This window comes from Triticum dicoccoides, chromosome 4B (assembly GCF_002162155.2).
Source record: "Triticum dicoccoides isolate Atlit2015 ecotype Zavitan chromosome 4B, WEW_v2.0, whole genome shotgun sequence".
NCBI lineage: Eukaryota > Viridiplantae > Streptophyta > Magnoliopsida > Poales > Poaceae > Triticum > Triticum dicoccoides.
The window spans coordinates 457,203,362-457,275,450 of record NC_041387.1 but is presented as its reverse complement, the minus strand read 5'-3'; positions in this window follow the sequence as shown (position 1 = coordinate 457,275,450).

Genomic DNA, 72,089 nt, shown 5'->3' with positions numbered 1-72,089 from the left:
TTTTGAAAATCCTACCGAGTGGAGAGCAAACCTCTCACTCGAAGGCTTAGCCGCAACCCAGTGCTCGTCTAAGTATATTGGGGAACAAGTCGATTGCAATGAGCGCTTCGCTTTAACCTGCAAAAGACATCTCAAACCAAATGCAAACATATTCAATGTTGAATCCAAGTTCGGATAACACCTAACGGAACCGAAAGTGCTCAGGCGCTAAGCCTGTTAAGGTTTGTCAGTTACAAAACTCACTCGGCATACCGAGGCAAATTTAAAGTATCAAGCTCAGAAGGTTTTTACCCCTCATGTGGAGGGCTGGAAGGTGCAACAAACTCGTCCAGGTCAATTCCATCTGCAATCCGAGTGGTAGCAGCAATGAAGGTCTCCATGAAAGATCGGAAATCGTGCTTCTTGGTATTAGCCACCCTAAGAGCCACCATCTTGTCCTCTCGTGCATCCTTGCAGTGAATGCGGACCAGAGACAGAGCAACATCCGCACCGCACCTGGCCGAAGACTTCTTCCACTCCTGCACTCGACTTGGGACCTCGTTCAGTCGAGTCATCAGAGACTCGAGGTCGTTCTGGAGCGTTTCTCTTGGCCAGAGTGTTATATCGATGCGAGAAGTTGCGACCTTCAGCCTTGCGAGATAGTTGACGACAGCAGCAACATGAGATTCAAGCCGGAGCACATTCATGGCGACTTAGTCTCCCACGGGAGAGTTGACGGGGTCCAGGTTTACTTCCAGTTGACCAGTCTCCTCTTCAAAGTTCTGGCAAAATTCTGCAAGCACAACCACCGATTCAAGACAACAGTCGGAGATCACAATTGAAATATTTGTTTGATACAAAAGATTACCTTCAAGCATGAGGAACAACTTCTTGGCGAGTCCACCCAGATAAGACTCCAGATCGTTCTTCTTTCTCATCAACTCGCTGGCCTTGTCATTCAGGGTGGTCTTGTCACTTTTCAGTCGACTGACCTCCTGGTTGGCAGTATCAAGAGCAACTTTCAGATTGGTGTTTTCTTCTTCAAGATTGGTCACTGAAGCCAGCTTCTCATCTGCAAGCTTGGTCTTCTCTAAAGCAGTTTTTTGCATCTCAGCCAAGTCAAGGTCTTGCTTCTTCAGGGCATCCCTCACTTTGTCTGCAAAGTTACAGTGAGATTAAGATTTGGAAATGAGTGAGAGGCAAAGGCAGTCGTCGAAGGCCTCACCAAACATACCTTTAGCTTCCTCCTTCGCCTTCGTCAAGTTCTCTTGGGCCAGTTTCAGATCAAGCTCGAGCTGAATGTGTTTGTTCTCCAACTCAGTGTAATGAGCCGCAAGGTCACAGGATTTCTACGAAGAACAAATCGACAGATGTCAAAGACAATTCACTTCTGAGTGACTAAGGAAAAATCATAGCGTTTCTAAGACTACGGTCGAATACAAACATTCGACCATAGTCTCGGGGACTACACCCAGTGGGTGCACTCAGCGTGCCCCCACCAGTTTCATCAGTTAGAGTCGACTAGTCGACCAACAAAAAAAAGGGAGATGTTCTTCAGACTATAGTCGATTGCCAGCAGTCGACCACAGTCTCGGGGACTACACCTAGTGGGTGCACTCAGCGTGCCCCCACCGGTCTATGAATCTATTCGACCTAGTCGAGTAAGGAAAAAACTTAAGACATAAAGCCTCTGGTCGACTGCCAGCAGTTGACCATAGCCTTGGGGACTACACCCAGTGGGTGCACTCAGCGTGCCCCCACTAATCCGGAATTTCAATCGACACACCCAGTGGGTGTAGGACAAACTCTAAGAATTTCAGAAAGAAGAGTTTTCAGATATCATATCCTAACAGAACAGGCAGTGACCGACTGACCTGAACATTACTCTGAAGAGCCGAACTGGCGTCATAGGCTGCCTGGCTGGCTTCTCGTATTGCCTTCACTTGCTCCATCATGACCCCCGCTTGGCGTATTGCTTCTTTAGCAGCACTAGCTTGGTCTTCTGGAACGGGGTAGGTTGAGAAAAGCGAGGGTTGAGCAGCACTCGACGACGAAGGACGTGCACTCGTCAATGGCACCGCAAAGGTTACGGTAGGCCGAGTGACATTGTCTCCCTCCATGACCAACGTCTCGGGTGCTGGCACGTCCTGAGTCGCCTTGCCAGCAGACGCTTTCTTGCTCCTCCTCTGCCTTGGTGGTTCCTCGTCGTCGTCGTCGGGAAGATCGATAACGACGTTAGATGAAGCTGCAGAAAAAGAATCAAAATTAGAGATAAGAAGCCAATCGACTGAAGGCGGAACTACAAGAGTCATACCAGGTTTCGAAGTAACAGCATCCTCCATCTCCTGATCTCCAGCTCTGGCCGAGGTATCAGAAGTAGCAGCACTGCAATTTCAGAAGACAGTCGATTAGCTCGTGAGTCGACCAAGAATAAGTTCATGAGGAGCAGACAAATTCAAGCTACACCATTACCCTGAGATAGTGGGGATCACCATCTTCATCTTCGTCAAGACCTTCGCCGACTTCGACGGCGCCACCCGAGATTGCTTCGGAGCCTTCTCAGTCGGCACCGGAGAAGTGGTCCGAGGGCGCTTGGTCGACTATGTAGCGGTTGCGATCCCCTTACCACGCTCAGTCGCGGGATCATGGACAAGCTTCGAGCGTCTTTTCGAGCGGGGAGGTGCAACTTCCTCCTCCTCCTCCTCCTCTTCCTCCTCATCAGAGTCATCACCCTCATCATCATCGTCAGCGTCCGAATCCCACTCCTCCGGGCTTTTGCCCCCACTTCCTTCCTCCTCTTCAGTCGATGTCTGCGCTCCATTGGGCATCGAGTATAACTCGGTGGTGGCCTATCAGACAACAAAACAAAACAAAGATCAATCAACCAATTCGCAGCAAAGTAGAATGAATACAGCAAGATTACAATTGGAGACAAGTGGTCATACCGAGTCCGGTGTATAGGTACAGTTGAGTGGTGGGATCCTCCTAGCCCCTCGAGGGTTGTCCTTATTCCCTGTGATGGCTGCCACCCACCTCTCCAGTGTGGCGTCGTTGACCGCTTCTGGATGGACCCGAGTGGTGTCTTAGGTACCACAGTACAGCCACATCGGGTGGCCTCGGTACTGAAGCGGTTGGATGCACCGTCTAAGGAAGACCTCCAGAAGATCCATACCCGTCACTCCGTCCCTAACAAGTTGGACTACGTGCTCCATCAACATTTTCACCTGAGCTTTCTCCTCAGGATGCACCTTCAGAGAAGAGGGTTTGTCCACTCGGTCCATGGAGAATGGAGGGAGACCAGTCGACTGCCCCGGCGTCAACTCGTCTTGGCAGTAGAACCAAGTCGACTGCCATCCTCTGGCCGACTCAGGAAGGGTCATGGCTGGGAAAGTACTCTTATTCCTCATCTGAATCCCAAGACCACCGCACATCTGGATAACCTTATCCTCTCATCGTCCAGACTCGCCTTTTTCACTGTTTGTGAGCGACAGGTGAATATGTGCTTAAAGAGACCCCAGTGTGGTCGACAACCCAGGAAGTTCTCGCACAGGGACACAAAGGCAGCAAGATAGGCGATGGAATGGGGGTGAAATGGTGAAGTTGTGCCCCAAAGAAATTCAGAAACCCTCGGAAGAAAACACTCGGCGGCAGAGAAAAGCCACGGTCTACATGAGTGGCTAGGAGAACGCACTCACCCTCCTGTGGCTGCGGTTGACACTCGGTCCCCGGAAGCCTTGCTGACCCGTGGGTTATCAGTCCCTCATTGGCCAGGTCATTGAGATCTGTCTCAGTGATGGTCGAGCGGATCCAATCCCCTTGGACCCAACCTTTTGGCAGGCAGGACCTTGACGAAGATCCGCCCCGACTGGACGGTCTCCCCTTTGCTTTCCCCATCGCCGTCGCCTTCTTTGCGCGTTCTAAGGCCGTCGTCTTCTCCTTCACCATTGTCGCCGACGAAGCACGCGAGGAGTGGATAGGCGGAGGCGAGAGCAGGCTAGTGGGCGAAGGCAAAGAGGACGGAGAGAAGAATGGGAAGGCACTGTTCAAAAAACCCTCGCCCGACGACTTATATAAGGGCGCTTCCGAGTGGCTGACGAGTGGGTCCGGGCGGTCCTGTCACATCCCGAAATAGTCGTGCATGCACGATACGTGGCGAAAAAGGCGGCGCAGAAATCGAGGCATCCACGCCTTATCCCATTCGAGTACTGCGGTCCGCCCCGCTTCGCGCGCTTCCCAAAATTCGGATCCCGCAAAATCCGCTAACAGCAGATCAATCTGTCAGACGATATCTTTCCTGCGATCCGTCGTTCGGAAGTTCACTAAAGTTCAAAAAGTTCACTCGACAGAAGACAAGAATGGATCAAGGCGACTGAAGTAAAAGTTAACGCCAACGCCGAAAGAAAAATCGCCGATCCAGGATACGACATAATCAAAGCACGGGAAATAGGTCGGAGAAAATCATCAACTCCTTCCTCACTCGAACCTCGATCCATTTGGGGGCTAATGATGATGTTATGTACCTAGGGTAAGGTTATGGACCAATCTAGGATACCATACCCAAGGACATCCTTAGACGAAGCTACCTTTCAGTCGACCAAGAGGGACTCCACTCGACCGGCTAGAAGACACTCGACGAACCTAAAGACACTCGACCATGAAGACTCACTCGACCACCAGGAGTTCAGGATCTACTCTGTATCCAAATGGTCTGTAATTAAGTAGTCTTAATGGTCATGATGACACTTTATGTAGGGCTTTACCAGTAACGCCCGGCCTTAATGTACTTTAAACCCTGCATAACTGAGGGCCAGAGGGGTCTGGCGAACTCTATATAAGCCACCCCCTCCTCAGTGTAAAGGGTTCGCACCCATGTAACTCATATACACATAAACCAGTCGTCCACCTTCGGGCTCCGAGACGTAGGGCTATTACTTCCTTAGAGAAGGGCCTGAACTCGTTAAACACTCGTGTGCACAACTACTCCATAGCTAGGATCTTGCCTCTCCATACCTACCCCCATTCTACTATCAGACTTAGAACCACGACATCTCACGAATGTACTCATGGATGGAGGCAGCAGTATCAATATCCTTTACTATGAGACCTTTTACTGTATGAATTTGATTGGCAAGGATCTTAAGCCGTCTTCTACTATTTTTCATGGGGTGGTGCCTGGTAAGTCAGCGTATCCAGTGGGAAGGATAACACTTGAGGTGGCTTTCGGATATGATAATGATTCGAGAGCTTAGAAGTTAACCTTTGAGGTGGTGAAAATGAAGAGCTCGTACCATGCTTTGTTCGGGCAGCCGGCTTATGCCAAATTTATGGCACGACCGTGTTATGTTTATTTGCATCTTAAGATGCCGGGTCATAAGGGCACCATCACGGTGCATGGTAATAGAAGAATCACTCTGGATTGTGAAGAGGGTGATGCTACTTATGCTGAGTCGGCTTGTGCCACTGAGGAGCTGAAGTTTTATAAAGACAATGTTGACCCGGCGGATATGACGCCTTTCAAGAAGCCAACCACAGAGAATGAGCCCTTAATGAAGTTTAAATCGGCAGATGATACTAAGATGGTTGATTTTGTTCCTGGCAATTCATCAAAGTAGTTCAACATCAGTGCTAATATGGATCCGAAATAGGAAAGCATGCTCATCAAGTTCATCCGTGAGAACCAGGACATCTTTGCGTGGAAGCCTTCTGACATGCCAGGTGTATCGAGGGAACTCGATGAGCACACTCTTAATGTGGATCCCAAGTTTAAGCCGGTCAAGCAGTTTCTTCATCGGTTTAACGAGGAGAGGCGCAAGGTAATTGGTGAAGAGGTGGCCCGGCTCTTGGTGGCAGGGTTCATCATTGATGTTTTTCATCCTGAGTGGTTGGCTAACCCAGTGCTAGTACTTAAGGAAAATGGCACTTGGCGTATGTGTGTGGATTATACAGACTTTAATAAGGCCTGTCCGGCTGATCCTTTTGCTCTCCCACGTATTGATCAAATTATTGATGCTACGGCAGGTTGTGAGCATTTGAGCTTTTTAGATGCTTACTCTGGTTATCATCGGATCAAAATGGTAGTTAAGGACCAGGAGAAGACATCTTTCATCACTCCCTTTGGAGCCTCCTGCTATGTGTCTATGCCTTTTGGGCTCAAGAATGCCCAGGCGACTTACCAACGGTGTATTCAGAATTGCCTCCATGGCCAGATTGGGCGCAATGTCCATGCTTATGTGGATGATATTGTTGTGAAATCCAGGAAGAAGGAGACCTAGATTAGGATCTGAAAAAGACCTTTGACAATCTCTGGGTCTATAAAATGATGCTTAACCCGGCAAAGTGTGTTTTTGGCATGCTAGCAGGCAAGTTATTGGGTTTCTTGGTTTCTGAGAGGGGCATTGAAGCTAACCCAAAGAAGATCAAGGCTATCACCTCTTTGGCTAAGCCGGTGTGTATCAATGACGTCCAGTGTTTGGCGGCTCGTATCGCGGCTTTGAACCAGTTTATAAGCCACATGGGAGAGAAGGCTATCCCTTTTGTATCAGATGATGAAAAAGATAGATGACTTTGTCTGGAGCGATGTTGCTAATGAGGCGTTTGAGGAACTTAAGAAGCAACTAGCTGAGCCGCCGGTTCTTGCAGCTCCTATTGAGAAGGATCCCTTGCTATTATATGTGGCTGCAAACAACATGTCTGTTAGTGTGGCAGTTGTGGTTGAAAGGAAGGAGTCAGGCAAGGAGTATCCGGTTGAAAGGCCAGTTTATTATGTCAGTGAGGTGCTCATTGAGTATAAGCAGAGATACCCACATTGGCAGAAGTTGGTTTACGGTGTGTTCATGGATAGTCACAAGTTGAAGCAGTATTTCCTTGGTCATCCCATCACTGTGGTTAGCTCTGCTCCATTGGGGGATATTATTCAAAACAGAGAAGCCACAAGTTGGGTAGCTAAGTGGTCCATTGAGCTTGGACCTCATGGCTTGAAGTATGTGCCTCGGATGGCTATAAAATCTCAAGCACTTGTGGACTTTATAAATGATTGGACAGAGCTGCAAATGCCTGAGGATAAGCCGGACAATACATATTGGACTATTCATTTTGATGGATCCAGGCAATTGGAGGGCTTGGGGGCTGGAGTTATATTGACTTCCCCACGAAGTGATAAATTTTGTTATGTTTTAAGTTGATGTTCCCTTGTACTAACAATGCAGCTGGGTATGAAACCTTACTCCATGGTCTTTGGATGGCTAAAGAGATGAATCTAAGCCGGATAAGATGCTTTGGCAACTCAGACTTGGTGGCTCAGCAAGTGTCGGGGACTTGGGATTCAAAGGATTCACTCATGGCGGCTTACCGCTGAGAGGTTGACACTATTGCTGGTCACTTCAAGGGTTATCAAGTGGAGCATGTTGATCGCAGGAAAAATGAGGCTGCTGATGCGTTAAGCCGGTTGGGGTCTCAGCATAAGTCGCCCCCTAATGTTCTCCTTTATGTTTTGCATAACCCATCAGTAAAGTTGCCTACAGAGGAGGACTTGGTAGTTCCTAACCCGGAAGCACAGTTGGTGGTGGCTCTTCATGTTACCCCTGATTGGACTGTTCCATATTTGGCTTATATGACCCGGGGAGAGTTACCTGAGGATGAAACTTTGGCCAGGTAGATAACCCGAAGGTCTAAGTCAATGACTATTGTCAATGGTGAGCTTCACAGATGCAGTGTTACAGGGGTGTTTCAATGATGCATTTCTCCTGAGGAGGCCCGTGAAATTTTAAGGGAGATTCATGAAGGAGATTGCGGTCATCATGTCAGCTCTAAGTCTCTCGTGGCTAAGGCCTTTTGTCATGGGTTTTATTGGCTGACAGCTCATGCTGATGCAGAGGATCTGGTGAGTAAGTGTGATGGTTGTCATAAATTTTCAAGACGAGCTCATGTGCCGGCTCAAGAATTAAGGATGATTCCAATTACTAGGCCGTTTGCAGTCTGGGGGCTGGATATGGTTGGGCCTTTCAAAAGGTCCAAGGATAAAAATACTCATCTCTTGGTGGCAGTTGACAAATTTACAAAGTGGGTTGAGGTTGAGCCGGTCAGCAAATGTGATGTAGCCACGACGGTTCAATTCATCAAAAAAGTAATATTTCATTTTGGATATCCTCATAGTATCATCACTGATAATGGTACTAATTTGTCTAAAGGGGCAATGAAAGAATTCTGTCAACAAGAGCATATCCGGCTTGATGTATCATCAGTGGCTCACCCCGAGTCTAATGCCAACCTGAGCGAGCTAATCAAGAAATCTTGAGAGGTATCAACCCCCGGCTTATGGTCCCTTTGCAAAGGACACCGAGTTGTTGGGTGGAGGAGTTGCCCTTGGTGCTTTGGAGTATCAATACCACCCCCAACAGATATATGGGTTACACGCCTTTCTTCATGGTTTACGGAGTTGAGGCGGTTCTCCCTGGTGACATACGTGACGATTCGCCTCGTGTGGCGGCTTATGTTGAAGCTGATAATGAGATAGGACGTCAGGATGCTATTAACTTGTTAGATGAAGAGCGTGACCTTGCGGCGGCTCGTTCGGCGATTTACCATTAAGATTTGCATCGTTATCATAGCCACCGGGTTAAAACCAGGACCTTTCAAGAAGGAGATTTGGTGCTCCGGCTCATCCAGGATCAAACTGACATGCACAAGTTATCCCCACCTTGGGAAGGACCCTTTGTGGTCAGCAAAAATTTGAACAACGGGTCATACTACCTTATTGAGGTTGGAGACTACAAGGACTCACACACGTCGAAGGAGGAGTCCCATCGACCATGGAATATTGCTCATCTTCAACCTTATTACACCTGAGCCACTGGTTCTTGTGATGTACATACTTTTATCCATGTATATATTATGATAAGTATAATAAAGCAGGCATCCCTGATGATTCTGGGCCTCTGTTGTTTCATTTATGAGAATCTGGGTCTTTATTTACTTCATAAGGTCACTTGGGCGCTTCCTGCTCATCGAGCATAGCTATGACCATTTTGATCCGGCTTGTACGCCTTGATTGCAAAACTTGGGGGCTTCCTGTTCATTGAGCATAGCTATGACTACCCTATTGATCCAGCTTATATGCCTGGATCACAATATTACTTGGGGCTTTTTGTTAAATGAACAAAATCTTTATTGTCCCTAGTAATAGGCTTGGTCGCCAGGTGTATTCACCAACAAACCGGGTTATCCTGCTTGTGCAAGTTTGCCACTCCGACCAGGTAATCCTGGAATGACTCGCCGTACGCTTGAGAGTTAATCTTTTAAAAGACCCTGAACTTGTCAAAGTTAAAACGGCGATGTGGTCATGTGAGGCCCGGCTTAAAGGTTTGAATTAAGGAATAACTCAGTGGTTGTGCAGCCCTTGAATAGCACTTGATGTTGAGGCCTGGCAGCCTTTGAATGCCTTGATTTTTCTATTTTCTTTTGCCTTTAAATATTTTTGATGACTTATATATTTGTGCCATATTGATATATGTTCGAAATTTGATTCAGGCCATGATGCCTTAATCTTGATTTGATAAAATCTGGTGTTTTGATAACCCGGCCTGGCTTTGGACTTGAGTCGCCAGTGTATGATTCATGGAATTCTGTTTGAGGCGTTGTAAGCCGGCGGCGTGGATAAATTACATAGAGTGATGCGCTCTGTATTGGGATTGTTGCCCTAATTGCATTTGGCCTTGTAAGCCGGCAATACAAATAAGTATCACATGTATGGTATTTATTTTTTTATGTTTATATGAGGTTTTGATAAACCGGCCCTGGTTCTGGATAATATAGTCACCAGTGGTTTGTTATATGGGGCTTCTTGACCCACCTTCGGGTAAACCGCCAAGGTACTTGTGCTTTATTTGAATGCAGGGTATATGGCAATATGCTTAGGCAGAATTGATAATGACTATGAGCTTGAATAATTAGATCATCAGAGGAGATCAATACAGCTCAGTAAAGAGTTTTGCAAGTACGCATGCGCAATGGCATGGAAGATCAATTGTTTGACAGCTAGCCTATTACAAGGCAACTGATGGGCCAAAAGAATAATTGTTTTGACAGTTTCACAAAAAGCAGATGTTAAGCCAGCATGCGGTTTACTGCTCTTGGCCTTGACGAGTTGAAGCGTGTGGATCGTCCAACACCGGTTCATCCTGCTCCTCTTCACCCAATGGCTGGAACCAGTGGTTGCCCAGTTGATACCAGACAAAGCTCTGAATACAGCTTCATCACTTATAAGTGTTGATGGGTCAGCATCAAGGGAAAAAGTGTTCTTATGGATCGGAGGAGTCAGGTCCTGTGAATCGTGAACCGGCGCCTTGACCTTCTTGTTGTCGACATCATAAACCGACTTATAATGTGAAAGATTGGTATCTTTAGCCAGCTTACTGGCCAGAGGGCGCATTTACCTTGCTATTGTGGCAAAGTCTTCAGCGCTGAAGGGTGACCCACCTTCTTTTACGCTCGGGCAGTGATGACCCACAAGTGTAGGGGATCGCAACAGCTTTCGAGGGTAAAGTATTCAACCCAAATTTATTGATTCGACACAAGGGGAGCCAAAGAATATTCTTGAGTATTAGCAGTTGAGTTGTCAATTCAACCACACCTGGATAACTTAGTATCTGCAGCAAAGTATTTAGTAGCAAAGTAGTATGATAATAAAGGTAACGGTAGCAAAAGTAATATTTTTGGGTTTTGTAGTGATTGTAACAATAGCAACGGAAAAGTAAATAAGAGAAGCACAAGATGTGAAAAGCTCGTAGGCAATGGATCAGTGATGGATAATTATGTCGGATGTGATTCCTCATGTAATAGCTATAACATAGGGTGACACAGAACTAGCTCCAGTTCATCAATGTAATGTAGGCATGTATTCCGTAAATAGTCATACGTGCTTATGGAAAAGAACTTGCATGACATCTTTTGTCCTACCCTCCCGTGGCAGCGGGGTCCTAGCGGAAACTAAGGGATATTAAGGTCTCCTTTTAATAGAGAACCGGAACAAAGCATTAGCACATAGTGAATATATGAACTCCTCAAACTACGGTCATCACCGAGAAGTATCCCGATTCTTGTCACTTCGGGGTTGTCAGATCATAACACATAATAGGTGACTATAGACTTGCAAGATAGGATCAAGAACAACATATATTCATGAAAACATAATAGGTTCAGATCTGAAATCATGGCACTCGGGCCCTAATGACAAGCATTAAGCATAGCAAAGTCATAGCAACATCAATCTCAGAACATAGTGGATACTAGGGATCAAACCCTAACAAAACTAACTTGATTACATGATAAATCTCATCCAACCCATCACCGTCCAGCAAGCCTACGATGGAATTACTCACGCACGGCGGTGAGCATCATGAAATTGGTGATGGAGGATGGTTGATGATGACGACGGTGAAGAATCCCCCTCTCCGGAGCCCCGAACAGACTCCAGACCAGCCCCCCGAGAGAGATTAGGGCTTGGCGGAGGCTCCGTATTGTAAAACACGATGAACTTTCTCTCTGATTTTTTTGTCCACGAGACGGAATATATGGAGTTGGAGTTGAGGTCGGCGGAGCCTCAGGGGTCCCACGAGACAGGGGGCGCGCCCAGGGGGAGGGTGCGTCCCCCACCCTCGTGGACAGGGTGTGGGCCCCCTGGCCTTGATTCTTTCGCCAGTATTTTTTATATTTTCCAAAAAGTGCCTCCGTGGATTTTCAGGACATTCCGAGAACTTTTGTTTTCTACACATAAAACAACATCATGGCAGTTCTGTTGAAAACAGCGTCAGTCCGGGTTAGTTTCATTCAAATCATGCAAGTTAGAGTCCAAAACAAGGACAAAAGTGTTTGTAAAAGTAGATACGTTGGAGACGTATCAACTCCCCCAAGCTTAAACCTTTGCTTGTCCTCAAGCAATTCAGTTGATAAACTAAAAGTGATAAAGAAAAACTTTTACAAACTCTGTTTGCTCTTGTTGTTGTAAACATGCAAAGCCAGCATTCAGGTTTCAGCAAATATTATGAACTAACCATACTCACAATAACACTTCACAATTGCTCATATCAATAACATAATCAGCTAGCGAGCCATAGTAATAAAACTCGGATGACAACACTTTGTCAAAACAATCATAACATGATATAACAAAATGGTATCTCGCTAGCCCTTTCTGAGACTGCAAAACATAAATGCAGAGCACCTTTAAAGATCAAGGACTGACTAAACATTGTAATTCATGGTAAAAGAGATCCAGTCAAGTCATACCCAATATAAACCCAATAGTAATGAATGCAAATAACAGTGTGCTCTCCAGCGGGTGCTTTTTAATAAGAAGGGTGATGACTCAACATAAAAGTAAATAGATAGGCCCTTCGCAGAGGGAAGCATGGATTTGTAGAGGTGCCAGAGCTCGATTTAAAATAGAGATTGAATAACAATTTGAGCGGCATACTTTCACTATCAACGCAACAACTATGAGATGGCTGTATCTTCCATACTACATGCATTATAGGTAGTTCCCAAACAGAATGGTAAAGGTTTATACTCCCCAACCACCAACAAGCATCAATCCATGGCTTGCTCGAAACAACGAGTGCCTCCAACTAACAACATCCCTGGGGGAGTTTTGTTTAATTATTTTGATTTGCTTTGATCTTTTTGGATCATGGGACTAGGCATCCCGGTTACCGACCCTTTCTCATGAATGAGGAGCGGAGTCCACTCCTATTGAGAATAACCCACCTAGCATGGAAGATATAGGCAGCCCTAGTTGGAACATGAGCTGCTCGAGCATACAAAACAGAATTTCATTTGAAGGTTTGGAGTTTGGCACATACAAATTTACTTGGAACGATAGGTAGATACCGCATATAGGTAGGTACGGTGGACTCATTGGAATAACTTTGGGGTTTAAGGAGTTTGGATGCACAAGCAGTATTCCCGCTTAGTATAGGTGAAGGCTAGCAAAAGACTGGGAAGCGACCAACTGAGAGAGCGACAACAGTCATAAACATGCATTAAAATTAATTTACACCGAGTACAAGCATGAGTAGGATATAATCTACCATGAACATAAATGTCATGAAGGCTATGTTGATTTGTTTCAATTACATGCGTGAACATGTGCCAAGTTGAGTCACTCAATTCATTCAAAGGAGGATACCATCCCATCATACCACATCATAATCATTCTAATAGCATGTTGGCACGCAAGGTAAACCATTATAACTCATAGCTAATCAAGCATGGCACAAGCAACTATAATCTCTAAATGTTATTGCAAACATGTTTACCTCATAATAAGCTAAATCAGGAACGATGAACTCATCATATTTACAAAAACAAGAGAGGTCGAGTTCATACCAGCTTTTCTTATCCCAATCAGTCAATCATATATCGTCATTATTGCCTTTCACTTGCACAACCGAACAATGTGTATAATAATAATAGTGCGCGTGCATTGGACTAAGCTAGAATCTGCAAGCATTCAACTCAAGAGAGAAGACAAGTAATATGGGCTCTAAGTTAAATAAACAATCATGCATATGAGAGCCACTAAACATTTTCAACATGGTCTTCTCGACCCCCAAAGGAAAGAAAAGAAAAGAAAATTATTTACACAGGAAAGCTCCCAACAAGTAAAAGAAGAATGAGAAATCTTTTGGGGTTTTCATTTTAATTTCTACTACAAGCATGGAAATTAAAATAACTAATTTTTTTGGTTTTTTCTTAAGGTTTATCAAATACACAAGAAGAAAGCGAAAAAGAAAATTAAACTAACATGGATAATACAATGAAAGAGTAAGAGCACCGACGACTAGAATAGTGTGTGAACATGAATGTAAAGTCGGTGAGAAATACGTACTCCCCCAAGCTTAGGCTTTTGGCCTAAGTTGGTCTATTGCCAAGGACCACTGCTACTCTTGCCGGTGTACTGGGAGGTGTAATCAGGATACCACTAGCTAGCCATCTCCGGGTCCCACTAGTAAGATGATGCACGATAAGGGTCCAGTTCAGGTTCCGGCTCAGGTTCAGGTTCTGGAGTGGATGCTTGGCCTCGATGAGCGTACACCGCTTCCGGTGTAACAAGAAAATTATCTGCAATCAAATCAAACAACAGAAGCACGGACAAAATAATAGTCTCATTGTGTTTCTTATTAAATCTAAGGTTATACAAGAGCATCTTCTCTTTGTTGTCAACAATAAACGCGTGTGCTACCATGCTCTTGTAATCTAAAATGTAAGGAGGCAATTTTGTCTCCTCTTTCTCATGGTGCCTAATGGGTATCTTAAAATGTGTAGCAAGACGTGAAGCATAGATACCTCCAAATATGGGGCCTTTTGTACGATTCAGGCTTAGCTGTTTAGCAATGACGGCACCCATACTAAAACTATTATCTCCAAACAAGACATGTTGAAGAATGATAATATCAGAAAGATTAAAGTTTCCACTATTTCCACGACCAATAAAGCATCTACTAGCAAATATGGCAAAGTAGCATAAAACAGGAAAGTGTATGCTAGAGATTTTCGCATCGGAACCCTTCTTTGGATCCTCTATAGTGATAGTGTTAACAAAGCCATCCACATCTTTACGATCAGGTTCCTCTAATTCTCCCTCAAAGGGTATCCTACATACCGCGCAAAAATCACGTAAAGACATTTCTTCGAATTCATCATATAAATGAAATGATACTGAAGGCGGTGACTTCTTAGGATAATAATAAAAAATTTGCACGAAAGTATTGGTAAGTAAGAGATACTGATCGATCCGGTCGTGGAGGAAATGGATGAGGTCTGCATTCTCGATCAAAGAATAAAAATCTTCATGAATTCCTGCTTCTTTCAAGAAATTATCACATGGCCATTCACACGGTCGTACTTCCGCTAAGCGAGGAAGATTATACTTGGTTTTTTCCTTCTCTTTAGCTTGTTTTTCCTGAGAGCCTTGGCTAGAAGAGCCCCTTAAAAGTCTCCTTAACATTTTCTGAAAATTTCTGAATTTTTAGTAACTTCAAAATAAAAGTGAATAAAACTAAACAAGATTGATAGCAACTACTCCTACAAGTGCCTAGAGCCTATATCATGCATTAGAATTGCTTGGGACCTCATAAATTTAACATGCAAGCTCAAGAAAATGGTCACCTATGCAGCAAAAATTTGCAATGAATAAAGCACTAGAACAAAAACTAATTGGACCAATGGAGGAGTCACATACCAAGCAACAATCTCCCAAAGCAGTTTTGTGAATGGAGCTTTGAGCAAGGAGATCGAAAATCGCAGCAAAATGAGCTAGAACTCGTGCTTGAGCTGGATGGGGATTTTTTTGGGAAGAAGATGGAGTGTGTGGGTGCTGGCATAAGTGGAGGGGGGCCACCAAGGGCCCACGAGACAGGGGGCGCGCCTAGGGAAGGTGGGCCCACCCTCCACTCTCGTGGCCTGGTGCTTGCCCGTCCTGTAGTGATTTCAGTGCCTAAAATCCTCAAATATTCCATAAAAAATCATACTAAATTTGCAGGGCATTGGGAGCACTTTTATTTTTGGGATATTTTTTAATGCACGGATAATTCAGAAAACGGACAGATAATATTATTTTTGATTTATTTATTCTAAATAACAGAAAGTAAAAAGAGGGTATAGAAGGTTGTGCCTTCTAGTTTCATCCATCTCATGATCATCAAAATGAATCCACTAACAAGGTTGATCAAGTCTTGTTAACAAACTCATTCCAAATAACACGGAACCGGAGAAATTTTGAATAACACTAAGTTACTTCAACGGGGATATGAACATCCCCAACAATAAGAATATCATACTTTTTCTTGACAGTAGGGAGAGGAAATTCAAAAACTCCAATAATAATAGTTGGAACTTTTCCAATAGAATTGATGCTATGAACTTGAGATTGTTTCCTCGGAAAGTGTACCGTATGCTCATTACCATTAACATGAAAAGTGACATTGCCTTTGTTGCAATCAATAACAGCCCCTGCAGTATTCAAAAAGGGTATACCAAGGATAATCGACATACTATCGTCCTCAGGAATATCAAGAATAACAAAGTCCGTTAAGATAGTGACATTTGCAACCACAATAGGCACATCTTCACAAATACCGACAGGTATGCAGTTGATTTATCAGCCATTTGCAAAGATATTTCAGTAGGTGTCAACTTACTCAATTCAAGTCTACGATATAAAGAGAGAGGCATGACACTAAAACCGGCTCCAAGATCACATAAAGCGGTTCTAACATAATTTCTTTTAATGGAGCATGGTATAGTTGGTACCCCCGGATCTCCAAGTTTCTTTGGTATTCCACCTTTAAAAGTGTAATTAGCAAGCATGGTGGAAATTTCAGCTTACGGTATCTTTCTTTTGTTTGTAATGATATCCTTCATATACTTAGCATAAGGATTTACTTTAAGCATATCAGTTAAGTGCATACATAAGAAGATAGGTCTAATCATTTCAGCAAAGCGCTCAAAACCCTCATCATCCTTTGTCTTGGATGGTTTAGGAGGAAAGGGCATGGGTTTCTGAACCCATGGTTCTCTTTCTTTTCCGTGCTTCCTAGCAACACAATCTCTCTTATCATAACGTTGATTCTTTGTTGTGGGTTATCAAGATCAACATCAGGTTCAATCTCTACTTCATTGTTTTTGCTAGGTTGAGCATCAACATGAACATTATCATTGACATTATCACTAGGTTCATGTTCATCACCTAATTGTGTTTTAGCATCAGAAACAGAAATATCATTGGGATTCTCAGGTGTGTCTATAGTAGGTTCACTAGAAGCATGCAAAGCTCTATCGTTTTTCTTTTTCTTCTTTTTGGAAGAGCTAGGTGCCTCTAAATTGTTTCTCTGAGAATCTTGCTCGATTCTCTTAAGGTGGCCTTCAGGATACAAAGGTTCCTGAGTCATTCTACCAGTTCTAGTAGCCACTCTAACAGCAAAGTCATTTTTATTATTTAATTCATCAAGCAAATCATTTTGTGCTTTAAGTACTTGCTCAGCTTGAGTAGCAACCATAGAAGCATATTTGCTAATGAGTTTGAGTTCACCTTTAACTCTAGCCATATTATCGCTCACACGTCCTATCTCGAAAGCATTATTCTTTAACTCTCTACCAACGTAAGCATTAAAACTTTCTTGTCTAGCCATAAAGTCATCAAATTCATCTAAGCATGGGCTATGAAGTTTAGTAGAGGGGATTTCAACTTTATCATATCTATAGAGAGAATTTACCTTTACTACCTGTGTCGGGTTATCAAGACAATGCGGTTCTTCAACAGGTGGTATATTAAGACCATGTATTTCTTCAATAGGTGGTAAATTATTAACATCTTCAGCTTTTATACCTTTTTCTTTCATTGATTTCTTTGCCTCTTGCATATCTTCAGGACTGAGAAATAAAACACCTCTCTTCTTCGGAGTGGGTTTAGGAATAGGCTCAGGAGTCGGCTTAATTGGTTCAGGAATTGCCTCAGGAACAGTCCAATTATTTTCATTAGTCAACATATTATTCAGTAGTAATTCAGCTTCGTCGACTATTCTTTCCCTGAAAACACAACCAACACAACTATTCAAGTAGTCCTTGGAAGCATCGGTTAGTCCATTATAAAAGATATCAAGTATTTCATTTTTCTTAAGAGGATGATCAGGCAAAGCATTAAGTAAACGGAGAAGCCTCCCCCAAGCTTGTGGGATACTCTCTTCTTCGATTTGCACAAAATTATATATTTCCCGCAAGGTAGCTTGTTTCTTATGAGCTGGGAAATATTTAGCAGATAAGTAATAAATCATATCCTGGGGACTACACACACAACCAGGAGCAAGAGAATTATTAGCATCACCCTTTAATGAGAACGGAAATATCTTAAGGATATAATAATAGCGAGATTTATCATCATGAGTAAACAGGGTGGCTATATCATTCAACTTGGTAAGATGTGCCACAACAGTTTCAGATTCAAGGCCATAAAAAGGATCGGATTCAACTAAAGTAATAATTTTAGGATCAACAGAGAATTCATAATCCTTATTAGTAACACAGATAGGTGAAGTAGCAAAAGCAGGGTCAGGTTTCATTCTAGCATTAAGAGACTGCTGCTTCCATTTAGCTAATAATTTCTTAAGATCATATCTATCATTGCAAGCAAAGATAGCTCTAGCAGCTTCTTCATTCATAACATAACCCTCAGGAACAACAGGCAATTCATAATCATTAGGAGAACTTTCATCATCACTATCATCAATAATAGCATCTTCAATAATTTCACTCTCTCTAGCCCTAGCAAGTTGTTCATCAAGAAATTCACCTAATGGCAAAGTGGTATCACGCACAGAAGTAGTTTCATCATAAGTATCGTGCATAGCATAAGTGGCATCATCAATAACATGTGACATATCAGAATTCATAGCAGGTTTAGGTGTCGCAAGCTTACTAATAACAGAAGGAGAATCTAGGGCAGAGCTAGATGGCAGTTCCTTACCTCCCCTCGTAGTTGAGGGCAAAATATTGGTTCTTTCGTCTTTCAAGTTCCTCATAGTGAGCAGCAAATATAAATCCCAAGTGACTCCGAGAATAGAGATATGCTCCCCGACAACGGCGCCAGAAATTAGTCTTGATGACCCACAAGTGTAGGGGATCGCAACAGCTTTCGAGGGTAAAGTATTCAACCCAAATTTATTGATTCGACACAAGGGGAGCCAAAGAATATTATTGAGTATTAGCAGTTGAGTTGTCAATTCAACCACACCTGGATAACTTAGTATCTGCAGCAAAGTATTTAGTAGCAAAGTAGTATGATAATAAAGGTAACGGTAGCAAAAGTAATATTTTGGGGTTTTGTAGTAATTGTAACAATAGCAACGGAAAAGTAAATAAGCGAAGCACAAGATGTGAAAAGCTCGTAGGTGATGGATCAGTGATGGATAATTATGTCGGATGCGATTCCTCATGTAATAGCTATAACATAGGGTGACACAGAACTAGCTCCAGTTCATCAATGTAATGTAGGCATGTATTTCGTAAATAGTCATACATGCTTATGGAAAAGAACTTGCATGACATCTTTTGTCCTACCCTCCCGTGGCAGCGGGGTCCTAGCGGAAACTAAGGGATATTAAGGTCTCCTTTTAATAGAGAACCGGAACAAAGCATTAGCACATTGTGAATACATGAACTCCTCAAACTATGGTCATCACAGAGAAGTATCCCGTTTATTGTCACTTCGGGGTTGTCGGATCATAACACATAATAGGTGACTACATACTTGCAAGATAGGATCAAGAACACACATATATTCATTAAAACATAATAGGTTCAGATCTGAAATCATGGCACTCGGGCCCTAGTGACAAGCATTAAGCATAGCAAAGTCATAGCAACATCAATCTCAGAACATAGTGGATACTAGGGATCAAACCCTAACAAAACTAACTTGATTACATGATAAATCTCATCCAACCCATCACCGTCCAGCAGGCCTACGATGGAATTACTCACGCACGGCGGTGAACATCATGAAATTGGTGATGGAGGATGGTTGATGATGACGACGGCGACGAATCCCCCTCTCCGGAGCCCCGAACGGACTCCGGATCAGCCCCTCGAGAGAGATTAGGGCTTGGCGGTGGCTCCGTATCGTAAAACGTGATAAAACTTTCTCTTTGATTTTTTTCTCCGCGAGACGGAATATATGGAGTTGGAGTTGAGGTCGGTGGAGCCTCAGGGGGCCCACGAGACAGGGGACCATGCCCAGGGGGGAGGGCGCGCCCCCCACCCTCGTGGACAGGGAGAAGGAGTTGGCGCTAGCACACTAGTATCCATCCCGAATTCCATGCAACGGGTGTTGGAATAGGTCTGTAGAGTGCGACCATGGGAGACTGCACCTGCTTCCTTAGCAGTAACATCATCAGTGGGCTGTATACACACGAGAAGAGGTGATCCATCGGAATTAGTTGCCAGGCGCCAAATAGTATATGGGCACTGCTCGTCCTCATGCTCGTGATCATCACCATCATCATCTCCCCCTTGGTTATAAAAATCTTCAAGTATAGGTGGTGGAATGTTCACAGGACCTTGGAAACACAAGAAGAAGGTTAATTAGTAAGGATGGACATAGTGGGGGTAACATAAGTAGTATCATTCACTTGGGACTCGCAAACATGCTTATGTGGCAGGCAATTAAGGAAGAGAGAGATGGTTATAGTAACATAGGTAGATACCGTAACATAATAAATGTGATGCTACTATGTGTCATGCATGGCAATAAATGAGACCACCTATGAAACTAATCTAAGATACTATGCACTATAGAGGTAGTAACATAAACTAGTAACATATGCATGTTACTAGTCTAAGTTACTCCCCACTATGACCATCCTAAAGGGAAACTTGCTAACCCACATGCATGTGGATGAAACAATTATAATTACGATGGAAGACAAACGTACCGAAGCAACGAGGATGCCATGCAAAAACAGTGCCACGAGTGGTGGCAGCAAACACAAGGCCCTCGTATTGAATTGCATCATAGTACTCATCCATGTACAGAAACTTATTTTTGAGCAATATCCATCCAGTCAAACCACTGACGACGGCAACAAGCTTGTCGAAGATAGCAACAACTTCATAGTTGTTGTAATTCCAAGAGCGGTTGGGGACTCGAGAAATTGCTATCTTCCATAGAAGACAGTCACCATGATTGTATTTGAACGTGCATACAATACCGGTGTGCTCATCCTCTGGGCAGTCTGCTGAGATTTTTGGAAGTGGAACCCGGTCACGAGTGTACACATTCACAAGTTCCCACTCGCAGTTGGACCCAATGTAAAGAACCCAATCTCCATTTGCGCCTGCCCAAGCCTTGCCCTCAAGTGATGGCATCTTAACATCATACGTATCATTATCAAGCGGCATCAACTTGCACAGGGCGAGGCCTCCGTTGTGATGGCGCCAGTCATCAGGGTCACGGCGAAGAAGATAGGGGAGATCAAACCGCTCCTTGACTCTTGGGTTCCTTGTAATGATGTTATTAGTTGAGTTGAGAATGGGCTTGAACGAACCTGGCATGCTAGCCGAGGTGATGACGTCGCACCGATCAATGAGTTCCTCCACCATGTCATCTTTCAGATCGGGGCAAGAATAACGGGGTCGTTCCCGTCCTGTTCCCTCCATGGAGAAGACGATCGAACAATGGCAGAAGAAAGGGTGAAGGGCTGAAGGAAAATGGAGGAGGGAGAGGAAGAGCGTGCGACAACAGTTCCAAATCGAGAGGGAAAGGTGAAGAGTCGGTGGACGGTTGCTAGTTTGCCACGGTTCATGAAGGGGCGCCCCGGCCTACACATCGATTCGGAAATACTCCTACTACTCACCGTCGTCTCACTGATATGTGGAACGGGACCACATGTCAACGAAACAAGGTGTGTAATTTCTCGTGCAAAATGCGATCTGGCCGCGTTGACCCGAGGTGCCGCATTAGTTATCGGCCTTTATTTTTTTAATGGCGTGCCATTCAGTTTTGAAGCACGACTAACTGGTACTGTACGTAGAGAAAATATAAACTACTCCACCACTACTCCACCTCCAGTACTAGTAGTATAAAGAAGATATATAGGCTGGAGCTTCAGCGCTTTCTTGCCAAGGGCTGCCCACTTGCTTCTCACACTACCACCCTCTCTCCAGATCTAAAAAAGGCGGCCCCTCTCTCCCTCCTCACCGGTAGTCACAGATCCGCCGGGGAAGAAAAGGACGTGCAGCGTTGACGCACTCGTCGTCGGCGAGCGAGGTCACGCACTGACGACAAGGCCGTCCTCTCAGACCTAGCACCCGCGCGAGATCGCTGCCGTAGTTTGTGCGAAGGACGACAACCACGAGCGAAGCCACTTCCCGCCGACCCTCAGGTATGCTACCTCTTTTCGAACCATACCCTTGTTCCATTGCCCCATCTAGCACGTCGTTGCATGTGGATCTTTTCCCACTCCACCATCTTCCCAATTTGCCATCCTCTGCTCTGCTGGCCACGCAGACGAAAACCATAATTTGCACTATTAAAGGAAACCCTACTTCATGCAGACTAATGCATGTCTGGGTTGAATAAGGAAAGGAAGAGAGACTGTACTGTCCAAGAGAGTAGGCATCGAACCCGCATCTAGGTTGAAAAGGGGAAAATCAGTAGCTAAGGAACAAGTCTCGTGTCTCTTGGTTGAAGAAGGGTAGAAAGGCATGACAATGCAATAGAGAATGACCAGGTCGATCGGTTTGTTGTCCTCACATAGGAAAAAGGTGGCTAAAGAGAACAAAAATGGGACGTAATCCACATATGCTGCCTGGATATTTGTTGCTCTAGGCAACCATACCTCTCTCACCACTCTGCGTCTGTGGAGGTACATCGTACTAGTGCGCCCACTGTCTGAATGGGCCTCCCTTGCTCTTATTGCCACTTTTTTGCTGTTAGTATAACGCTAGCAGTCAAGTCAAGCAATGCTACTGCTAAAGTGATGCCACATTTAACTAATGCCGCTCTCAGTCTAATGCCACAGATAAATTTAAGCAGTGCCATTTAATGTCACTGGATCATTTCAGGGTTAGTTGTTGATTGTGGATGTATTAAAGATTTTTCAGCTAAGGCATTCTAATGTTGTTGCACAGCCAGTATACCAACGATGAAACTTGTTACTACCTTCAGATTTTTGCACTATTAATGCTTATAGATTACATACCTCACTTTCATGAGATAAGTTAATTTTTTTGTACAGTGTCACAAAAATGCCAAGGCGCTGATGTCATTTTATTTTGGTTAAACTGCATAGACAATTATGAAGACAAGAGGAAAGGTCAAGAGCGGGCACCTCCTCCTCCGGCTGTTCTCTTGATTCGTTCGATCAAGTTTTTATGTTTGATCGATTATCAAGATTGGGATAGCAATTTTTAAGGTCCCCCCGAGTTCGAAATGATTTTTACCTTGGAGGTACATGGTTTGCAATTTTTTTATACTGTCATTAGTTAATAATGCTAGTTACCTTCAGACTTCTGTATTTGGTTTAATGCTCATGCACAGCTAGTATACCAATGCTAAAACTTGTTACCTTTACATTTTGTCTTGTTAATTCTTATAGAAACCTTCCAGTGCTAGAGTTTATTGAAATCTGTTCAGTAAAACCATTGTACTGTACCCTGTAATAAACTAACTACTCTATTGTTGCACTAGCCACTGGATTAGTGTATATTTGTAGTATTCGAATGGTGTTCCATTAGCGTATGGACATAAATAAAGTGTGGCAAGCTTTCCCAGATATGTGCTCAAGAAAACTACTACCTATTTTTCTAAATACTAGACGTTTGGGTACTTTAAATTGAACCGCGAAAACGTCTTATATTAAGGAACAAAGGGTGTAGAGTTCACTCAAATTATCTCGGTAAAGCTAGTCACACCTTTGTTAAAATTAATGTTCATTATGTTATCGGAGGAGGTCTGTATGTTTGTCTCTAATGCATGTCTACTACATACCCGACATCATGATGTAATGTTAAGTCATTTCCTTTTGTACAGTGTCACTAAATTGTCAAGGCGGTGATGGCATTTTATTTTAGTAGAACTGCACAAAATTTGCTTAAAAGAAGAGGAAAGGTCAGGAATGGCTCAGTTTTTTAGAAAAATCTATGTATGCCTTCCTGACATCAGCCGCTGTTGCTTTATTTATTCCTTCAAACAGGTGGTTAGAAACAGTCTCGCTACCTTTTCCCATTAAGAAATTGGAATGCTTATATTTGTGAGTCTATGCTTCAACTAGTGCCACTTTTATAGTAATCACACTTTCAATATCTATGCAAACAGGGATGCTCGATTTTAGTGGAGCTTCACAAAAAGTCCAACTGGTTCAACATTAGGAGCATGTTTTTTTTCCAAACCTTTATATCCAATTGGTGGCACTATGAGTTGTTCATTACGAAGGTACATGGTTTGCTACTATCTTGCTACTCTTTTTGTACTATCATTAGATAGTAATACTAGTGGTTTGCATGTGAATTTATTGGCAGGGTGGACCTACATTGGAGGTGCAGGACAGGATTCAATGATTGGATGCTCAATTTCGGTTGTATCGATTTCACCTCTTCCATCACTGCGAACATGGTGTGGTATATGTTTACTGGCTGTTTGATATTTGTGCAGACAGAGATGTCTGCCCGTTGCTACTTGGCAAACAAACAAAGTGTCCACAATTTTGGTTGAACTGCACAAGAGAATAGTATAGTCACTGCATGCAGTGCCATTTGAAAATAGACACAAAGATTGGATAGTCACTTCATGGACTGCAGAAAAGTAGTACTGTACTATTTACTGGACAACACTAGGTGCTTCATTGCTTTGGTCTGATTATACAATGGGCATCATTTTCCCTAAGTTAAAGTTTGTATTCCGAAAATAGTCTCGCGGTGTGATCGAGAGAAGACCAAATCATATTGCAGTGGATGTTCCTCCATCATGTGTGGTTCATTCTCATGGTTCCAGCTGTTGGTGAAACCACTTACGTTTGTAAGAGGAATTGTAGACTTCACAAACAAATTTTTCTTCAGTCTGTACTGAATTCTGGCCAAGAGAAGCATCCATGTTAGTAGGAAGAACAGATGTTTTTTCTAGATCTTTGCTTTTGGAGCTACATATTTGTATATGATCTGTGAATCATTGAGATGCATTAACATGTTGATCTTATGTATGGGAATCGTACTAGTTAGTTTTAGTTGCGATGCAAGATCCAAAGTGGCTGATCTTTGCTTTTGGAGCTACATATTTGTATATGATCTGTGAATCATTGAGATGCATTGACAGTTACTTATTTCTGTTCGCTCAGTGTTTACAAGTTACTGATCGATCACTAGCTAGCCTACAAATGCGCTCCTGGCAGTTTTATTTGCGACGCAAGATGCGAGGTGGCAGTTTTTTGAATAAAAATGCCTACCTCTGAAGAAACTGACAAGCTACACTAGCGATCCTACATGGATAAAAATGCCTACCTCTGAAGAAACTGACAAGCTACACTATCGATCCTACACAGAATAAATAGCAGATCACACACGTACTACTTCCTTTTGGTTTGCAGGGCTCAATTCAAGAAACGACCTACTCGATCCTACACGAATAAATAGCAGATCACGCACATACTAGTACCTCCTTTCCGGTTTGCATGGATTAATTCAAACCTCTCACCAACCAAGGTACTCCCTCTGTCCGGGTTTATTAGTCCCGTGAGAAAAGCAGCAAGACCAAAGCATGGCAATATTTAACGGCATGCAGAAGTTTAAGCCTAATTAATTCCAGCGATTTAAGTGGCTGCATGCGTGCCCTCGGCTGTGACTCGTTGCATGCTGCTTCGCGTACTGCCTGCGAGCGATTCTGAGTGCCTGCATGCAGCCAGTCGTAATTAAGGCAGCTAACTAATGTGAAAAGATACGCTTTAATTGTTGCGGGCTTTTTAAATCCGTGAAATCATTATTGACAAGGAAGGAGATGATTCGAGTGCACTCGTTTGACCGCCATGCCGGCGTGCGACCCAGACGAGATGGGACGACACAGTCATAATTTCAGTTTCCCTAGTTTTCCATGGCAAGCTGGCGTGCTAAGCCATTATGCATTGAATTCCGATGACCGTCGCACTACCTTCCCCCTATAAGTAATGTTTCTCGGCCTTCTCCAGTGCCACCGTGACCCAACTCGCCATATCCTCATAAGCCCCCGCTGGCCCGACGCCGCTCGCCACGTCCACCATGCCCCCACCCGTCCGCGGTAGGCGATGCCGGAGGCGGTCACCGTCGGAACTAGTGTTCAGTTTTTCACCGAAAGGCAGACGGAGCAAGGAGGCATTCTATCTGTCTTTAGATGGCAATGCGCAGATCGAGGAGTTGTTGGAGCGCGACCACATGGCGGAGGAGCAGGAGTTGTTGGAGCGCGGCCGCCTGGCGGAGGAGCAGCGTATCGCCGATTTGCGCCGCCAACGGGACATGGAGCAGCAGCGCACCGACGCTCTGAGTCGCGAGCAGAGCGCCCGCAACTGGGCCGACTACGTGGAGTCCGGCGCCCGGCAAATAGCCCTGGAGGCTGTCAGGCACGCACGCGTTCGTGACGCTGATTTTTACTACCAACTCGTCAAGTGGGTTTCCCGCTTGGAAGCCGAAGCTTCGATGGACCACGCCGGCATGGAAAGGGCCAACGTGCGTGAGCAACGCGCCCTATCGCACCTCTGGCAAGTCCGAGGCGAGGCGCAGGACGCCGGTGCCGGCGTTTAGCGTGTACCGCCGGCATCATCTAGTTAGCTAAGAGTAAGTTAGTACTTGTCTAGTGGGAGTAGATAGTTAACTTGGCTATGATGGTTGTCAACGTGGAAGTTTAGTACTCTATATGTGGATCAGGCCTGTTACTTTGCACTGAATGTTGAACTTTCCGTTTGAACATATGGAATGGGTTGTTATTTTTTTAAATGGGTTGTATTTGTCCTCCACGGGTTTAGAGGCTGACTTGTGGGCCTAGCAAGTTGACGCGTACACAATCAGGAGATGATTGTACGTGGAGAGGATGACAGCAGGGACCCGCCAAGGTCATGGCAGTACGCAAGCAAGTGCCTCCTTATTTCAAGCCAATAAAAAATGGCTCCTCCTAGTGGATTTCTGACATCTGGGTCCCATGCCATTGTCAACATAGTCAATAAACGAGAGAATTGCACAACGAGCGGCTGACACATGGGTCCCAGCAGCTCGCCTAGTTATTTTTGTTTTGGGTTAATTTGATAATTGCCTCCGAGAAATGCCACTGCAATTTCCAGTCAGGGGATGCTGCTGACACGCAGTCAGCCCGTAAAGAGAGGCCCTTAGCCGAATCATAAGTGAACCAGGGTGTTTTAAACATATCCCGTTCTTTCCTGGCTGTGAGGGTAATAGTTTAAACACATGTTTGCAGTCCGGCATGCAGCCCTCCTCAACAGTCCTCCTCTTCTAGGGATCTTCTTCCGGGATGATGGAGAGCGAGACGCCTCCATAGATCTCCTTGCCTGATAAGGCAGACGATGCAGAGGTGTCGTCCCGGAGGAGCTTTCCCAATCAACGAGTGGTGCAAGGGGCGGTGAAGACCGGGGCCGAAGGTAATACTTCGGCCGCCCAGGGTCCGGGGTGTGCGGCCCCTACAGGGAACAACAAAAGTCCCGGACTATCCAATGTCCGAGGGACGACGCATCCTGTTCCGGATTCAGAGGTGCCGGACACATTGATAGACATATTGCAACATGCCTCCGTCTCAGAGGAACATCGTACCTTGATGGGTATGGTGGTTGAAAGAGTTCGGTCCGTGAAAACTGGATTGAATGAAGCCTTTACGAGCCTACTAAGAGGCTTCGAGGTTCGTAGTGTAATTTCGATTATATTATAAGTGCAAATTGCACCTGTGTATAGATAGTAGCCCCTGAGACTATGGTTGACATCCCAAGGGATGCGATCAGAGGATCAAAAATATATGCTCAGGAAATGATCTGACTAATTGAAATGCAGGTTGTTACATCTGTGGCGACTGCCCAAGCTACAGAGGTAGCACATCTGAAGCAGAAAATTGATGTGGCGGATGATGACATCACACTTATTAACAGGCGGCTCGACGAGGCGCAGGGTATGTCTTTGGGGCAGTCAATACATGCTAGTATTATAAAATGAGCATGATACTGATAATTTGTATATGCATAACTGCAGATAGTGCCGCCGCAGTTGAAACTCTTCGGGCAGAACTTGCCCGGGACAAGGAGCAAGCCAGGATGAGTAATGCGGCTGCCGAAAATGTAGCCTCCGAATTAAAGGCCGAGCAGACTGCTCGACATTAGTGCGAGGAGAGAATATCTTCTATGGCACTTGAACTGAATGATGCCACTATCCGATGCCAAGTTCTTGAGAAAGATAACAAAGCCAAAGCGGCCGATCTTGACAAGGCCTTACAAGAGGCGAAGGAAGCCCGGTCTGAGTCTAGAGCAGCTCGGGAGGAGATGTGACAATCTGGGGAGATTGCAGCTGGTAAGCCCTTTTTGTTGCAAACTAAGTTTGGCGATCCGAAGTATGCGCCGCTTAATCAATTGTGGAGTTCTCCAGACGCCTTTATGGACCTGCCGAAAAGTGCTGCCGATGCGAATCAGTTTTTCCATGCGCAAGAAGGACATGCGACGGAAAAGCTATTTTGGTCGCAATTTGATACGCCAAAGCGTCCACTATTGAGCGAGCAGATGGCCCAATGGGCCGAGCTCCACAAGATGTCTGGTACTGCCATGAAGGACGTCATAGCCCGGCTGTTGCCAACCGAGCCCATTCTGAATAGTTATTTCGGTTTGGTGCGACAACTTGTTAATGCGGTGCCGCGTATCGACGATGTGAAGCGGTCAACGTGCATAGAAGGTGCACGGATGGCCCTTGCCCGTGTCAAGATGTACTGGGCGAAGATGAAGGCCACCGATATTGCAGCGCAGAGTCCACCCGAGGGCTAGGACCTTAATATGCCAGAACATTACTTTGAAGATGTCCTAGAGGGTGCCCGCTTGATAGAGGGTCAGTGCTCAAAAAATATTATGTTCGAGTGAAGTGTATCAAAATTGTAATAACAATATTATGATATATTTAAGGCTATGTTTTTATACTTTTTGCCCGAAAGGTTTTGGTGCCTCCTGTGCGGACGTATTTTATATATATATATATACAATTTGAAAGTTTGCAGTCGTCGGCTTCAGCCCCCTCGCGTATAACGCAAGGGTGTTCGGAAAAGCACTTGATCACACTTGACCCAACGTCTTGGTCCGTTAAGGAGGTTTTAGTGCGGCGAACTAGGCAATCAGACTATAGAGCTTTAACACTTTCACTTAGCCAGAGGAGTTTGACGGTGGGGCTACTATATAGCCCCACGTATGTCCGTGGTTATCTGAATATGGTGCGCTTACATACGTGACCAAAGGACGGTCCTCCGTTTAACACAGAGGGAATCGTGAAGATTCCAACGAGTCATCGAGTGGTTGACCAGCTCTCGCCACATCATGACAGTCAATTTTCGGCTTTCTCTACTGAGGTGCTCATCCGGACGAGCCAGGACACAATCATAGTAGTTCTCCCTTTACTACCCTAGCCGATATAGCGGAACATAAGGTAGTAAGCACAAGAGCCGGGCAACCCAACTATTGATCAAAGACATGATTCGGAGCTGATGCATATAAGGCCAAACTCGTGACGTCGAACAATCCCAACAGGTGTCCGAACTTTTCAATATACACCGGGCTAAATACAGCCCCTGGTGATAGACCCCTGGTATCAAGGCACGCATGGCAATCCGACATGGGGAGAGAGCGCAGGTGGTGAGAGCATAAATCTCAAAACACAATACAAATCGAGCTGCTTCTATAACATCCACTTTAGTATGGTGAGCCGTATGTTTATAGATAATGTCGATATCTTTCTTGGACATTTTACATGCCAGGAAAGTATGAAACAAAAAAGATCGAAAAAGGTTTACACAGGGTCTTAATCTAAAAAAGAAACCTTAATGCGGGCCCCTGCTGCACGTCTGCGCCTTTATCTCCGTTGTGAAGTGTCCTTAAAGGGTATAGTATGATGGCCATCTGTAAAAAGAAAGAGAAAAAACCAGGTAAAAGAATCTGGCGTGGCCAGAAGCAAAGCTGGTTCGTTTTAATGAACCGTGAAATATAATGTCTGGAGTCCGAATAGGGTCGAGCCGAACTATGGACTTTTTGTGTGTAGTGTGCCCCCGTCGCCACCCAAGGAGTTTTGAGTGTATATTTATGTATACGTGGCACGTGTGCTGTCTCCTTATGGGGCGGTCGATGGGGGCGTAGCTGCTAATTGAGTTCGGGTTTATCTGAGCTGTCATACTGAGGTGTACGCCAAATACGTTTAGCTGTATCCGTGGTCTTAAAGACCGATGAGCTGCTCGACTTGAATAGGCCGTTTTGTGCTTCGACTACTAGAGCCGCCATGTATTCTTCTGTACGAAGAGAGCGCTCTGTATTTTCGCTGACCGTGATGACGCCACGTTGTCCAGGCATTTTGAGTTTTAGATAAGCATAATGCGGGACTGCTTTAAAACGGGCGAAGGTCGTTCCCCCGAGTAGTGCATGATAGCCACTTCGGAACGGAGCAATGTCGAAGATTAGTTCTTCGCTTTGAAAGTTGTCGGGGGAGCCAAATACAACATCCAATGTTAGGGAGCCCGTGTAGCGGGCTTCCATGCCCGGCATAACTCCTTTAAAGGTAGTGCTGCTTGGCTTGATTCTTGACGGGTCTATCCCCATCTTGCGGACAGTGTCCTCATATATCAGATTGAGACTACCGCCGCTGTCCATGAGGACTCGAGTGAGGTGGTATCCGTCGATTATTGGGTTGAGCACTAGGGCGGCCGAGCCCCCGTGACGGATACTAGTCGGATGATCCCTGCGATCAAAGGTGATCGGACAGGCCGACCATGGCTTGAACTTGGGGGCAACGGGCTCGACAGCATAGACGTCTCGAAGTGCGCGTTTGCGCTCCTTCTTTGGGATATGAGTGAAATAGATCATGTTTACTATTTTGATCTCCGGTGGAAATTTCTTCTGTCCCCCCGTGTTCGGCTGGCGAGGTTCGTCCTTGTCCTTGCTCTGAGGTCCCTTCCCTTTGTTTTCGGCGTTGTGTTTGCTGGCCTGCTTGAAGACCCAACATCCTCTATTGGTATGATTAGCTGGTTTATCAGGAGTGCCGTGGGTCTGGCAGCGCCTGTCTAGGATTTTGTCCAGGTTGGATGGACTGTCTTTGTTGCCTTTAAATGGCTTCTTCCATTGACCGGGCCTGGACCCCCTAAATCCGGCATTTACCGTTGTATTTTCTGGGCTTTCTTCATTGTTCTGACGTTTGTTTTTGTTGCGCCGTGGTTTTCCATTGCCATCCCTGACCTCAGATGTGCCAAGATCACTGGTGCTGCTACAGGCTAACCAGCTATCTTTGCCCGCGCAAAAGTGGGTCATGAGTGGAGTTAAGGCGGCCATTGTCCTTGGCTTTTTCCTGGCCAAGGTGTTTGGCTAGCCATTCATCCCGGACACTGTGTTTGAAGGCCGCTAAGGCTTCGGCGTCCGGATAGTCAATGATTTGGTTCTTCTTAGTGCAAAACCAGTTCCAAAGCTTACGGGCTGATTCGCCAGGTTGTTGGATTATCTGACTTAGGTCGTCTGCATCCGGGGGCCGGACATAGGTCCCTTGGAAATTGGCCCGAAAAGCATCCTCAAGTTCTTCCCAGCTTCCGATAGAATTTTCAGGGAGGCTTTTTAGCCAGTGCCGAGCTGGACCTTTTAGCTTGAGGGGTAAATATTTGATGGCGTGGAGATCATCTCCGCGAGCCATGTGGATGTGAAGAATAAAGTCTTCTATCCAAACCACAGGGTCCGTCGTTCCATCATATGCCTCGATGTTTACGGGTTTGAACCCTTCTGGAAAATCGTGTTCCAGTACCTCATCGGTGAAGCACAGGGGGTGTGCGGCACCCCTGTATCTGGCTGTGTCGTGGATTGGGTCAGACAATTGTAATGTTCGGTATTGGTTCCGAGATAGTAAATGGCCGGCATATTTCGTTTGATAATCATGATCCCGTGTAGGAGCACGTTCCCTGGATCCATAGATGGACCTGGTTTTGCCAGCTTTTTTGTCCAGGTCCTCACGTAGATCGTGTTTTTGGTCCTGGGCCGCAACCTTCCTTCCTTTACGGGGAGGGGTGTGGGCTTGTGTACGGCATTGCTAGCCGCTCTGTCCCGACCACGAGCTGGTCGGTCCGGCCTGTCAGCCGTATTTTTTTTCGGCGGTATAGGCGCAATAGCCTTATCGTCGAATTGGGGCAGCAGCTTATGTTTAGGATAGCTCTTTGTTTGGCGATTACCACCGTATTTTTCCATGGCGTCTAGCACTTTGTTCCATCTGTCATTGAGCGTATCCTATGCGGCTTTAAGCCGCTGCTTCTGCTTCTTCACGCTCCTTGCAGTGCCGATAAACCTTTGTTGGAGGCATTCTTGTTCGAATGGTTCTTCTGGGGTGACGAATTCGTCGTCGCCCAGGCTGATCTCCTCTTGAGAGACAGGTTGATAATTGCTATCTTCGGCATCGTTGTGGTCAGACAACATCTCCGGACTATGTTCGTTGTCCTCTCGCATGCCCTGCTCCAATGTTGGGTCTGCGGGGTCCTCAGCTTGGTTCAGATTATCATTGTTGTCCGTGACAATGTTGTTGTTCTTCCTTTTGCCGGATCGAGGTTGGTGCTTCTGACGCCGGTGCTAGGGAGGTTCATCGACAGGCATGTTGTTATCGTCGTCGGCCTCCTTCTCCTTAGGTGTTTCCACCATGTATATATCATATGAGGATGTAGCCGTCCACTACCCTAAGGGTGATCGTTTTTGTGCCTGCTCCTCTCTGGCATCGTCGTCCATACTGTCGATGTCCTCGGAGCCGTAATCGAGTGTGTCGGTTAAGTCTTCGACAGTCGCAATGAAGTGGGTGGTGGGTGGGAGACGAAATTCTTCTTCGTCCGCTTCCCATTCAAGCCGGACATAGTTCGGCCGAGAGTCCCTTGACAAGGAGAGGGACTTTAATGAGTTTAACACATCGCCAAAAGGCGAGTGCTGGAAGATGTCCGTGGAGCTGAACTCCAACACCGGCACCCAATAAGGTTCGATGGACGCGCATTCACGCGGTCCGGAACCCATAGCCAGAGATGAGTCCGAGGTTCCGGTGACACAAGCCCAGCTCGATGTTGGGTCTGTGTGCGGCTCGAGCGCCGCTGAGTCTGTGGCCTCCATGGTGGGGTTAAGCTTACCGTCTTTGAACGACGCAGTCTGCTCTAGATCTAGGGCCAGAGCAGTCACAGGCACTATCTCCTACGCGCAGCCAGATGATAGATCTAGGTCATGTTCATCGTGGTGGCCGGGGACAGCCGTCATGGGCTCGAATCCATTGAAGATCAAGTCTCCACGGACATCGGCCAGAAAATTGAGGCATCCAAATCAGACCTGATGGCCAGGGGCATAGCTATCGATCTGCTCTAGATGGCCAAGCGAGCTGGCCCGTAGTGTGGAGCCGCCAAATACGAAGATCTGTCCGGGGAGGAAGATCTCCCCCTAGACTGCGTTGTTGCAGATGATTGATGGAGCCATCAAGCCTTCCGGTGACGACGCAACGAAACTCTCAATGAAAGCACCAATGTTGGTGTCAAAACCGGCGGATCTCGGGTAGGGGGTACCAAATTGTGCGTCTAAGGCTAATGGTAACAGGAGGCGGGGGACACAATGTTTACCCAGGTTCGGGCCCTCTCTATGGAGGTAATACGCTACTTCTTGCTTGATTGATCTTGATGAATATATGTATTACAAGAGTTGATCTACCATGAGATCGTAATGGCTAAACCCTAGAAGTCTAGCCTATGAGGTTATGATTGTTGTGGCTAAACCCTAGGCCTAAACCCTCCTGTTTATATAGACATCGGGGGGGCTAGGGTTGTACAAAGTTGGTTACAGAGAAAGGAATCTACATATCCGAATCGCCAAGCTTGCCTTCCACGGCAAGGAGAGTCCCATCCGGACACGGGACAAAGTCTTCTATCTTGTATCTTCATAGTCCAACAGTCCGGCCACAGTATATAGTCCGGCTATCCGAGGACCCCTTAATCCAGGACTCCCTCAGTCGCGGGTTGTGTAAGGACGGTTCAAATACCCAGAATGAATCTCTTGGGCACTAAAATTGGCATAGTTGTCCAGATTGGTTGACCACTTACCCTTATCAGCCATAGAAAGTTCCTCTTTGACACTGTGCTTGGATAAGATAGTGGGGTTGCCTGGTTCTGCATAGCCATGACCAGTGATGGTAACATCCGCATCTTTTTCTTCAGCCGGCTTGATAGGGCTTGCCGGTTTGATGGGGCTTGGCGGGTTGGTGGTAGTTGCATCAACGTCCATCTGGTCAACGTCAACATTGTGATCAACCAGTGGTGGTTCATCAACTATGGCTTCAGGAGCTTGATGAGAAGTTTTTGCCGATTGCTACTCCGACTTAGAAGGATTCTCGGGAATTTTTTGTCACTTTCACCTTCTTACTGGGCTTTGCCATGGCCCTGTGAATGAAACACAAGACAAGGTTAGTACAACAGTTGAGTATATAATTAAAAGCGAAGGCTTGATAGTCTTACCCTGGCACCGGTTTGAAAGTCGGGACATGAGTTCCCGTTGAGTCGCCAGAGGAAGAGTGAGATGTTCCCTAATAATTTGAAACGGAATGATTAAGAGGTTGTCGGTAAAGACCGGCCTTGGGATAAGTTAAGTCGGAGTTTGTTGAAACCTCTGGACGACGTTTATGAGGGGATGGGGTGTTCGTTAAGTCGGAGGAAAGGATCCCGCTTCCGCTGTTCCGGGTCATGCGGCGAGCTTCATGTTGCTGCTTCTTCAAAATAAAGTTGGGATCCAAATAAGCCAAAGGATGAGAAAACCTTACTTTCCGGCTTGCCTGCGAGTTTTTTGTTTTGGCATAGACTCTGAGCCAGAGGAAAGAACAATTACCTCGTCATCACCCGCACGGCTGGCTTGAGCCTCCTCCTGATAATAATCATTGTCAATCAGATGTATAAAAAATGAGCCAAGAGAGTCAAGTTCTACCTCCGACTCATCATCATCACCGTCATCTTCCATATTTAACTCGGCGGGCTTGGTGGTCTTCTTCTTGGCAGGCTTCTTGGTGGCCTTGGTCTTGGTACGGGCCGGTTTGGCCAGCTTATCTTGCGGCTTGTTCTTCCAAAATGAAGAGTTGGCCTATGGAGGTCAAAAGATCATAAGTGGGCGGTATTAATGCAAATATGATTGAATGGAAGGTGTGCAACACTTACTGCTGGAGGCTTGTTGAAGGTGCAGAAAGGACTAAGTCCTGTTTTACTACACTCTGCCAAAGATTCGTTTAGCAACGCCTTGGTGGCTTCAGTGATTTCTGCATCAGACAGTTAAATGTAGCAGTGGCGCTGGGGATCTTTTAAATCGCTAGTATATTCGCACATTAAGCCGGGGCGATGGCTTAATGGCAAGATCCTTCAGGAGACCCAGCATCGAACAAGGTCGATGCCGGTTAGGCCATTAGCCATGAAGGCTCTGAGCTTAGAAAAGGTGAGCGCATACTTGGCCTTCATGCTGATCTGTGGGGGGAGTGGACGTGCGTTGCTAAGCCGGTGATTGCGGTAACCCAGCAGAGGATTTTTGTCTGCTAGAGATGTGTTTTGACAGTAGAACCAAGTTTGGTTCTAATCCTTGGGATGACTCGGTGGCTTGGCATAGGGAAAGCTGGCTTCTTCTCTTCTGAATTGAAGCCCCACCGAGTTCCAAGCTGGGCCCGTCAGTGAAGTCTGTCTAACGGTTTAAGTAGTAAAACTCTCTAAACAATTCAACCGTGGGCTCCTCTTGAAGATAAGCTTCATAGAATACTTGGAAGTTGCAAATATTGGACACAGAGTTGGGTCCAATGTCTTGAGGGTGAAGTTGGAAAAAATGAAGTACTACATGGAAAAACTTTGAGCCGGGCGGGCTCAACCCCCGGATCATGTGATCGGTGAAAACAATCACTTCCCCATCCTTGGGCTTAGGAGGATTTTCTTCGCCAGAGGCCCTCCAGTGGATGTCCTCTTTTTTGGCTAAGGTGCCAGTTGCAACAAAATTGTTCAGGTCTTCTTCAGTGACCCGGGATGGGACCCAATTGCAGGCAGTGGACGTTTTAGTCATTTTTGATGATCTGAAAGGAAGATTATGCCGGTTTAAGATTATGTGGTTAAGTCGGTTGTTGATTTAAAGGCAAATAATGAAGAACATGCACGCAAAGGTGTTAAGCCAGAGGATAACATTGCAGGTGAGATAATGGTGGCTTAAGAGGGGACTAATGGTACCTTGGTTGGCTACGGTTTTGTGACTTAAGCCGCCCACACAATTATTGGTTTGCAGATCTGTGAGTGAAAAAGTCGCTAAGTGTTGGACAAACAGATTTCACAGATTAATGCTATGATTTTGGATCTATGGCAGTTCAAGTAAACGAAAAAATATTTAAACCTCAGTTGCAGCAGTGGGGCAGTTCATGTGTCCAGATTGGATCTCCCATACAGAGGAAATGCTCAGATATCAAAAATGAGCACTACAACTAATGACGCACAGGAGGAGTACTAAGCTTGGATCAAAACCACAACCTACAATGAAGAAGGAAGAAGGGCAGAGATGAACTCCCACGAGCTCGTGGAAACCCTAATGGGATCTACGGTAAGAGGAAAGGGGAAAACTCACCGAAGCTGTTGAACAGCGGAGGAGCGTGGACGGATTCTGGTCAGTTTAGGTTGATGTAGCGGCCGTTGTCGAGGCAGTGGCAAAGGTCGATGGCGGCGGCAGAGCTCGGGCGCTGAGGCGTCGTGAGGTAGAAGACAGAGACGAGGAGGCAAGGGGGCAAAGTGAAAAGGGGCCCCTGGCCCTATTTATAAGTCTGGAAGGATAAGTGGCATGCACAGAATCGAGGAGGCTAAAAATGGATATGTGATAGCACAGACGCCTCGATTTTCGGAGGTTCATCAAAAGAGAAGGTATATTAAGATTTGGGCCTTGTGTGATATTAATGACAGGTGACGTCATGGCGTGTTACCACAATTATGGAGATGACGTCATGGCGGGTTATAAGATCTCGCAAGAGAAAATGAGGAAGGATTTTTCTAAGTGTTGAAGATTGATATGAACGAGTTCACATCAACCTGGGGACTAATGTTGGGGATATAGCTATTGGGTATGACCCGCCGAGGAGGGGCCGGGTCATACCACTGGTGGTTCATAAAGACAAGGCCCATGAAGATGGTAAAGATGGTGGTTCACGAAGCAAGCCTACTGAAGGCCCAAGACCCAAAAGGTGACTTGAGGCCCATGGGCGTAAACCGTCGTATGTTAACTTGTATGTTAAGGAAAGTGTAGATTCTGTCACCGAGCCAGACACGTTGTGTATGAGCCGGTCGGGACTCTGTAGGTTGTCAGGCATCAGCTTGTGTATATAAAAGGGTGACCTGGCGGTGGTTTAGGGCAATAAAGAAGAGATTGAGAACTAGGTCAAGCGTATTCGCTCCCTGGTAATCGAAGCCCAAGCAATACAACCCTAAACTGGAGTAGGCCTTTACCTCCACCGCGAGGGGCTGAACCAGTATAAACTCTCTGTGTCCCTTGTCCCGTTTTAACCCCTTCAAGCTAACTATGTTGCGATGGCTCCACACCTAAGTCCTCATGCTAGGGCATCTGACATGACAATTCCATGACAATGATGGAAGCAGAAGCACTCCCAGCAACCTACCCAAAGTTGCAACTAGGCAGAGGAAGAAGAAGACATCTAATTCTGAGGATGAGGATTTTGTGATTGATGAGGAAGTATCTTCCAAGAGGAAAGGAGACAAGAAAGAGATTGGTACTGCTGCTAATCTCAAGCCAGGGTTGAAGACAAAAGCTCCTGCAAGAAGAGTTCCCATGTCCAAAGCTAGAGCCTCAACCAAAGAAACCATGGAGTTCACTCTTGAACCCAAAGAGGCTGGTGAGGGAAAGAAGAGAAAGGAGAGGGTCAAGAATACAATGGCCAGAGTCATTGGGAGATAATCTATGATCAGAGACCCAGAAGAACAAGAAGAAGAGCAAGATGCACCTCCTGCAAAATCTCATAAGCCAATGGGGGATGCAATCAGATCAGGGGCTGCACCTACAAAGCCCAACTCTTCCCCCAAGGCTGCTGCTCAAGCCCCCAAGAGATCCACCAGAAACATTCCAGCTGCTGAGAAGAATAAGGCCCCAGTGCCTAAAGTGGAAGAAGAAGAAGAAGGGAAAGTACTTGGAAAGTTGAAGCCCAAGATTCCCGATCACGATGACACACATCCTATTGCAGAAAATATGAAGCTCGGAAAGGATGCAAGTCTCAGGCTATGGAGGAAGAATGACCCATATGCCATTAGAAGGAGAATAGCTGTTGACTACAGGTTCCACACAAAGGAACAACAAGACTTCTATGAGACTGTGCTGCTTAACAAGAAGCCAATAGTCAGTGACATGAGATGGGTCGACTGGGAGTACATTGACATTAATGAAGATCATTTCCTAGGAGTCCATGAGAGCTTACGATCAACAGGAGTTGATGCATTTGTTGGCCAGAAGTTGACAAAATGGAATGATGAGTTGGTCATGCAGTTTTACTCCACAACACAGTTTTACCCTCATGGTAAAATTGTTTAGATGACAGAGGGTACCATGTACCAATCATCTGTGGCTGAGTGGGAAAAGCTGATAAATGCCCCCAAAAGAGCTTGAGGATGATACTGATGCATATGCTAAGCCAAGGAAACGACATGACTCTATGGCTCACATGTACAAGGAAATTCCAGATGCTGCTTTGGACACCCACAAGCTTGGGTCTGTGTATTATCTGCTATCAAGTCTATCAACCATCAACACAATTCTTAGACACACTCTGCTGCCCAAGTCTGGAGATGACAGGATGATTATAGGGCACTCAATAAATCTGCTACATATGTTTGATGTGCCTGAAAAGTTCAAAGTGATGACACTGATTGTTGAGACAATCAAGAGGACTACAGCAGACCAAAAGAGATCATGTGGCTATGCTCCACAAATTCGGATGCTCATCAACTCCAAGATGGGCAAGGGCATGTATCTTATGGACAAAGAACATCTTCCCCTGCTGCTAGAGTTTGAAGATAATGTGGTTGTCATGGATACATCACATCCCACATCTGTGCAGGCTCAGGAGCAGAAGGAAAAAGGTAGAGCAGAGAAGGCAGCCAAGCCACCAAGTGCAGAAGAAGCTTCTCAAGTATTCCTAAAATCCAAACAAGATCAACTAGGCTATCTCGTTCAAGCAACTTTGAGGATTGAGAAAGGGTTGGCAACCCTAACTCAGAACAAAGAAAGTCTACAGAGGATCATTGAGACTAAATTTTATGATCTAGACTTGAAGGTCACAGAGATCCAGACTGCAGTTGAGCAACTCCAGGATGAAGCTAAATAGAGAAGAGGGAGAGCTACTACTGAAGCTTTTCAGAGAGTGCCAAGGGCACAAAGGTATGCAGCTGTGCCAGCCATTGAGACCAGGACTACTACATCAACACCAGCAACTACAACCTCTGTTGCTCCTCCAGTTGCAACTCCACCAGCTCCTCAGACCTCTTCGGATGCATTCGTTCCAAGACTCCTCTCCACGCCACCTTCCCACTCTAGAGCTCTCGAAGATCGTGCTTAGAGCCGCATAGTACTATGCATTTTCAAGCTTTTTGGTATTGTTGCCAAAGGGGATAGTGTATAGATCATAGGCTTCGAGAGAGAGTGTGTTTGCTTCTTTTCTCTCTCTTGCTACTCCATTTGATTTGCTTGTTTGGATGATATAATGTTTTATGCTTGTGTGAGAGATACTTCTATGATCATATGTTTGATCATATCATACTTTAATGCTTGTGCTTAATGATCATTCATATCTTATTTTGGTGATGAGTGCATATTTCATATGTTATCATTTTGAGTGCTCCACCAAGATGTATGTGAAATGGAAGAGTGACCCATGATCCTAATTGATTGTGCATTTGCATTCAAAAGCAAATTTCAAATAATGCACAAATTTAGGAGGAGCTCTTGCTTATCACATACTTCTCAAAGCGACAATATACTTCATATTATCATTTGTCGAAGCTTTGATCTACATGTTGTCATCAACTACCAAAAAGGGGGAGATAGAAAGTGCAACTAATCCCCGGGTGGTTTTGGTAATTCATAACAACATATAGCTCATTGAACTAATACTCTTTTAAGGTCAATCTTTCAGAAAGTTCAATGACTAGTATGGCGTGGACTAGAGATGTGGACCCCTCAAAATGCTAAGGACACACATTGGCAAAAGCTCAGGACTCTACATTTTTTATTTTAGTGATCCAAGATCACATTGAGTCTATAGGAAATCCAATACTATTAAAAGGGGATGAGGTGTTGCTTAATGGCTTGCTTGCTCAAAATGCTTAGTGATATGCTCCAAAATCCCTCAACCACTTTCTCATTTCCACATATGTACTAAACCAAAACTCAAACTCGACCCCACCGATTTGATCTATCCGGCGACACCGAGTTCACTTGACATAGCCATATCCACAAACCCTAATCAGTTCGGTCTTACTGATAGGGATCTCAGTCTCACCGAGATGGGAATGCAAACTCTTTGTTTCCCTATGTAACATTTTGGTCTAACCGAAGTGAGTGATCAATCCCACCGAGTTGGCATTGCAAACTCTCTATTTCCTTTTCATAACATTTTGGTCTAACTGAGATGAGCGATCGGTCCCACCGAGTTTGCATGACCAAGTCTCTGTTTGCTTATTACTGAAATCGGTCTCACTGAGTTCATGTGATCGGTCTCACCGAGATGAGGTGTTGCCCTAACCCTAGCGCATCGGTCTCTCTGAGTTGATTTTGTCGGTCCCACCAAAATGCCTAACGTTCACATTTTGAACCAAGTCGGTCTGATCGAGTTTAACCATTCAGTCCCACGGGGTTTGGGAATTTTTGTGTAACGGTTAGATTTTGTGTGGAGGCTATATACACCCCTGCACCCCCTTCTGCATTAGAGAGAGAGCCATCAGAATGTGCCTACACTTCCACTACTCATTTTCTGAAAGAGAACCACCTATTCATGTGTTGAGACCAAGACATTCCAATCCAACCACAAGAATCTTGATCTCTGGCCTTCCCCAAGTTGCTTTCCACTCAAATCATCTTTCCACCATAGCCAAATCTGTGGGAGAGAGTTGAGTGTTGGGGAGACTATCATTTGAAGCACAAGAGCAAGGAGTTCATCATCAACACACCATCTATTACCTTTTGGAGAGTGGTGTCTCCTAGATTGGTTAGGTGTCACTTGGGAGCCTCCGTCAAGATTGTGGAGTTGAACCAAGGAGTTTGTAAGGGCAAGGAGATCGCCTACTTTGTGAAGATCTACCCAAGTGAGGCAAGTCCTTCGTGGGCGATGGCCATGGTAGGACCCTTCACGGGTGGAGCCCTCCGTGGACTCGCGCAGCTGTTACCCTTCGTGGGTTGAAGTCTCCATCAACGTGGATGTACGATAGCACCACCTATCGGAACCACGCCAAAAATCTCAGTGTCTACATTGCATTTGCTCCCTCCAAACTCCTCCCCTTTACCTTCATATGCAATGATTTACATTCCGCTGCTATACTCTTAGAATTGCATGTGTAGGTTGTTTGCTTGACTAGTGGTAAGTTGCTAAAATCTGCCAAGACTTAAAATTGGAAAAAGGCTAGATTTTTATTTGGTCAATTTGTCTAATCTTCCCCCCTCTAGACATACTTTCGATCCGACACTTTCCTTTACCGACGTCTTCGACAATCTGAAGTGTGTCGCGGTGTAGTAAAAACATGCGGAAAACAACAATTAGCATTGGGCACTGGATTAATAGGTTAGTCCAGAAAAAAATGGTGTCAAAATGATTTAAACATAGCATGAAACAATCAAAAATATGGATACATTTGAGACTTATTAGTCGCTACATGGAAAATTTTGCTGAGGTGGAACAAATAATTGTATTTTGGTTGGGATCTGGACCTCCACATGCAGCGAAATTCTCCTATGATGATTGTAATATGGCTAAAGTTTCAGTAGTAAAAATTTGCCTGCAAAAAACAAACAAGGCTTAGGCCATGGACAAGTGAAAGAAGAACCCCTTGAAATTTTGATGTAAAAAGAAATTATGTGATCTCCCGCACACCAAGGATTGTAGCATGTATTGTAACCCTAAAGATAAACCATAGAGAAACTATAGTAAAGATTAATAGATTGTTAGTACTAGATGGCTAGCAAGCCACGAAACATTCCATGAGAGAGGAGACATAGTGTGTGACCAAGAACCCTAACCGCTATCCATCGCCTATCCCCCTCTATGCCGCCAAGATGCATCACCGGTGACAGTGGGCCTCAGAGGTCCTAATCGGTGGCAGCCAACTTATGGAGGTGTTGGAGGCTATTGTGGACGGCAAAAGAGATGAGGGTTCGAGTGGTGGTCTTTGCCAGCCAGTGCTCGGCAGCGACGTTGGTGAAACCAGCGGCGATCAGAGGATCCAACGCGATAATCTTCAATGGTGGCCCAACTTGGGTAGGCCACGGAAGAAGAGGCATCAATGCATCATCATGGATGGCGGTGAGGTCGACCTCAGATCCAAATCTTGTATGCAACAACATGAGTAATTTGTGTTAGATTTTCCTTAAGGAATCTTCGTGTTTGGTTTGGGATTGTGAGGCGACGATGCTGTCTCGGTGTAGGAATAATGTCCTTCCAGCCCTATTCCCGTTCCATGGATGAGCTTATCGTAGGCGGAGGGTGTGTGGAGTTGTGTCTCCGACGGGTGTTTCAGGATAGGTCAGTTTGGGTTTCCGCTGGATCCATCTAGATTTGACTGACTATCATGGGTTTTATGATGCATTTGGTAGGATGCATTAGGTCCAGCCAGGCCTGGGCAGGAAGAATTTGGCCCGTATCGTTGCCTGGGCTGCATCTGATTCCTCGCTCGCACGAACCTCAAAGCAGCTATGGGCACCTCCCTCACCAGTTCGCTTCGCATGCACTCACTCTCTCTCCCCTCACTGTCAATTCGGTTTCTCTTATGGCAACGCCGCCGTCTCGCTGCACCCACCCACTCAGATCATCGTCGGTAGCAATCCCATCCAAGAGAGGTGGGTTTCCGGCCTCTCCTCATCCAGACGTGATCTTGCAGCGGCAATCTGTGCTCCCTGCCCTTTCTGCACCATGCCACTACTGCTCGCTCCAGCTCCACCACCAGAGGCGGAGCTCTTCATCTTGGGCTCAATGGCGGCAGGGATTCAATACCCGCCGCCTTTGTCCTTTGTTGGCCCCTCTCGGGGGGATTTTTACCCCCATTCAATGGTTTTCTACTCTACGTCCGGTGCAAGGGGTGGGCAGCTCAAGGACGTCGGGCTCATCTTTAAGTTGGCGCATGACAAGGTCCATGGCCGCGATCGACGGAACGGTCGTTTCTTCTTCGATGGCGGCTGCAGCACCCCTCTTCTCGTCGGGGTTTTCTCCACAGCCGTCGTAGGCTCCACGAGCAACCCCCACGGTAAGCTCTAATCTCCCCCTTGCTTCATAGTTAGGGTTCTTAGGGTAGTTCCACTAGTGGTAGATTAGACTATGGACGGTGGATTCAATTGTATTCGATCCGATGTCGATTTAATTCGACCGGATTCGACCCGAATCCACCATTTTGGGGATGAATCAAAGTGCATGCCTAGTTTGTTCACTCCACATACTAGTGTTAGATTAGATTATTGACAATGAATGCTTGTTTCTTCACTCAACATTATAGTGTTGTTGGTCATAGTGCCACAATGTTAGTTTGCGTGTTGTTATTAGTGTATATGCTCCTGTTCTTGCTGTTGTTGTTAGTGTTTATGTTATTCAGATCTTGCTGTTGTTGTTGCTGTTCTCATTTATGTTAGTGAAGTTCTTGTTGTTCTTCTTGTTCATGTAGTTGTTCTTGGTTATGTTAGGCTACGTGAATGCATGATCAACATTGCATGTGCATGCTAGTAGCACATACCTGAATGCCAAAAATAGTAGTGGGACATTGATACGTCTCCAATGTATCTATAATTTTTTATTGTTCCATGCTATTATATTACCCCTTTTGGATGTTTATGGGCTTTATTTTACACATTTATATCATTTTTGGGACTAACCTACTAACCGGAGGCCCAGCCCGTATTGCTGATTTTTGCCTATTTCAGTATTTTGAAGAAAAGGAATATCCAACGGAGTCCAAACGGAATGAAACCTTCGGGCGCGTGATTTTTGCAACTAACCTGATCCAGAGGACTTGGAGTGCAAGTCAAGAAGTGATCGAGGCGGCCACGAGGGTGGAGGGCGCCCCCACCCCTACAAGGCGCGCCCCCTGTCTCGTGGGCCCCCCGGGCGGCCACCGACCTACTTCTTCCTCCTATATATACCCACGTACCGCGAAAACATCTAGGGAGCCAACGAAAAACAATTTCCACCGCCATAACCTTCTGTATCCACGAGATCCCATCTTGGAGCCTTCGTCGGTGCTCCGCCGGAGGGGGAATCGACCATGGAGGGCTTCTACATCAACACCATAGCCCCTCCGATGAGTTGTGAGTAGTTTACCACAGACCTTCGGGTCCATAGTTATTAGCTAGATGGCTTCTTCTCTCTTTTTGGATCTCAATACCATGTTCTCCCCCTCTCTTGTGGAGATCTATTCGATGTAACTCTTTTTGCGGTGTGTTTGTCGAGATCCAATGAATTGTGGGTTTATGATCAAGTTTATCTATGAGAAATATTTGAATATTCTCTGAATTCTTTTATGTATGATTGAGTTATCTTTGCAAGTCTCTTCGAATTATCAGTTTGGTTTGGCCTACTAGGTTGATCTTTCTTGCCATGGGAGAAGTGCTTAGCTTTGGGTTCAATCTTGCGGTGTCCTTACCCAGTGACAATAGGGGTTGCAAGGCACGTATTGTATTGTTGCCATCGAGGATAAAAAGGTGGGGGTTATATCATATTGCATGAGTTTATCCCTCTACATCATGTCATCTTTCTTAATGCGTTACTCTGTTCTTATGAACTTTGCATGCTGGATAGAGGTCGATGTGTGGAGTAATAGTAGTAGATGCAGGCAGGAGTCAGTCTACTTGTCACGGACATCATGCCTATATACATGATCATGCCTAGATAATCTCATAATTATTCGCTTTTCTATCAATTGCTCGACAGTAATTTGTTCACCCACCGTAATACTTATGCTATCTTGAGAGAAGCCACTAGTGAAACCTATGGCCCACGGGTCTATCTTTTATCATATGAGCTTTCAATCTACTTTTATTTGCATCTTTACTTTTCCAATCTATATTATAAAATACCAAAAATATATTTATCTTATCGTACTATCTCTATCAGATCTCACTTTCGCAAGTGGCCGTGAAGGGATTGACAACCCCTTTATTGCATTGGTTGCGAGTTCTTTGTTTGTTTGTGTAGGTGCGTGGGACTTTTGAGGAGCCTCCTACTGGATTGATACCTCGGTTCTCAAAAACTGAGGGAAATACTTACGCTACTATTGTTGCATCACCCTTTCCTCTTTAAGGAAAACCAACGCAAGCTCAAGACATAGCAGACATACATGACCAGAGGGGGACAATGCATGTGGATGTGCATTTGGCATGATATGATCATTGCTAGCTCTGATCATTGGTAGCATTGATTGGTGTTATCTTTGATCATTCCTAGCTCTGATCATTGTTAGTCTTGACCATTGCTATCTTTGATCACTGTTAGCACTATTCATTGTTAGCTTTGGTCAGTGTTATCATTGATCATTGCTAGCTCTGATCACTCTTAGCACTTCATTGTTATCTGTGGTCAGTAAGCATTTGCACTACCAATGATCATCTATTATTTGTTGCTAACTTTAGTCCACCTTGTTGGAACACGCGGTACGCTACGCTAGCGCCAAATAAAATTTTCTACCGTGCACCCAAGATCATGCTGCTGGAAATAGATTACAAGATCGGATTTACCACTAGACACGCAGTTACCACAACGGAAGTAGAGTTGATGATGCATGTAGCCAATCTCCCGGGACGTCTCCTCCTCGCGTCACCGATCTCCCGCGAACAGCGAAGACCCATTAATGGTGATCTCCCGCGAATGGCACCTCGCGGTTCCCTCGAACGGTTCATCCAAGAGTTGTAGATGCGATGCCTCTAAGGTATCCATAGGTGCAGGGTGCAGCGGCGGGCGGCAGACTGCTAGGTCCGGCCACACGTCATGGGCATGGGGAGTGGCGACGGCTATCGAGGGTTGGAAAAGATCAACCCTAAGTGATGTGCCCATTCCCCTTTATGTAGACCTCCGAGGTGAGCCCAACACTTGAGCCCACTAGGAGTCTGCGTCCATTTTCCACTCGGATACAATCTGAATGGGCTGCAACCCCTTAAGTGTGCGACCCTATAGGTTCACGTACACATGGACACGACCAAGTCGATAGTTTGTAGTGGATCCTAGCAAAAACGTGCCAACTCCCATGTGTGTGTAAAGTCGTTTGACGAACCTCGACAATGTGTCATATGCAACATTCCTTTTGCCTCATGATATTTGTTGCCGAGCTGAAGGCGAGTACTTGTCACCCTTGTGATAGCTCGACCTCTCTTCTCGAAACCGTGATACAGATTTCCGAACTGGGTTAACACTTAACCCAAGTCGCATGGCCATGCTTTCTGAATCTGATCACTCAAGAGGGCCCAGAATATATATCTCCAAATAGGAAGGGCAAATCCCGTCTTGGTCAACCATATCTCGCTGCATGTCTCATGACTCACTCGAAAGCTATAACTACACAGTTACGGAGTAGCGTTTGATAGACCCTAAGTGAATCGATCCTCATCCCGAGAACATGTGAGGACCTCAGGTCAAGGACATGGCATAGATATTGTACTTGAGACTAACAGATGACTATATCTCGCTGCGTCTCAAAGTGGGTCTGTCCGACTCAGTGATCTCCATCCCCTTGTCCATACTATCGGTTTAGCATCTCCATGCACATGACCTGTGAAACATAGTCATCAACCGAGTCATATACTAGTCAAGGATATGTGTCTGCATAACCTTATCAACTAGGGACCATTAGAACAATCATCATACAATACATAGCTCCACAAACAGGTCACATACTTATTGATACATATCATTGATGACGTTCAACGACAATACAAAGGACTCATGAATACTTAGGGAAATATCATCATCACATGATTGCCTCTAGGGCATATCTCCAACAGTCTCCCACTTGCACTAGAGTCAATAATTTAGGCATCGTATTCCCATGGAGCTCATGTGCGCCTCATGTTTCGGCCGTGGGAGAGGTTTCGACAATGGATCAGCAACATTTGCATCCGCGTGTACCTTGCATATGTTTACATCACCTCTTTCGACAATGTCGCGAATAAGGTTAAAACGCCTGAGTATGTGTTGGGTTTTATGATGGTTCTGTGGTTCCTTGACTTGCGCAATGCCACCACTGTTATCACAATAGAGGTCCAATGGCTTAGACGCGCCCTCAACCACACCAAGATCAGAAATGAAATTCTTCACCCAAACACCTTCTTTTGCATCTTCATAAGCCACAATGTACTCAGCCTATGTTGCAGAATCAACTACTGTATCTTGCTTGGAGCTCCTCTAGCTCACTGCTCCTCCATTCAGAATGAACACAAACCCAGATTGCGATCGACTATCATCCCTATCGGTTTGGAAACTAGCATCGGTGTAACTCTTCACAATGAGCTCATCCTCACCTCCATAAACCAGGAACATATCCTTAGTCCTTCTCAAGTACTTAAGGATATTCTTAACTGCTGTCCAGTGACTCTCACCTGGATCAGCCTGGTATCTGCCCACCATGCTAAGAGCAAATCTAACATCGGGATGAGTAAATACCATAGCATACATGATGGACCCAACAGCTGAAGCACATACATAATCCCATCCATGCATCTTCGCTCATCAGGAGTCGAAGGACTCTGAGTCTTGCTAAGACTAATACCATGTGACATGGGCAAGAAACCCTTCTTGGCATCTTGCATGTTGAACCGCTTCAACACCTTGTCAATATACGCACTCTGGCTTAATCCAATAAGCCTTCTCGATCTATCTCTATAGATCTTGATTCCCAAAATATAAGCTGCTTATCCCAAGTGCTTCATAGAAAAACTATTTTTCAATGAGTCCTTGATAGATTCAAGCATTTGAACATCATTTCCAATAAATAATATGTCATCCACATATAAGATCAGAAATGAAACTGAGCTCCCACTGACCTTCTTGAATACACAATGATCACAGTCATTCTTGATGAAGCCAAACTCTTTGACCGCTTCATTAAAATGAATGTTCCAATTCCTAGATGCTTGCCTTAATCCATAAATGGATCTTTGAAGCTTGCATGCCATGCTAGACTTCTTTGGATCGAAAAAACCCTCGGCCTATGTCATATACACATCCTCGGTTAATATTCCATTAAGGAAAGACGTTTTGACATCCATCTGCCATATCTCATAGTCAAAATATGCTGCTATAGCAAGAATGATCCGAATTGATTTAGGCATCGCTACCAGTGAGTAAGTCTCATTGTAGTCAACTCCTTGAACTTGTCGATAACCTATAGCAACAAGTCGAGCCTTATGGACTGTGAAATTTCCGTCCATATCAGTTTTCTTCTTAAACATCCACTTGCACTCAATGGCTCGAACGCCATCTGGCAGATCAACCAAGTTCCAAACTTGATTGGCATCCATGGACTTTAGTTACGATCTCATGGACTCAAGCCATAACTCGGAATCAGGGCTCTCCATTGCTTCTGCATATGTAGTTGGCTCGTTATTCTCCAAGAACAACACATTGCAATCATGCAAATTTCATAACCTTTCCGACCTCCGTGGAACCAGCGTCGACTCCACCACGAGTTCCCTGACTAATTCTGTTGTGACAGAATCACCTATCGGGACGTCCCCGTGTGGTTCTCAAATTTCTTCGAGTCGAACCATCCTCCCACTAGACTTCCGATTGAGAAACTCTTTCTCAAGGAAAACTCCATGTCGAGCGACAAACACTTTGCCCTCTTCATGGTTGTAGAAGTAATATCCCAAGGTTTCCCTTAGATATCCCACGAATATGCACTTGTCCAATTTGGCTGTGAGCTTGTCCGACTGGAGTCGCTTGACATATGCTTCACATCCCCAAACTTTTAGAAAAGACAAATTGTGACTCTTCGCAGTCCATATCTCATATGGTGTCTTATCTACGGACTTAGATGGTATCCTGTTTAGTGTGAAAGCTGCAGTTTCTAGAGCGTATCTCCCAAATGACAAGGGTATATCCGACTGACTCATCATTGATCGGACCATGTCTAACAGAGTCCGATTCCTCCATTCTGACACGCCATTTCTCTGTGGCATACCCGGAGGAGTCAGTTGTGGAACTATTCCACGACTCTTCAGATGATCATAAAACTCCTGGCTCATATACTCACTGCCATGATTAGATCATATAAGTTTGATTTTCTTGCCGAGTTGATTTTCCACTTCATTCTAAAACTCCTTGAATTTTTCAAAAGTTTCTGACTTGTGCCTCATCAAGTAGACATATCCATATCTGCTCAAGTCATTGGTAAAAGTCACAAAGTATTGCAAACTACCTTTGGTTGTCGTGCTCATTGGTCCACATACATCACTATGTATAAGTTCCAACAGCTCGGACGCCCTCTCGCAACTCTTTGCAAAAGGAGTCTTAGTCATCTTGCCGAGTAGGCAAGACTCGCATGTCTCGAATGATTCAAAATTGAACAAAGTTAGAATTCCATCATCATGGAGCTTCTTCATGCGCTTTTGACTAATGTGTCCTAGTCGACAATGTCAGATGTAAGTTGGATTTATGTCATTAGGCTTATGCCTCTTGACATTTATGTTATAGACTTAATCACCTTCAAGATCTAGGATAAATAACCCATTCACAACGGGTGCAAAGCCATGAAACATATTATTCAAGTAAATAGAACAACCATTGTCCTTAATACTGAATTCATAACCTTGTATCATCAAACATGAGGCAGAAATAATGTTTCGACTCAAAGCAGGAACATAATAACAATTATCAAGTTCCATTACGAATCTTTAAGGTAAATTAAGTTGCATAGTGACGACGGCCAATGCAGCAACTCTTGCTTTATTCCTGACGCGTATGTCAACTTCTCCTCTTGCGACATTCCCAGTTCTGCTTAGCCCCTGCATTGAGTTGCATATGTGAACAACCAATCCGGTATCATATACCCAAGAGCTACTAGAAACATCAGCAAGATAAATGTCTATAACATATACAACAAGTGTACCTGAAGAAGAAGTCACACTTCTAGTCTTCTTGCCCTTCTCGGCAAGCCACTTGCTGCAGTTCCTTTTCCATTGGCCGGGTTCCTTGCAATGAAAGAAAATACTCCCCGAGGACATCCCTGACTTAGGAGCAGCGGCGGCAGTTGGAGTTACCTCCTTCTCCTTGCCCTTTGCCTTAGCCTTTTTCTTGGACCAGCTCTTCTTGAACTTAGCCGAGTTCTGCACCATCAACACTTGACTATGTGTACCTTTCTTGATATCCTGCTCTTCCACTTTGAGCATCCCATGCAATTCAGTGAGCTTCTTTTCCATCCCATGCATATGGTAGTTTGAGATGAACGACACATAGCTAGCCGGAAGAAAACCCAGAATTGTATCTGTGGACAACTCATCCCTGAGGGAGTCCTAGATTAGGGGGTCCTTGGACAGCCGGACTATATACTTTGGCCGGACTGTTGGACTATGAAGATACAATACAGAAGACTTCTTCCCGTGTCCGGATGGGACTCTCCTTTGCGTGGATGGCAAGCTTGGCGATTCGGATATGTAGATTCCTTTCTCTGTAACTGACTTTGTGTAACCCTAGTCCCCTCCGGTGTCTATATAAAACGGAGGGTTTAGTACATAGGGCAGAATCATAACCTCATAGGCTAGACTACTAAGGTTTAGACATTACGATCTCATGGTAGATCAACTCCTGTAATACTCATATTCATCAAGATCAATCAAGAAAGAAGTAGGGTATTACCTCCATAGAGAGGGCCCGAACCTGGGTAAACATCATGGCCCCCGTCTCCTGCTACCATCGACCTTAGACGCATAGTTCGGGACCCCCTACCCGAGATCCACCGGTTTTGACACCGACATTGGTGTTTTCATTGAGAGTTCCGCTGTGACATCAAAGATAGGCTTGATGGCTCACCTTGTTATCAAGGACAACATCACCTCGGGAGGAGCCCTGGCCTCAGGCCAAACCCTCCGGTTGGGCGGCTTCACTATGACTGCCCGTTCGGCCGTCAGGCCGACGATGACTTCTCGGATCATCAAAAATCGCCTCTGTGTCAGCTCAGAATACTCCATACAAATGGATCCGATAGAGTTGTCATCTTTAAATGAACTCTTGGATCGCATCGCCGCCTTGGGAGTCGCTACGGACTACGATCGGATTGGGCTTAAACCCGATCAGAGAGAAATTGAATCTCCGCCGATCACCCATCAGATAGTGGTAGTGGAGGAGCAATACGACAACTCTTCCTCTATATTGAGGACGGACTATGTTTGGATTTCCGAGCTCATAGAGCCGGATACCCGCCCACGGGAATACGTGCCCCGTACTCCGAACCTAGAGTCGGGCCTGAAAAATTGGTTGATATGCTGGAGCCCGAACTGTTAAGCTTGGAAGTTTCCCAAACTCCGGATCCCAGATTGGGTCAGGGTTCGGACTTAAATTCACCCACCCACCCAGATACAAGTGATCTTACCCACATCAGACAGCAGTCCCAAGAAACGGTCCATCACTTTTGGGCCAGATTCCTCCTTGTCAAGGACAAGATCAAAGACTGCCGCGATGAAGACGCAATCTCATTATTCTGTAAAAATTGCATGGACGAGGGAATCCTCAATGCCATCAACCGCCGTCATGTATCATACTTCACTGACTTGGCAACCATAGTACATAAGTATTGCACAATGGAAAGCGCCTGGAAAACTCAGGCAGCCTCTTGGGAGCCACCGGTTTCCACTCAACCCCTCACCCGGATAAAAAGGATGCACCCTCGTCAGTCGCCTGATCCAATACCCAAAAAATCGAAGCCCATTACGGGGCATGGAACCGTTCTGGAGGGATGGCTTGATAGGCCATGCAAAATACACACAACACCGGATACCATACCAACCCACAGCCTTAGAGCATGTTGGATACTCCGGCAAGTGGCCAAGAGCAGCGAGGATCTCCTCACCAAAAATATCGCAGAGCAACATCCCACGTAAAACAACAACCCTACAGTATTAACAGTCTTCAAGACTTTTGCCTCAAACAATTGACGCAAAAGGGCACTCCGCGGCCTCGCTGAAGTTTGCCAAGTTGCAGCAATAAACCCCTGGAACAACACGGCCATAACTTTCAATGCCAGTGACGAACCAAAATTCAGAGCAGTCCAGGCACCAGCCGCATTGGTCCTCAGTCCGATCGTGGATGGCTTTCGACTTACCAAAGTGCTCATGGATGGCGGCAGTAGACTAAACCTCATTTACGAGGAAACTCTCCACAAAATGGAAATAGACAGGAGCCGCATTGAGCAAAGTAGCACGACCTTCCGAGGAATTATTCCGAGTCGGGAGGCGCGATGTGCGGGAAAAATCACACTCGATGTGGTATTCGGCACGCGGAGAATTATCGGTCCGAAGAGATAACCTTTCAAGTGGCCCCTTTCAACAGTGGATATCACGCCTTATTAGGGCAAGATGCATTTGCAAGCTTCCAAGCTATACCCCATTACGGGTACATTAAGCTCAAGATGCCCGGGCCCAATGGTATCATCACTCTTGCCAGTGATCCGGATATAGCACTCCGCACCGAAAACAAAACCGTAGCCTTGGCCCTCGAGGCATTGTCTGAAGCCCTCGTGGCTGAAGAATTAACCGCGTTGCACTCCATGGTGGACAAGGACGATGTGATCCTCGATAAGCAACCCAAATCCACCTCCTTTGAACCAGCAGATGGAATAGTCAAATTCCAAGTTCACCCAACGGACTCCATGAAGACAGCATCCATCGGGGCACAGCTGGACCCCACGGTCGACACCACACTGCGGGCGTTCCTACGTGAAAACCGGGACATATTCGCCTGGCACCCTTCTGATATGCCAGGGATCCCACGCAGGCTAGCCGAACATAGCCTAAATATACTGAAGGGATATAAGATAGTCAAGCAAACATTGCGGCGCTTTTTAGAACCCAAACGACAAGCTATGGGGGAGGATCTAGCCAAGTTACTTGAGGCCAGATTCATCAGAGAAATAAAACACCCGGGCTGACTAGCAAATCTGGTGATGGTACCAAAGAAGGATAAATCCTGGCGCCTATGTGTCGATTTCAAAGACCTCAACAAGGCCTGCCCTAAGGATCCCTTCCCCCTTCCCTGCATCGATCAGATTAACGATGCTACCGCAGGACATGACTTACTATGTTTCCTCGACGCATACTCCGGATACCATCAAATCAATATGAAGGAGTCTGATCAAACCGCAACGGCATTTATCACCCCATACGGGCCTTTTTGCTTCAATACTATACCCTTCGGGCTCAAAAACGCCGGCGCTACATACCAACGCATGATCGAAACATGCCTGGAGAAACAAATCGGCAAGACAGTTGAAGCATACATGGATGACGTAGTCATCAAAACAAGACACGTCGAGTCAATAATAGACGATCTGCGTCTCACATTCGACAACCTCCGAACATATGACATCAAGCTCAATCCGGAAAAAATGTGTTTTCGGCGTTCCCACAAGAAAGCTTCTAGGCTTCATCGTTTCCAATAGAGGAATTGAGGCAAACCAAACTAAAATCCGAGCTTTGTCAGAATTGGCAACGCCAACAGACCTCAAACAAGTCCAAAGACTATCCGGATGTGTGGCAGCTTGTAGCGACCAGACCTCAAAAAGTTTGATCTCTGTGCATCAGTGTCATCCCTAGATCGGTAATGCTGACACGCACAGTACTTGAAGGATTTATAACAGAGTAGCAATCACACACTTATTACATCAAATGTCTCAAAAGAGAACTTATTACAACAAATATGGCTTAAGGCCATCTAATAACGATAACAACATAAGGCTTGGAAGATAAAGTGAGTCCATCAACTCCAACGACATCACTGAGTGAATGATCACGACCTAAGGCACCTTACTCATAGTCTGAAAAGTCTGCAACATGAATGTTGCAGCCCGAAAACGGGTCAGCACATGGAATATGCTGGCAATGTAACACATAGAGGGTAATGAACAGAATAATGCTATCACTACATGCATATATGGCTGGTGGAAAGCTCTATGGTTACAATTTTGCATAAAGCCAATTTTTCCCTACAACAAAGGAATAAATTTTATTTAACTATCATGGTGGTTGTTAAACATTGAGAAGGTTCACCCAACTCAATCCCAATTAAGCATCATCATTAAACCCAATCAAAATTAAATTAAGTAACATGATGAGATTCACATGATAATCTAAGAACTAGATACTCAAAACATCCATAACCGAGGACACGGCTAACCATGATTAGTTTATACACTCTGCAGAGGTTTGTGCACTTTTCCCCACAAGACTCGATCTCCTCCGTTGGATTTCTCGCACTACATGGTGTTTGACAAACGAATGACCGAGACACGGTCTTTCAGAAGCGTTAGCACCTTACGATGGGTAGACAGTTACACCTACTTTCCCCTACATCTGCTAGTCTACCACTTTAAGAGTTCACACGACTTAATCAACTATGCTAGAGCTGATAGTAGCTTGTGCCTGCACATGGAAGTTTCTAACATGAAAAATCTCATGATCCCTTTAAGCCTGGGTGGCGGTCCATAGGAGAATCACACGGGACCCCGGGATTTCCAAAAATACAGGCAACACTGGGTTCCCCATGTGCCTCAATCCACCCAGATGTGTATTAAAGTTGCCACCTTAAGTTGAACCATTAATTAAAAATACTCACATCTATCATGGATACACTCACCCAATCCACGTCTACAAGCATAGCATAGCAATATAAGCAAACATAGAAGTAACTCCCAAAGGTTTGACAATAAATAGGACAATATGTACTACCTCATCTACTTCCCAAAACCCACATATTAATCAGATCCTAACCATGCAATTGTTTGAGGATTGATCTAATGCAACAAAACTGGGTAGTAAAGAGGTATGATCAAAGTGTTACTTGCCTTGCTGATGATCCGTGAAACCTAGAGACTCGTAGTAGCACGCTGCACACTCCGGGTACTCTATCGCAAACAAACAAGCATACAATAAGCACTCATCTAATGCCCAGGTAAAACTCAAATAAGAGATCTAACCAGAAAGTTCAACTTAAGAACTCCGGTTTGCAAAAGGAATCAAATCAAAAGAAGCAACTAAACTCAAACGACGAAAGAAACAAGCTTCGTTTACTCATCTGGACCTAAGTCAAATTTTACAGTAGCAAAAACTTGTTTGAGTTGGTTAAACGGATAGAGGGTTCCGAGAGGAAACTCCATGCGCTTGAATCGCCTGATTCCGATAAACGAGCAAAAAGTTATACTAAAACGAAAATTGGATCAGAAATCGCGATCGAAAATAATCGCAAAAAACCCGAGAAAAAGAAAAACTGACGAACAGGCTAACGAATGAACGTTCGCTATCTGCGGCTAAACGATGAAAACAGTTCGTTAAAACGAACATACGGATGAACGTCCGCAAAATAAATAAACCGTCGGAAAAACCAATCTAACAAAAATAAACCGGAATTTTAAAAAAACGGATCTAGATCTAGGGTTTACCGAAATAAACGGAAAAAAACGGCGGCCGCGGCGGTCAACTCCGACGGTGGCGGCTAGGGTTTGGGGGCGCGGGTGGGCTGTGGGCGGCGGTGGGCTGCGGGGCAGGGGGCCCCGGCTTATAAAGCCCCCCAGGCGGAGTCCCGGTCGGGTACGGCCCGGAGTCGGTTTCCTGTTTTTTTTAATAATTCCGACGTGCAGAAAGAGAAAGAAAAGAAATAATAAACTTACTCCAAAAATTCTGAAATAAATTTTCCTCGTCCTCTAAAAATATGTTGGACAAGATGAACAGTTATTTGGGCCTAAAATACAATTTTGAAAAACGCGCATTTTTCCTATGCAAATAAAATAGCAATAAAATCCCAAAATAAAATCTTATTTGATTTTAATATTTAATCTCCAATAGTTCTTTATTTTGGGAAAGTCATTTTATTCCCTCTCTTTTATTTTTATAACAGAAATATATGAAGAGAAAATAATTAAAATCAAATGATCCTCTTTTCGAAATTTGAGAAAACTCAAATATGAAAATAACGAAATCCCCAACTCTCTCCGTGGGTCCTTGAGTTGCGTAGAATTTCTAGGATCTATCCAAAATGCATTAAAATATGACATGCAATGATGATCTAATGTATAACATTCCAAATTAAAAATTTAGGATGTACAAACCTACCCCCCTTAAGATGAATCTCGCCCTCGAGATTCGGGTTGGCTAGAAAATAGGTGAGGGTGGTCCTTCTGTAAGTATTCCTCTCACTCCTAGGTGGATTCATCCTCGGTATGGTGGCTCCACTGAACTTTACAGAACTTGATAACCTTGCTGCACGTGACTCGGCTGGCCAACTCGAGAATCTTGACTGGTTTCTCCTCATAGGTCAAATCACTATCCAACTAAATCGCTTCCAATTGCACTGTATCTCTCAGAGGTATATCGGCCATCTCTGCGTGGCACTTCTTCAACTGGGAAACATGGAACACATCGTGAACTCCTAACAGTCCTTCAGGCAATTCCAACTTGTAAGCAACTTCTCCCATTAGTTCCAGAACTTTGTATGGTCCCACAAAACATGGTGTTAACTTTCCCTTAACTCCAAAACGCTTAACTCCTCGAAGTGCGGACTGCCGGTGTCAAAACCGGCGGATCTCGGGTAGGGGGTCCCAAACTGTGCGTCTAGGCGGATGGTAACAGGAGACAAGGGACACGATGTTTCTACCCAGGTTCGGGCCCTCTCGATGGAGGTAAAACCCTACTCCTGCTTGATTAATATTGATGATATGGGTAGTACAAGAGTAGATCTACCACGAGATCGAAGAGGCTAAACCCTAGAAGCTAGCCTATGGTATGATTGTTGTTCATCCTACAGACTAAAACCCTCCAGTTTATATAGACACCAAAGAGGGTTAGGGTTACACAGAGTCGGTTACAATGGTAGGAGATCTACATATCCGTATCGCCAAGCTTGCCTTCCATGCCAAGGAAAGTCCCATCCGGTCACGGGACGAAGTCTTCAATCTTGTATCTTCATAGTCCAGGAGTTTGGCCAAAGGTGATAGTTCGGCTATCTGGACACCCCCTAATCCAGGACTCCCTCAGTAGCCCCTGAACCAGGCTTCAATGACGACGAGTCCGGTGCGCATATTGTCTTCGGCATTGCAAGGCGGGTTCCTCCTCTGAATACTTCATAGAAGATTCTGAACACAAGGATAGTGTCCGGCTCTGCAAAATAAGTTCCACATACCACCGTAGAGAGAATAATCTTTACACAAATTCAATCTGCTGACGTATTCTGCAGTGTGACGTCACACCACGGCCAAAGCCTTTATTGGAATCATTTTTACTATCCCACCTCAGCGTGTTTAGCGAGGCGGTTTCTTTGGCACGTCTTGTCAAAGCAGAAATTGTGTCCCCTTATTCCGGGATTCTCATTAATACGGGCGTGGGTAACCCAGTCGTGCCCGTTGGCGTGCCTCCTCTATCGAGGGTGAGTCCCGAACGGTCACGGGGAGGGCTCTTGGTATTCAAGCTCTTTATACGAGACCAAGGCCCGCTCCTTTCTTTCAATCTTCAATCGAATCCACCCCTCGCCTCGAGTTCCAACACCCAAAGCTCTAGATTCAGGCGCTTCAGACCTCCGAGGATGTCCGGCTCCGACCTGCAAGGCCGGTGGATGCCTTCCTCCGTCATGGAAGAAGACGTGCTAAAGCTGAGAGACGCCTGGTATCTAACCGGCGAAATTTCGCACAGGCTGCCTGCCCAAGGGCAGGTTATTCCCACTCCCAAGCCTGGTGAGAGCGTGGTGTTTGTGTCTCACTTCCTTCAGGGGTTAGACTTCCTGATGGACCCCTTCGTGAGGGGGCTCATGTTTTATTACGGGCTGGAATTTCATGACTTGGATCCGGAGTCCATCCTCCACATCTCATCGTTTATTGTCGTATGTGAAGCCTTCCTCCTCATTACCCCTCACTTTGGGTTGTGGCTCAAAACCTTCAAAGTGGAACCGAAGATGATCAGGGGGCAGCAGGCACAGTGCGGAGGGGCTGTTATAAGCAAGAATGTTGACGCTCCATGGCCCGAGGGCTCTTTTCAAGAGGAGCTCAGACTATGGCAACAAGAGTGGTTTTATATCACCGCTCCCAGGGGCACCAAATGGGTGGTGCCACCTGCCTTTCGCTCAGGTCCTCCACCGCGACTGGCGTCATGGGTCAACAAAGGGCTTGACTGGGGGCCGTCCAAGGACGTGCGCTTGTTGCAGGGCCGTATTCGAGACCTCCTAGAGAGGGAGATCAATCTGGTCGTAGTAGCACAGGTCATGCTGATTCGTCGCACCCTGCCCTGCAAACGTCGCCCCCTCCGCCTATGGGAGTTCAATCCGGAGGGACCACGAGCTCTCCAACATTTTATGGGCGTAACGCCCGTGGAGATGTACCAACTGTTCTTCGGATCACAAACAATGTGTCCGGAATTGACCGAGGACGCAGGTCTAAGCTGCAATCGCCCGGATACTCAAGTAAGTAGTCCTGTACGCGGACATGCTATCCGTATATCTATCATAAACTTGCCTTTAAAAGAGATGTCCTTTGAACAGGAGTGGGTAGCGAAAGCAAAACTGATCCGGTGTCCGGCCCCCCTCCCTGAGACCATGCCGGATCCTGTGTTAACCAGGATGCTAGAGGCTACGCCTTTTGAAGAAGACGAAGGGGGGAACAAGGGAGCTACTGCCTCCGCGAAGGAGTTTATCAAGAAGGGAGGGACCGAGAATCCCTCCCTCCAAGGGGAGAAGAGGACCGCTTCTGAAGATCCGGAGACCAAGGCCTCGAAGCGGGGGAAGAAATCCTCGCCAGAGGATCCTGCACCGGGAGTTGCCCCGGCCGCACTATTTCCCCAAGGAGATCAGCCCTCTAGCAAGCCGTAAGTAAAGAGGGGCGTCTTCTTAAAATGAGAGATATCCATGTTTTATTTCTGAAGATAACCAAAGTTTTTCTTTGTAGTTCGGATCTCAGCCCTTCTCAGCGGAGCTCGTCTTCAGGGGATCTTGATCCAGAGATGATGGAGAGCGAAACGCCTCCGCCTGCCGTGCCACCATGCGAGGCGGACGACCCTGAGGTGTCATCGTGGAGGGTTTCTCTGAATCCGGCGGGGCCCGAAGGCAGTCGTATGTCCCCTCAAAGCCCTCCGTGTCCGGCCTTCGAAAAAGGCCATCGGATGAGTCCGACACTGGCTGGTGTATGGTCGGAGGAGCTGAAAGATCTGCTCGGGCGAGCATCTATCTCGGAAGATCACCGTGCGCTGATGGGTACAGTGATTGAAAGGATTTCATCCGCTGAAAGCGGGTTGCATGAAGCCGTCATAAGTTTACTGACGGGTTTTGAGGTACGCAAAATGATGTACCTTCTAATACTTTGGCATGTAGAATGCACCCTATGTAGATAGTAGCCCCTGAGACTCGATGCGTTGTCAAAAAATGACAGCGCGCCGAGGATCATAATCCTAGGTATAATATGCGCTCTTCCTATGTAGGTGGCGGGGCGTCCGGTGGCAAGTCGGACTAATGAATTTGCCGAACTAAAGCGGCAACTTGACGTGGCAGATTCTGACATCGCGCTTGTCAATAAGCGGCTTGACGAGTCACAAGGTATGCAGCTTCTCTGCGGACACCCGGTAAGTTAGCTTAATGTATGTGCCTTACAATTTGTGTGCTTGACGCAGATGGTGCCGTTGCCATGGAGAACCTTCGGGCGGAACTCGCCCGAGCCAAGGAGCAAGCCCGAAAAAGTGATGCGGCTGCCTTAAAAGCGGTCGAAGAGCTGAAAGCCGAACAGGCTGCTCACTGCCGAAGCAAGAAAGAAATGGCCGAGATGGCCATAAAGTTGAAAATGCTACCGACCGTTGCGAGCTTCTTGAAAAAGAAGGTCGAGCGGAACAAGAGGACCTGAAAAAGGCCGCTAGTGAGGCCAAGGATGCTCGCTCTGCAATGAGAGCTCTGAAAGAGGAGCTACGTCAGGCCGAAGATATTGCGGCTGGAAAGCCTTTTCTGCTGCGGAGGAAATTCATGGATCCCAAGTATGCTTAGTTGGGCCAGTTGTGGGGTGCGGAGGATGTTTATCTGGATTTGGCGGCGAGTGCCGCGGACGCGGCCGAACACTTCCGAGGCCAAAAGGATCACAGAATGGAAGAGCTTTTTTGGTCACAGTTCCATAGTCCAGAGCGTCCGCTTCCATTGACCGATTGTTTGGCCGAATGGGCTGAGCTGCATAGGTTGTCTGGACTTGCCATGAAGTCTATCGTGACTCATTTGTGGCCAAAGAGGCCCGAGCCGAAGAGTTATTTTGGCTTGTTGCAACAGTTCCTTGGTGCGGTGCCGCATATTAGTGCAATGAAGCGGTCAGCATGCATAGAGGGTGCGCGGATGGCTCTCGCCCGTGTTAAGACATACTGGGCGGAGATGAAGGCCATCAACGTTGCATCCCAGGATTCCGACAGAAGCCGAGTACCTGCTGAGCACTATTTTGAGGAAGTCCTGCAGGGCGCTCGTTTAATAGAGACGCAGTGCTCGAAGGATATTATGTTCAAATGACATGTATGATTTGTGAAACAATATTTCAATATAATATAAGGGCTTTTTATACTTGTGCGTTCAAGTATTAAAGTACCTCCTGTGCGGCCGTTAATGTATATGTGTATATAACCTGAAAGATGGCAGTCCTTGGCTTTAGCCCCCACGCACATAGTGCGGGGGTGTTTGCAAAAAAACGCATTTTCACACTTAATCCAACGTCTTGGTCCTGTAAAGGAGGTGATAGCGTAGCAAACTAGGCAACCGGACTATAATGCTTTATCACTTTCACTTAGCCATAGGAGTTCGATGGTGGGGCTACTATATAGCCCCTAGGGGCATCGCGCTCTCCCGAATTCGGGGCGCGTATGTGCCTGACCGGGAAATGGTCCTTCGTTAATGCAGAGGAATTCTAAACATTCCGGTGGGTCATCGAGTGGTTGACCAGTCTCACGCTATATCATGACAGTCAGTTTTCGGCTTTCTCTACTGAGGTGCTCGCCAGGCCGAACCGGGGCACAATCGCAGTAGTTCTCCTGGTGTCGCGTTAGCCGATAAAACGGAACGTAAGGCAGCAAAACACAGGAGCCGGGCAAACCCAACATTTGACGAAAGACATGATTCGGAGCTGATGCATATAAGGCCTAACTCGAGACGCCGAACACTCCCTAAGGTATTCGGTCTTTATGAAAACGGGCAGAACAATGCCCTAAGCCCCTGGTGTCCAGGTACGCGCAAAAATTTCTGACGCGGCCGATGCCAAAACGCCAGCCTCCTCCTCGGTTATAGCAAGAAACCTGGGAATGTGTACCAACAAGAGATAGTAAAAAGGTTTACGCAGGGTCTTAATCTGAAAAGAATCCTTGCAACGGGTCCCTACTGCACGTCTGCGCCTGTGTCTCCGTTGTGCCGTATCCTGGACGGGTGTAGCACAGTGTTCATGTGTAAAGGAGAAGAACTTAGTAGAAGAAAGATCGTGCGAAAAATGTACTTTATGTTAAAATGAAAGGAGTACGATTCGAAAAGCGAATAAAATTGAGCTTTATTGTCTCTTGTTGTACATGCATGCAGCCCCTTGTACGGGGGTGTGCGGTTAGTAGGCCTTCATATGATTACGCCGGACTCGTCTAGCTGTGTCCGGGGTCCGAATGACCTGTTCAGGTGCTTGGTTTAGCGGAGCCGGATTAGTGTGTGACTGTCCAAGCAGTCTCACGTTCTTCCGTGCTTGAGTGACACTTGATATTTCCCTTTAATGAGATGATGCCGCGTGGACCGGGCATTTTAAGTGTAAGAGATGCATAATGCGGTATTGCGTTAAAGCGGGCGAAAGCTTCACGTCCCAATAGTGCTTGATAACTACTTATGAATGGGGCGATATGGAAGGTTAACTTTTCATGGCGGAAGTTGTCGGATGAGCCGAACACAACTTCTAGCAGTAGGGAGCCCGTGCAATGGGCATATAGGCCTGGCATTACCCCCTTGAAGGAGGTGTTGCTGTGGAGAATTTTGGTTGGGTCTATCCCCATTTTGTGGATTGTGTCCTGATATAGCAGGTTTAGATCACTACTGCCGTCCATTAGGACTTCTGTGAATTGGAGTCCATCGACTATAGGATCTAATATCAGGGCAGTCCATCCTGCATTCTGGATACGTCCGAAGTAATCCTGATGATCAAAGGTGATTGGTTTTGACAACCAATGTCGGGACTCCGCTGGGATAGGCCGTGCGGCGCATATTTCTATGGGCGCCATTCTGATTTTCCATTTTGTCACTTGAAGTGAGTTTACTGTTTTGACTTCTTGTGGGAAATTCTTTTGTTTTCCGGTGCTCTGCTTGTGGGGTTCATCATCGTCTTTGCTTGGTGTGTCGAGCCCCTTGTGTCCGGCATTGAGTTTGCTGGACTGCTTGAAGACCTAACAATCTCTGTGGGTATGATTTGCAGGCTTCCCGGGGGTACTATGGATTTGGCATATTTTGTCCAAGATTTTGTTTAAGTTGGATAGCGCGTGGCTGTTATCCTTGAGGGGCAGTTTTTTATGATTCTGCCGAGAGCTTTTGAATCCGGCGTTAACTGTCATGCTCTTCGGACTGTTTCCCCTTGTCCAGCGCTGGTCCTTGCTGCATCGTGGTTTCCTATTTCCATCTCTGACTTTGGATGTACTTGGGTTGCTGGTACTACATCTTGCCAGCCAACTATCCTCTCCCGCGCAGAAGCGGGTCATGAGGCTTGTGAGTGCGGCCATTGTTCTTGGCTTTTCCTGGCCAAGGTGCCTGGCGAGCCATTCGTCTCGGACATTGTGTTTGAAAGCTGCTAAGGCTTCAGCGTCTGGACAGTCGACTATTTGGTTCTTTTTGGTGAGGAACCTGTTCCAGAATTTGCGGGCTGACTCTCCGGGTTGTTGAGTTATGTGACTTAAATCGTCTGCATCCGGAGGGCGGACATAAGTCCCTTGAAAATTTTCCCAAAAAGCATCCTCGAGCTCTTCCCAACTTCCAATGGTATTTTCAGGGAGGCTTTTAAGCCAGTGACGTGATGGCCCTTTGAGCTTGAGGAGTAAGTATTTCATGGCATGGAGATCATCTCCTCTAGCCATGTGTATGTGGAGGATGTAATCCTCTATCCAGACTCCTGGGTCTGTTGTTCCGTCGTATGCCTCTATGTTTATGGGTTTAAATCCCGCTGGGAATTCGTGATCCAGCACCTCATCGGTGAAACATAGGGGGTGTGCGGCTCCCCTGTATTTGGGTGTGCCATGATATCCGGATATTTGGCGTGTTGCATTGCTTAGAAGAGCTTGCTTTCTTGGCCCGTAGATGGATCTAACTGGGCCATCCTTTTGATGCGAATCCTTATGCGGATCGTGTGCCGGTTTGTGTGCGGCGCCGCTTGCCGCTCTATGCTTGTCATGTGGTTGTCTATCCGACCAGGCGGCCTCTTTGTTCTTTGATTGTGGGGGCTCTAAGGCCTCCTCATCGAATTCGGGCAGTAGTTTGCGCTTCGGGTAGCTCTTTGTTTGGCGACTGTCGCCGTATTTGTCTGCGGTGTTGAGTACTTTGCTCCATCTGATTCTGAGTGCATCTTCCACTGTTTTGAGCTTTCGCTTCTACTTTTTCAGGCTACGCGCAGTGGCGACGAGCCTTTTGTGGAGGTTCTTCTCCTCCAACAACTTGTCCGGTGTGAGATCGTCCGGATTGTTATCTTCGCCGGGGACGGTTTGTTTATCCAAGTTGTCCTGTTCGGACGGTTGTTCAATGGCATGTTCGTCGTCCACCGGTTCGATCTGCTCTATGGCTGGGTCTGTATGGCCGCCGTCTTTGTCGAGGCGGGACTTTGTGTGGCGCTTTCGTCGCCGTCTTGATTGCTTTTCGAGGGATTTATCCTTCGTAGCATCCCGTTGTTCCTCGTCGTCACTTCCTTTAGGTGTATCCACCATGTATACATCGTGAGATGGGGTGGCTGTCCAGTACCCTGTAGGTGCTGGTTCCTGGTTATCTCCTACATCATCGTCCATACTGTCGATGTCTTCAGAGTCGAAATTAAGCACGTCGTTTAAACTTTTGATAGTGGCTATGAAGTGGGTGGTGGGTGGGTGTTCAATTTCTTTGTCATCCACATCCCAACCTTCCTGACCATAGTCCGGCTAGGGCTCTCCTAATAAAGAGAGAGAGACTTTAGTGAATTCAGGATGTCGCCAAAGGGCGAGTGCTAAAAGATGTCCGCGGCAGTGAACTCCATAACCGGCGCCCAATTGTATTTGATCGGCAGGGGTGCGGGAGGTTCGGAGTCCAGCACCTCGGAGTCACGGGCTTTGCAAAGGACAGGGATGGTGTTCGGCTCAATCGCCGTAGAGATCGTAGCCCCCGAGGCGGTGTCCAGCCACTCGTCCTCGATCGGTGAAGTCGGCTCCGAGCTAAGGGTCGGAGCGGATGCTGGTGCGGCCTCCAAGGCACTGTTCGGCGGCAGAGCTAGATCATACCCATCGAGACAGTGCGGCGCGCTTGGCTGTGGCTCGAATCCGTCGAAGATCAAGTCTCCGCGGATGTCCGCCGTGTAGTTTAAACTTCCAAATCTGACCTGATGGCCAGGGGCGTAGCTTTCGATCTGCTCCAGATGGCCGAGTGAATTGGCCCGCGGTGCAAAGCCGCCGAATACGAAGATCTGTCCGGGGAGAAAAGTCTCTCCCTGGACCACGTCGCTGTTGATGATCGAAGGAGCCATCGGGTCTAAAGGTGACGACACAGAGGAACTCTCAACGAAAGCACCAATGTCGGTGTCAAAACCGGTGGATCTCGGGTAGGGGGTCCCGAACTGTGCGTCTAGGCGGATGGTAACAGGAGACAAGGGACACGATGTTTTTACCCAGGTTCGGGCCCTCTCGATGGAGGTAAAACCCTACTCCTGCTTGATTAATATTGATGATATGGGTAGTACAAGAGTAGATCTACCACGAGATCGAAGAGGCTAAACCCTAGAAGCTAGCCTATGGTAATGATTGTTGTTCGTCCTACGGACTAAAACCCTCCGGTTTATATAGACACCGGAGAGGGTTAGGGTTACACAGAGTCAGTTACAATGGTAGGAGATCTACATATCCATATCGCCAAGCTTGCCTTCCATGCCAAGGAAAGTCCCATCCGGACACGGGACGAAGTCTTCAATCTTGTATCTTCATAGTCCAGGAGTCTGGCCAAAGGTGATAGTTCGGCTATCCAGACACCCCCTAATCCAGGACTCCCTCAGGGACACACGAAGATAAACTCTATCTCCGACTTCGTAAACTGTCTCCTTGCATTTAGAATCCGCATAGCTCTTTTGCCTGGACTGGGCTACTTTGAGTCTATCACGAATCAGCTTAACCTTCTCTTCAGACTCTTTAATCAAATCTGGTCCAAACAACTGACGGTCTCCAACTTCATCCCACAATTCGTACAAAGCTTCAAAAGGGGCCATCTTCAAACTAGATTGATAACTGTTGTTGTAAGAGAACTCCGCATATGGAAAATTGTCGTCCCAACTAGATCCATAATCTAGTGCACAAGCTCTCAACATGTCCTCCAGAATCTGATTGACTCTCTCGGTCTGTCCATCTGTCTGTGGATGAAAGGCTGTACTGAACTCTAGCTTGGTACCCAAAGTTTCTTGCAACTGATTCCAGAACTTTGAGGTAAACTGGGTTCCTCTATCTGATACAATGGTCCTCGGAACTCCATGCAGACATACGATCCTGGTCATGTATATCTTTGCCAACTTAGCACTTGTATAGGTGGTCTTCACTCGGATAAAATGAGCTACCTTCGTCAAATGATCGACTACAACCCATATTGAGTCATAGCCTGAACGAGTCCTGGGCAATCCCGTAATAAAATCCATGCCTAGCTTATCCCACTTCCATTCGGGTATCGGCAATGGCTATAGAAATCCTGCTGGCTTCTAATGCTCTGCGTTCACTCTCTGACATACATCACAAACTGCTACATACTCCGCAATATCCTTCTTCATTCTGGTCCACCAGAAACTATCCTTCAAATCCAGATACATCTTGGTATTTCCTGGGTGAATCGAATACGGCGAATCATGGGCCTCCTGCAGAATCAACTTCCTGATCTCCGAGTCATTAGGCACATATACGCGGTCCTCAAACCATAAGGTATCGTGCTCATCCTCACGAAATCCCTTAGCTTTTCCTTTGCTCATCTTCTCCTTTATCTCGGCAATCTCCTTGTTGGTCTTCTAAGATTCTATGATCTTATCCATCAAAGTAGACTGAATCTCCAATGCTGCTACATAGCCTCTCGGAACTATCTCCAAACATAGCTCGCGAAGATCTTCGGCTAACTCCTTGGGTAACTCTCCGGTCATGAGTGTGTTGACATGGCTCTTGCGGCTCAATGCATCGGCTACTATGTTAGCCTTTCCTGGATGATAATGCAATCTCATATCATAATCCTTAATGAGCTCCAATCATCTCCTTTCCCTGAGATTCAACTCCTTCTGTGTGAAGATGTACTTCAAACTCTTGTGATCCGTGTACACCTCACAATGGTTTCCGATGAGAAAATGTCTCCATGTCTTCAACGCATGCACTACGACTGCTAACTCCAAATCATGTGTGGCATAATTCAACTCATGGGGCTTAAGTTGTCATGAGGCATACGAAAAACTCTTCCCTCCTGCATAAGCACCGCTCCAAGTCCTCGACGAGAAGCATCGCAATATACTTCATAATCCTTGCACTAATCTAGCAGAATCAACACTGGTGATGTAACCAAACGTTTCTTCAACTCCTGGAAAACGGCCTCACATTCCTCAGTCCATTTGAACTTGGTGTCCTTCTTCAACAACTCTGTCATAGGTTTTGCAATCTTCGATAAATTCTCAATGAACCTCCGGTAGTATCCTGTGAGTCCAAGAAAACTCTGGATTTCTCCAACTGACCTGGGTGCTTCCCAATTTGTCATAGTGACAACTTTGGTGGGGTCTACTGCTATTCCTTCTCCGGATATCACATGTCCGAGAAATCCAACTTCTTTCAACCAAAACTCACACTTGCTGAATTTGGCATATAGCTGATGTTCTCTGAGCTTTCCAAGTACCAAACGCAAATGCTCCTTATGTTCCTCTCCATTCTTTGAGTCGACCAAAATATCATCAATGAACACCACGACGAACTTATCCAGAAACTCCATAAACACCTTGTTCATCATGTTCATAAAATAGGCAGGTGCATTAGTCAGACCAAATGACATAATAGTATACTCATATAGCCTGTACCTTGTGGTAAAAGCTGTCTTGGGTATATCCTGCTCTCGAATCTTCAACTGGTGGTATCCTGATTGCAGATCGATCTTGGAAAATACCTTAGCTCCTTGCAATTGGTCAAACAAATCATTGATCATCGGTAGTGGGTACTTGTTCTTGATTGTCACTTCATTTAATCCTCGATAATCAACAACCATCCTCAATGATCCATCCTTCTTATCCACTAGAGGCACTAGCGATCCCCAAGGTGACGAACTTGGGCGAATATAGCCTTTATCCAGTAACTCCTTAGTCTGCTTCTTAATTTCCTCCAAATCCTTTGCAGGCATCCTGTACAATCTCTATTATATTGGCCCTATGCCTGGCAAAAGCTCAATCAAAAACTCAATGTCTCTGTCTGGTGGCATGCCTGGCAACTCTTCTGGAAATACGTCAGGGAAATCCTTCACAACTGGTACTTCCTCCTCTATAACTCCTGATAAGGAATTCACTTGAGTCCTCTTCGGCTCATGTCGTGATACATACTTGATCCTTCTTCCTTCTAGGGTGGTGAGCAAAATCGACTTACTGGCGCAATCGATGTTTCCTCCATACATCAATAGCCAATCCATACCCAGAATCACATCCAAACCTTGCGACTCCAAAATTATTAGATCCGAGGGGAAAACATGCCTACCTATGGTCAATGGCATCTGGAAACATCCTTGACTTGCCATATACTCCGCTCCTGGTGAGCTTAATAACATAGGTGTTCTAAGAACTTTGGTGGGCAGTTTATACTTATCCACAAATCCCCTTGATATGTATGAATGCGATGCACCAGTGTCAAAAAGAACGATTGCAGTAAATGACTTAACCAAAAACTTACCTATTACTGCATCTGGCTGGGCTTCAACCTCCTCCATGTTAACGTGGTTCACCTGTCCCCTGTTGAAAGGGTTCGGCTTCTTCCCAGAGCTTCCATTGCCATTTCCATTCTTTGCTTCGGGACATTCATTGGCATAATTTCCAGTCTTCTGGCACTTGTAGCAAGTGACGTGGCTCAGATCCTTCTTGGTTGGGGTTGATGGGTTGGTACGGTTCTGGACGTTGCTTCCTCCATTACCATTCCCATTCCTGGGGCCACTATGGTTGTGCGAACTCCCTCCATTATGATTGTGGCCTCCATGGGTATGCTGAAAAGGTCCTCCCGAGTTCGGGGTAAAACGAGGCTTCTACTGAGCTCCAGAATTGTACTTCCCTTGTCCATACTTCCTCTTGCGGCTGTCAATCTGCTGCTGCTTCCCTTCAATCATGAGAGCTCTATCTACCAACTCCTGGTAGTTGTTGAAGGTTGCTACCATCAACTGCATGCTCAGCTCATCATTCAGTCCTTCCAGAAACTTCTCCTACTTAGCTGCATCCGTAGCAACATCATCTGGGGCATAACATGCTAAGTTACTAAAATCATCCACATACTGGCTAACAGTACGTCCTCCTTGGCACAAGTTGCAAAACTCACGCTTCTTCATGGCCATCGCTCCTGCTGAAACATGGGTAGTACGGAAAGCTTGCTGAAACTGGTCCCATGTGATAGTGTCGATGGGGTAAGTGGCTGTGAAATTCTCCCACCATGATGTTGAGGGTCCATCAAGCTGGTGTGCGGCAAAATGCACTCTCCCCGCATCTATGCATTCTGCAGTGGTCAACTCCCTCCCAATCTTGCGGAGCCAATCATCCGCAACTATCGGCTCGGTGCTACTGGAGAACACTGGCGGATTAAGCCTCAAGAAACGGGCTAAGTGATCAACAGGTGGTGGTGGTGGGTCATCGTCGTCGTTGTTGTTGTTCCCCTGATTCTGATTCTGGACTAGTATCTGCATCAATGCGTTCTGCTGCTGGATCAACTGAGTGAGCTCCGGTGGGAAAGCAAATCCATTGTCACGTCTCGGAGGCGTCTGAGGGTTTAGAAAGGATGAGAATACAGAATAGAAATAGATCTAGAGGGAAAACACTACCCATATGCACATGAGACAAAAACAATCAATATCACTTCAATCAATTCAAACAAGGGCATACAACGGTCTAACTATCATTACAGAAGTGATCGGACTATACTATATACATGGGAAAATACTACTACTGTTATGGTGGTCGACTAGAAAAATTGATCGGTCGAAGACTCCATGATATCTGCTCGAGCTTCATCAACATAGTCATCATCACTATCGTCAGGGTTCGAGTCGGTGTCATTGATGATGATGTAGTTCTCCGGGCAAGTGGAATCGTCGTCTTCTCCTCCTCGTGCGGGGTATCCCATGAATACTTTTAGCTTCTTCTTCAGGTCATCATTCTTCTCTATGAGTGTCATCATTTCCTCCTCATATCCATCGCGTGTAGTCTTGAGTTCTTCTTCCAGCTCTGTGATCCTGGTCATAGCCTTCTTCAGATCTATTATGCCTGCGCACATCTGGTTCTCCTGGCGTCGAATGTGCTGGTTTAACTCCTGGATGAATGCTGCAATGGATCTATCCTTCCTGGTGTTGATCATCTCCCATTGCTCATCTCGGCGCCCACAAATCTAGTAGATAGTATCCTTGAGATCCTTGTGGTAAACTTCTCCAATGCGTACCATGGTGATGTGGGCTGCCATGCTCTTTCCTAGACTCCAGGTTGGTGCATCAAAGGAAAACTCTATGGGCTCAGTGATGGGCACGAACGTCCTTCCTAGAACTTGAACTTGAATCATCCAATGCTCCTCTTCTGGCAAAGTGGCGATGAAGGTCCCGATGAAGCTTGGTAATCCAATGTTCAGGTATCTAGTGACTTCCTTCAAGTGGCGTCCGAAAGGGGTATCTTCATCCAGTTGTGTGAACTTGTTCCTTGCATCCGCCATCCTAAAGAATAGAAAAGGGAGAGGAGTCATAAATGAGAAGAGAGTAGTGATCTAGGGCTTTAGCTTAGTGGTCGTGTCCTACAATCAGCGTGTGCTCTGATACCATCTTGTAGCGACCAGACCTCAAACAGTCTGATCTCTGTGCATCAGTGTCATCCCTGGATCGGTAATGCTCACACGCACAGTACTTGAAAGATTTATAACATAGTAGCAATCACACACTTATTACATCGAATGTCTCAAAAGAGAACTTATTACAATAAATATGGCTTAAAGCCATCTAATAACAATAACAGCAGAAGCCTTGGAAGATAAAGTGAGTCCATCAACTCCAACGGCATCACTGAGTGAAAGATCACGACCTAAGGCACCTTACTCATCATCTGAAAAGTCTACAACATGAACGTTGCAGCCCGAAAACGGGTTAGCACATGGAATATGCTGGCAATGTAACACATAGAGGGTAATGAACAGAATAATGCTACCACTACATGCATATATGGCTGGTGGAAAGCTCTGTGGTTACATTTTTGCATAAAGCCAATTTTTCCCTACAACAAAGGAATAAAATTTATTTAACTATCATGGTGGTTGTTAAACATTGAGAAGGTTCACCCAACTCAATCCCAATTAAGCATCATCATTAAACACATTCAAAATTAAATTAAGTAACATGATGAGATTCACATGATAATCCAAGAACTAGATACTCAAAACGTCCATAACCAGGAAAACGACTAACCATGATTAGTTTATACACTCTGCAGAGGTTTGCGCACTTTTTCCCACAAGACTCGATCTCCTCCGTTGGATTTCTCGCACTACATGGTGTTTGAGAAACGGATGCCCGAGACACAATCTTTCAGAAGCGTTAGCACCTTACGATGGGTAGACAGTTACACCTACTACATCTGCTAGTCTACCACTGTAAGAGTTTACACGACTTAATCAACTATGCTAGAGCCCATAGTAGCTTGTGGCTGCACACGGAAGTTTCTAGAATGAAAAATCTCATGATCCCTTTGAGCCTGGGTGGCGGTCCATAGGAGAATCACACGGTACCCCGGGATTTCCAAAAATACAGGCAACACTGGGTTCCCCAGGTGCCTCAATCCACCCAGATGTGTATTAAAGTTGCCACCTTAAGTTGAACCATTAATTAACAATACTCACATCTGTCATGGATACACTCACCCAATCCATGTCTACAAGCATGGCATAGCAATATAAGCAAACATAGAAGTAACTCCCAAAGGTTTGATAATAAACAGGACAATAGGTACTACCTCATCTACTTCCCAAAACCCACATATTAATCAGATCCTAACCATGCAATTGTTTGAGGATTGATCTAATGCAACAAAACTGGGTAGTAAAGAGGTATGATCAAAGTGTTACTTGCCTTGCTGATGATTCGTGAAACCTAGAGACTCGTAGTAGCACGTTGCGCACTCCAGGTACTCTATCGCAAACAAACAAGCATACAATAAGCACTCATCTAATGCATGGGTAAAACTCAAATAAAAGATCTAACCAGAAAGTTTAACTTAATAACTCCGGTTTGCAAAAAGAATCAAATCAAAAGAAGCAACTAAACTCAAACGGCGAAAGAAACAAGCTCCGTTTACTAATCTGGACCTAAGTCAAATTTTACAGTATCAAAAACTTGTTTGAGTTGGTTAAACAGATAGAGGGTTTCGAGATGAAACTCCACTCGCTTGAATCGCCTGATTCCGATAAACGAGCGAAAAGTTATACTAAAACGAAAATCGGATCAGAAATCACGATCAAAAATAATCGCGA